Source organism: Impatiens glandulifera, unplaced genomic scaffold, assembly GCF_907164915.1.
Source record: "Impatiens glandulifera unplaced genomic scaffold, dImpGla2.1, whole genome shotgun sequence".
Lineage (NCBI taxonomy): Eukaryota > Viridiplantae > Streptophyta > Magnoliopsida > Ericales > Balsaminaceae > Impatiens > Impatiens glandulifera.
The window spans coordinates 66,069-138,157 of NW_025919451.1; the positions used below are offsets into that span (position 1 = coordinate 66,069).

Here is a 72,089-nt window from a genome sequence, read left to right on the forward strand (position 1 = left end):
TTCTCAAACGACGATGTGTCTACTCTATTCTATTTCTAGACAACGATGTTGTGGACTAATGTGACGATAATGATGTTATTACTCATTCGTCTCCTCCAAATTTAGATATTGTGTGTTTGTGTTGTGCCTCGAAATCATTTCCAAACAATAAACAATATTGATGTTGAAGGAGAGAAAAATGTCCAACAGTATATTGTTAAAATGTAAATAATATGATAGAAATTATGAAATTTAATATGATATCGTAATAAAAACATGTAATATACTTGAATTGGCTATCTATACATGTCTTACATCAAAATTGTGGTGACTCCTATATTATAATTTGATTTTAAGTCAAAATAATTAGTTTTAATCTAAATAGGAGAAACCCAACCTAGTTAGAACAAAATTGTTCATTGAAAAATTCTAACTATTTTAAAAACAAATAATGTATAATAAGCAATTTTAAATAAAAATATGTACACAAAAATATTTCAAATAAAAACATGTATAAAAAAAGTTTAAGCTTAGTTAAATATACATTAAAACATTTTACATTATATATATTACCCGTTATAAAACTTATTTAAAATGAATGTTCAAACATAATATATTATATAATATTAGGTGTGTTTATGTAGGATTTGAAATAGAGACCAATCATAAGAAAGGAGGAGCATGAATCACTATTTTTTTTTTAAAAATATTAGATATATATTTCATTTAAAATAATAAAATATTTTAAATAATCATTTTGTTTAAATTTTTATAATTTTAATTTATATATATATATATATATATATATAATTTATTTATCATGATTAAAATCAATAATAATTTAAAATTTTACAATACTTACTACAATATCACTATTTTGTCAAAGAGAGAAAGATATCATAATTTATTTCAGCGTGTCACTGGATATTGTAAAAGTTTTATTGATTCCACAATCTAGTATGAGCAAGCTAGGCAGCTTTTACAAAAAGTTTAATATACAACCTTAATAGCACCTTAATATTATTGCTAAAGTATTTAATAAATTAGATTATATTACTTTTATTAATTTAAATACAAAATTATTATATAATTCAATATAACATTCAATTTAAATAAAAACTAATATTTGTTTTCTTACTACAAACTTCTTTGGGCCTGCCCTAACATCCCCTCTCTATATATATATATATATATATATATATATATATAGGAAGAATGCCAATTTTAAATACAAAGTTGTAAGAAAGTGTCAAATTTACTCATTAAGTATTAAAATTTTATTTATATATACTAACTTTTCAAAAAGTGTCAAATTTATTTAAAATAACAAAAAAGTTAAACGGAGTTAAAAATTTTGCCACATTTAATATCCACCTATTTTTTTTTTTTTTTTTTTAATTTACATTAATTACTTTAATTTTTTTTTTCATTCAAACAAAACATCCAAATTTTTCCTTATCCATTTTTTCTCTCTCTATTCCCAACTCTTCATTTCTTTTAATTGTTCATCTTCTATCCCCACCATTAATCATATCTGATGAAGAATCGCCGAAATATTTGGAATCAACTCCGTTTGAAATCCTAGATCAGGATTTCATTTTCCTGTTTTTTCGATAGTCGCCGTCGATCGATACACTACGGAGGGCCCCACCTTTTGTCCAGTACCTTCTACATATCTTGCAGAAATACCTCGGCTACACGAGACTATAGTTGTTGTAGTAACATAATTTCGTGTTTAGAGAATTGCATCTCAAACACTTCATCGGCTGTTACGCCACCTTCACCGTTGTCACAGTTTTTTGGCCAACTGATTATTCTTCCATCACAATATTATTATTTGACGTCGACATAGCTAGTTCATTAATAGAGATTTCAGAAAAAAAATAGATTACTTATATTAGAGATGAAGAGGAATAGTGAGAAGAAAATGAAGAATTGGGTAAAGAGAGAGAAAAAAATGGATATGGAAAAATTTAAATGTTTTGTTTAAATGAAAAAAGAATTAAAGTAATGTAAATTAAAAACAAATAAAAAATAGGTGGATATTACATGTGGCAAAATTTTTAACTCCGTTAAATTTTTCTGTTAATTTAAATAAATTTGACACTTTTTGACAAGTTAGTATATATAAATAGAATTTTGATACTTAATAAGTAAATTTTACACCTTCTTACAACTTGGTAAGTAAAATTGACATTCTTCCCATATATATATATTCAAAACACATATGTTGGTTATTTATCATCATAAGATAATTTATGGTTTTCATAATTAAATGAATCTAAAGAAAAAGTGAATATTTCAAGAAAAAAACATCAAATATATTAAGGGAATGCATGCATCATCAAATCAAACATTTTTTCTTCAAACACTAGATTTTTACATAGGATAACAATCTTCCTTTCTAAATATCACACACATTATTCAAAGGAAAAGAGGTGACGGTAAAGAGAACATCTCACACATACATGGATAGGTTTGATAAATATTAATTACTAGGTCATCTATGATCATATATCCTTTATAGACTCAAAGTTCTTAACCAACCAAGTCGACTTATTCTCGTTTGATTCTTCTTTGTCACCGGGATAGGCGGTCACATCAGGACGTGGTTCAAAATCCTTAGAAAACATCTTATTCTTTTGGGCTCCATCTTTTTTGTCTTCGGGATAGGCTGACACATTTGGTCGCGGTTCAAAGCCTTCGACAAATTGTTTATTTCTTTGTGCTTCATCTTTTTTGTCACCAGGATAGGCCGATACATTGGGCCTTGGCTCAAAGTCCTCGGAGAACGATTTCTTCCCATGTGTTTCATCAACTTTGTCTTCGGGATAAGATGACACGTTAGTTCGGGGCTCAAAGTCCTTAGTAAATGACTTCTTCCCTTGTGCTTCCTCATTTTTGTCTCCAGGATAGGATGATACATTTGGTCGCGGCTCAAAGCCATCAGCAAATTGTTTCTTTCTTTGCACTTCATCCTTTTTGTCACTAGGATATGCAGATACATTGGGCCTCGGCTCAAAATCCTCATACAACGATTTATTTTCTGCTTGTACTTTATCTTTTTTGTCTCCGGGATAAGATGATACGTTTGGTCTTGGTTCGAAGTCCCCAACAAATGACTTCTTCCCTCGTGCTTCCTCTATTCTGTCTTCAGGATATGAAGAAATGTTTGGTCTTGGTTCAAAGTCCTCAGCAAATGACTTATTCCCTTGCGCTTTCGCTCTTTTGTCTCCGGGATATGAAGACACGTTTGGTCTTGGTTCAAAGTCCTCAGCAAACGACTTCTTCCCTCGCGATTCATCTTTTTTGTCTCCGGGATATGAAGACACGTTTGGTCTTGGTTCAAAGTCCTCAGCAAACGATGTCTTCCCTTGCCTTTCCTCTTCTTTGTCTCCGGGATATGAAGACACGTTTGGTCTTGGTTCAAAGTCCTCAGCAAACGACTTCTTCCCTTGCCCTTCCTCTTTTTTGTCTCCGGGATATGAAGACACATTTGGTCTTGGTTCAAAGTCCTCAACAAATGACTTCTTCCCTTGCGCTACCTCATTTTTGTCTCCAGGATATGATGACACATTTGGACGCGGATTAAAGTCGTCAACAAATTGTTTCTTTCTCTGTGTTTCATCATTTTTGTCACCAGGATACGCAGATACATTGGGCCTCGGCTCAAACTTATCCGAGATGCCATAGCTTTTTTCAGTGTGACATTCGTCGGTTCCTCTTTCCCCTTCAGGTACTAGAGGTGGAACCGACATGGTGCCACGGGGAAGAAGGCCTTCTAGGGCTTGGGGCATAGTGTTGTCTTTTACATTTCTCCAATATTGTTCTGCACCAGCCTCTCTTCTTGCTCCATTACTGCTGCTAGCAAGCTGTAGTTTAGATAATAATTAACTAAAAGAACAATATGTATAATATAAGTAGTGAATTAGGGTAAAGGAGTTGAAAACCTAACCAGAAGTAGAAGCATTGACAAGAATGTGAGTAGAAAACTGGCTGCAACTGATACCATAATTTAATTCTCAGCTTGATATTGGGGATTTGTTTTGTTTGTGTTCAACTCTTGCATGAGGTTTTCTATTTATACACATTTATTCCATTCCTCTAGTCTTTAATTGATCAAGAGTTGTAATGCTCAATGATTGAATGAATTGAATAATAATATCAGCAATTATATTATTTTTTCTAAACCAATGAGATGGAGAAGGCCATGAATTCACTCTATTTTAATATTCTTAACCCCAAAATTAGATAAAGAGGATAAACAAATGGGAAATATAAATATACTTTTGATTATGATTTCTTATCCATTAACAAGCTTATATATTTCAACAATCATATTCATTCATTTTTTTTATTTAGAACTTTCATTTCGAATAAAACCCAATTGTATAAATAATTGTTCATTTCATATAATGTAACTTAAACACTTGAACAAAGCAGGTTAGACTTCCCTTGTAGCTGAGGTGCATGATGGAAAATTAAATCAGTGATATTGCCGAGTTACGGATATTATTACATAACTTAGAACAATTTAGGCTTATGGATAATTTTCTTTCGAAAGAATAAAACAATTTTATTAATTCATATTTTTATGGAGATCACAAATCATGTCAAAAAATCAGTTCATTATATTCAAGTTACTACCCAAATGGTCATAAGTTACCATCAAAGTACCAAATAGACAAATCATCAACAACATCATGTTAATTTGATTTGCTTTAATTGTTGCTCTTAAGATATATGCACTTTTGTTTACTATCGTTTTCCTTAATCGACTCGTTTGATTAAAACAAACTTAGTTTAAAATTGTATAACAAACAAAAAAAAGAAATGAAATCGAAAGAGATGGGTAAGGGAAGCAAAGTAAAAGAAATTTCCTCACACATGTAAAAATAAACTGGCTACTATTTCTATGATATTCTTAGTGTTTTATTTTGTTGGAAAGTTGAATGATTATATAGTTTTGAAGAGTTATAGACTCATTGTCGGAGCCTTTAGACATGATGACTATATTGCATTAACAGATATTTTTGACTTTAAAATTTCCTAACACAAAAAAAAAAGATTTTCAGTTTGTGTTACTATTTCTCCTAAAATTGTCTTCAGAGCATCCCCATCGGTAGGTACAAATCTGATGTGGACAAAATTTGTACCTGGGTACACTAATGGGGAGTTGGGTACAAATTAGGAGAGAGAAAATTGAGTAGCAAAGTTTTGCTACTGGGTACAAATGAGAAAAAGTCAAAAAAAGTGGTCCCCACCCCCACTTTTTTATAAAAAAAAATAAACATTTAAAATTTTTAAAAAATAAACTGTTTTATTTAATTTTTTATTTAACAAAATATGATTTAGTAGTCTATTTTTTTCAAGTATTATTGTGATGATAATTTCCTAAATTATTTTTAAAAATTATTGATTTTTTTTAATTTTTTAATATAATTTATAAATATTAGTTTTATTAATTTAAACAAATTAATATAATAAAAAATAAAACAAGATTACTTGAATTATTGAATTAAAAAATATTGTATGAATTAGATGATGTGTATGGTGGGACCACAATTGTACTTGAGATGGTTGGGGAATAGAGGTATAAATTGAGAGGTATAATTTATTTGTGATGTGGCTGCTGATGTGGCACATATTTGTACCTATTGTCACGGGCTCAGCCTTTCCACTGACAATCCGTGCGGCACTAGTTATGATCTTTGTAAGAACGAGTAACTAGTCAGCCTTTCTCGACGCAACACTCGACGTTTAATAGAATTGACACAAGAATTCTAGAGAGAGAGTAAACTCTTACAAAGAATATTAATATTATCTCACTTGAATACTTGGTACTTTACAAAGGAATACCTCAAAAGTATTTATAGGGTTATCCCCACCTACTGCATTAATTACATAACATTCAACTACCCCATTAATTGTGTATTATCCAACTACTACATTGATGACTTACTACCCAACTACCACCTTAATAGTTTACCAACCAACCACTACATTAAATGACCCATTAATGTAGAGCATGACATTCTTTCTTACAAGGCTTCTAGAAGGTTCCTTGTGCTGGGCTTCATGAAAGATTAAGCCTCTTGGGTTAGGAAGACAAGTGGGCCGTGACATTCTCCCCCACTCATTCCGGCGACGTCCTCGTCGCATCCTCTTTGTAAGTCTAAATTATGTCTCCAAATGCGACAAAAGTTTTGAGCGATATGTTAACTTTCTAACCCGTTTCTTCTTTAAGAAAGGGCCTTCGTATCGCCTCACAGACCCCTTGTGAACTTTGAAAAATCGTCTCTCTTGATGGAGGAGAAGTTTTACTACCACTTGGTTTCCTCCGAACTCCAAGTGTCTTCTCTTCTTGTCCTCCCATTTCTTCATTCTCTTGGCGGTCTTGTCAATTTCGCACTTCCCTTTCTTGAAGAGCAACTCCTCCGGTTGTCTCTTCAATCCCTCCAATTTGGGAGATTCAATGCGATAAAGGATTGTCGTCGATAGTTTAGTACAATTGACTAACTCTTCTCTATGGTCCACCTCTCTCTCATGGTGGAGTTTCTTTGGAAATTCGGCGGGCATTACATCCTGAACTTTCTCTAGGACAGTTGTAACTTCCGGAGGTGTCTTCTCTTGGACCACAGCTTTCTCATCTTCTTTCAAAGTAACAAAAGATGATGAATAGTCCTCCTTTACACCTTTTGAGAGTTGCATGGCAGAGATGTGCCTAGTTTCTCTCTTGCCTTCTCGTGTTAAATGTATTGTGTAAGTATTGCCTTACTCTAGAATGTACATAGCATTAGCAGAAGGGACTATAAATGCATTTACCTTGTCTAAGAACTCTATTCCAAGAACCATTTTGTAGTCGTCCATGTCAATAATGGAGAAATCCAGAAGGTCAGTCCACTCCCCCAAGTTGACTTTTACATTACGAGCAACTCCATAAGTTGCACTTGGTGCCGAGTTGACTGCTTTAAGCCACCCCTTTTCTTTGGTGTACCTAATCCCTAGTCTTTCCGCCTCTTTTACCTCTAGAAAGTTGTTGTTGGCTCCCGTATCCAACAAAGCTTTAACCATATGCCTTTTTACTTTTGTTTCCACGAATAATCGTCCTTTCTTCGCGGTCTTTGGCCCTTCAAACTTTGCTTTAACAGCACTAAGGAGATTTAACGACCCCAATCGAGCTTCATCGTGAAGGCCTTCTTGCTCCTCCATTAAAGCGGATAGTTTGTTCTTCATAGGGCACTCTCTTGCTTTATGCGGCCCTTCACAAAAGAAACATTTTATCCGGGGTCTCTCTCCACGTTTCTCGTCCCGATCTCCTCTACCATTGGGCTTCGTCCTCTTAGTTGGGTCTTCATTGCTGTAAAAATGGTCTCCACCATTTTCCCCCTCGTCATTCCTCTCATAAGTCGACTTTGGTTTTTCTTGTCTTCTCATTTCGACAAGAGATTCGGCAACAGCGATCGCGATGTTTAGATCTTGGACACCACGCCGTTCCAACTCAAGCTTTGCCCACATTTGTAGACCATCTGTGAAAGCAAACAAGGCTTCGTCGTCTGAGTAGTTAGGGATCTCAAGGAGAGTAGCGATGAACTCCTTGACATACTCCTTGATACTCCCCCTTTGTGAGAGTCGCCGCAACTTGGCTCTTGCCTCTCGAATAGCATTTTCAGGATAAAACTGCTTCTTGAGTTCTTCCTTGAATTCGGTCCAAGTGTTAATAGAACACGTACCTCTTTCTATGTCGCTACTCCTTCGCCTCCACCACAACATTGCGGTGTCTTCTAAGTATGTCGTGGCAGTATCTATCTTCCTCGCCTCTTCTACCAGGCCGAGAGCTTTGAAGTACTGATCCAGACCCCATAAAAAGTTGTCAATCTCCTTCGCATTCCTCTCGCCTAAATACGCTTTAGGCCTTGGAACATCTATCCTTGTCGGATTGGGGACTCCAACAGGCGCACGTCCGCACTCTTGCGCAACCGCCTTTTTGAGTAACGCCACATCCTCTTCGGTGGCTTGTAGTTTAGATGACATTACCTCGAGTTTCTCGGTTAAGGTATTGATTTCACCAATGAGGGTTTGCTCCATGATCTGAGCCTGCTCTTGACATTTTGACAAGCCCTCGTTTAGGGCACCTTGCATTCCTTCCCGGAGCTCATCTCTCTCTTTCTAAAGCTCGGCAATGCGTTCCTCTAGGTCCCCAAAATTATCTTGTCCGTACGCCATTGTGAGTTCTACCTTCTCCAGCCTGGCGATAATGTCAACGATAGCATCCCTTGATCTCTCTCTTTCTTTGGTAGTTTTGGATCCTCCCGTTTGAACATTGCGGGAGATCCTACCATCTTCTCCGGTCCCATGGGGAAGATTCTCTACTTCATCCACGACCTTTGAACTTTCATCCGATCTCTTCGTCATCTCCGCTTTGATACCAATTGTCACGGGCTCAGCCTTTCCACTGGCAATCCGTGCGGCACTAGTTATGATCTTTGCAAGAACGAGTAACTAGTCAGCCTTTCTCGACGCAACACTCGACGTTTAATAGAATTGACACAAGAATTCTAGAGAGAGAGTAAACTCTTACAAAGAATATTAATATTATCTCACTTGAATACTTGGTACTTTACAAAGGAATACCTCAAAGGTATTTATAGGGTTATCCCCACCTACTGCATTAATTACATAACATTCAACTACCCCATTAATTGTGTATTATCCAACTACTACATTGATGACTTACTACCCAACTACCACCTTAATAGTTTACCAACCAATCACTACATTAAATGACCCATTAATGTAGAGCATGACATTCTTTCTTACAAGGCTTCTAGAAGGTTCCTTGTGCTGGGCTTCATGAAAGATTAAGCCTCTTGGGTTAGGAAGACAAGTGGGCCGTGACACTATGTATGGGTACAAGGAATACCTCAAAGGTATTTATAGGGTTATCCCCACCTACTGCATTAATTACATAACATTCAACTACCCCATTAATTGTGTATTATCCAACTACTACATTGATGACTTACTACCCAACTACCACCTTAATAGTTTACCAACCAATCACTACATTAAATGACCCATTAATGTAGAGCATGACATTCTTTCTTACAAGGCTTCTAGAAGGTTCCTTGTGCTGGGCTTCATGAAAGATTAAGCCTCTTGGGTTAGGAAGACAAGTGGGCCGTGACACTATGTATGGGTACAAGGATGGGGATGCTCTCATAGTAATAATTTAAATATGTTCAGATTCCCCACCAATCAATATATGTATACACAGTTCAGAAGTGATTCTATTGAAAAAAAAAACAAGTTAATTAGAATGTTAATAAATTGAAAATTATAATTTTTTTTTTGTATTTATAATTTTATAAATCTTAATTTTAATAATATTAATATGAAAAAAAAATAATTAAAACACTCACTAAAACTTCTGGAAAAAAATTTAAAATAGATTAGATTACTCGTGCTTAATTTATTACCGACACTAATATAAGCGACACTATTTAAGCGTCGTTAAATTTCGTCGACCCTATTTAACACTGAAAGAAACGCCGGTAAAACAAACGCGACGTTTATTTGCGCCGACAAATGTCATTTTTACGTCGACAAAGGTGTAGTTTGTTGTAGAGTTTAAGAAAGGTTTGGAAAGGTCAGACCAAAAAATGCAAGCTCCAAACTGAAAGGGAGCTTTCAAGTTTTTCTTGCTCGATGGTTAGATAAAATGGTCCTTCATCTAGAAGGGAGAAAACCATTTTACAAATCATGTACTAGTAAATGTCGCGAATTTTGTAAAAGAAAGTCGGGAGGCCAACTCCATTTAATAAAACCTTTAAACATATAAAATTATGAAAATAAACAAATCCTAAAAAAATAATGATGATATGCAAAGTACAACATTCTCGATTACTGTTTATCGCGTCATTTGTGAAACCCCAAATAATCGTTGCGTTTGTCGAACAAATTTGTTCTCTTTCATAGAACACTTAATGATTTCTTCCCTCTTTTTTCGCTTATCTTTTGCATGATTGACTGTACAAATTTTTGTGAAGGGTCGTTCTCCCTTAATGCAAATAGTATGTTTCAAAATGTGAAGTTTTTCACTTAATCATATATAATATTCTCAATATTAATACAATATATCATTAGCATTACTTCTCATTTCAATTAAATGTTTTTAGTGAAAAATGATATTGAATGTTTATTCCATTATTAACACTTTATATAAACTTCCATATCTGTTGAGATTCCTATGCTCACTTCACTATAAAGATTATTAGAGAGATCATTCTTGATGCAATTGAAAACAAAAAATCGATCGGTTCAGAAGATGAAGTTTAAGAATGTAAGTAACACATGCTCAGACAAGGGAAACTTGTGACGATGAGGAATTTAATCTCGACGAGGAGGGGAAATGCATATGCAAAATATATCGACAATCACGTAGCTATTATGAAAAAGATTTGTAAGAAGAAATTTTATAACTAGGTTGTTGAGTTCCATTCTTCTACTTTTTCACTTTTTCCTTTTCATGATTTCAGTTAAAAAAAAAGTATCTTAGTTTAGAGGGTTTGTTTTTTTCCATTTTTATATAGATATTAATTTACTTTTGTAGTGTTGTAAATATTTTAAAAAAGTATTTTGGTTAATAATTAATTAACACATGTCAGACGTCCTGATTAATTTAAATATGAGGTTAACATCAACATCCAGTAATTATTTTTATTAATGTATACAAATAAATCATTTACTTAGATATCTTAATTGAGTTAGGTAGACCAAAACCGATAATTAAACTCAAAATTTCATTTGATTATTAATTATAATATGGACAAAATAAACAAATGATATGGATCAAAGGATTATTAATGATTTTACAACCAATATATGATAACAAGGACAACTTAATTAGATATAAAATTGATGAATTATAGGATTCTTAATGTTAATTAATTTTAAGACGTCCAATTATTCAAGATGACAAGGACAGAATAAATAATTGATTAATTGAATATCATGTTCAATTATTAATTTTTTTGAAAAATGTGATATGATTTTATTTATAATCACTCTCTTGAAAAATAAAATTGTATACATGTGATCAGTTGAATTGTGGGAATGTAGTAAGTTCACAAGAGAAGATTGCGTAGTGAGAAATTAAGATTTTTTTTTTCAAAGAAATTAATTTAAGAAATTACATATGGAAAATTAATTAGTAAATAATATAAGATAACATCAAAAAATCAAAAAAATAATTGATGGTGTAGATATCAAATTTTATATAAAATTTACAAAAATAAAACACACAATATAGAAAAGATTTAACAATCATGCAATTTGTTGAATTTTAGAACAGTTCATCTGTGAATTGAATATAAGGTATTTATAATTTCATGGGGTCTCATTCAGTCCATAGTGCATTTTTATTTAATTACATCGCGACAATTTGTGTTATAATTTATCATTTATGGCTTTTATTTTTTTTCTTCTAAAGTTAGTGCAATTCTCATAAACAAATTATCTCAATCTTTTAAAAATCAACTAGTTTCCTAAAACACATGTTGATTCTAGTTAGCATGAAACACGTTTAGTCCTATCATGAATTAGAGTTATAGTGAGATTTTAAAAATTTTAAGATAGGCTTAAAAAAAATAAAAGAAAATTTGTGGATAAAACATATCGATCAGCATGTGTTTTGCCTAAAAATTAGAAAAATAAATAATGAATTAGGGAAGATATCACATTCTTAATCTAAAAGATAATAATAATAAAAAAAATAAAAAATAAAAAATGGGATGGGTATAAACCCACCTCCTCCCTAAATGTGGAGACTCTACATGATTGGCTATGTGAGTTTAAAAGAAAATAAAATCACTTTAATTTTTTATTTTTATAATTAAAAATAATGATTATGATAAAATACTTAGTTTTCAAATAAATTATTTGATTACCTCTATACAATTATTATATTAATAGATAAAAAAAAATTTAAGAAATGAGTAAAGATAAGAGGAAAAATGAAACTCTGTCCAATGAAATGATAAACAAGATGCTAAAAGAAAAAATATTGTAACAAAAGAATTAATAATTAATTATCCAACAAAATAGACTGATTATAAGCTGATGAAAATAGATTGTTTATAATTAGAATAAATTTAATTTGAATTTATTTTAGGGTAAGCAATAAGATTTGAATGTACTTTCTTCACTTTAGCCTAAACCTTAAACCCAAGTGATTATGTAACATCCACCCTCATATCCAAATATATGTGTAAATGACTTTGATATATATAGTATTGGTAATTCAATTCATAAATTTGTTGACTATACAACAAAGAGCAGAAACATTGTTGTCTTAATATTTTTTTAAATATTAATGCTTATGAATATTTATTAATTAAATTTTGAAAAATAAGTGTAGGTTATAATGATCTTAATTAGAGTATTTTTATTCCAAAGGTAGACAGATAAACCAATGTCTGTCCTTTTATTATATTTTACATACAAAGTCAGTAGCATATATATAATGTCCTCCCAAATTATTATTATTATTATTATTATTATTATTATTATTATTATTATTATTATTATTATTATTATTATTATTAAATAGCAGTTTTATAGAGATTATGTACATCGTCCCAAGAAAACAATAAATCTCTATCATCTCATAATAGAGCCAGCATGTTTGGTTAGTTTGATTTGGGTTTTCTTGGAAAGCATTTTAAGATTTTTTTTTTTTTATCAAATTTTAATTATATCAGAACAGTATATTTTAATCATCAAATAACTCATAATTCTATTAACTAAAATACTCTTATTTTATTTTTATTAATTTCAATTTTAAAAATAAAAAGATATTATAGTAATTTAATCGATTAAAACTAAATAACCTACTTTTTTTTATATCAAACTAACATTTAAAAAGAAATCAAACAAGCTCTAACAACGTGTTTGGCTGGAGTTTCTTTTATATAGATTTGTAAATTAAATTTTATAAATATTAAATCTAATTTTGTTTTGGGATAACTATGACATAAAAAAACATTGTTACATAAATAGTGATTATTTCTCCTTTTTTTTTTATTGAAGTAATATATAATATATTTGAGAAGAGGATCCAAACCAAATCAGTCTAGATCTTTAAATCAAAGATTGATTTGGTTTCATAATTAAAAGTTTTGTTTATTATGGCGAATCTAACATTCAAATCTTATACATTAAAAAAAAAAGTTAGTAAGACTTATTTAAAAGGTAATACCTAGAGAAAGTGAAGTTGACATAACTAATTAATTACACACAAAAAAATTGACACTTTTTAAGAAATATTAAAAATAATATTGATTGATATCACAATGCCAAAAAAAAGGTATTACCTAGAAAAAGACTTATATGCTTAAAAGTTTCGATCAACTTTTTATTATTACTCAATGATAGTTAAGAAAGTCATCACTAAAAATAACTGTTACCGACAGAATTAAAATCTCCGTCGGTATTGACTATTAATGTACTAAGTCCAAAAAGGTATGGATACAAAGTTTGTGCAAAAACAGAATATAGTTGCTCAATTTTAAGTTAAAAAATACCTATTTTGTTTCTAATAAAAATAAATAAAATTAAGTGATCTCCAAATAAAACTTTTAGTACTATAATTTAAATAATATTGTAGAAAATCAAATAAAGATAAAGATACACATATAAAAATATATAATTATTCACAATATATAATTATTCGCAATGCTCACGAGACTATCGATGTGAAATTTTTTTATTTATTAGTTTTATTTTCTCCTCTATAAGATTGTGTCGGAATATTTGACGAACAGATTACGCGGAGTTCTTAAGTCAGTGATCTCGACAAATCAGATGACTTTGATTAAATGTCGCCAAATTTGGTATGCTTTTCTTATTGAAAATGAATAAAATTGATTCGACAAATTTTAGGAGAGATCATAAATGTGACTTCGTGAATCTAGATATTAAAAAAGTTTATGATCATGTGAATTGAGAATTTTTATTTGATGTAATAGGTAGAATGAGTATGGTGGAGAAGTAGATTGATTGGATTAAATTATGTGTGTCGACAACCAAGTTCTTTGTAATTGTGAATGAAAGTTCTTAACATTTTTTGAAAACTCGAGGGGAATTAGGATGGGTGATCATTTGTCCCCATTCCTGATTGTCATTGTCATGTAAGTTTTTTCAAGAATGTTGGTTGTCGTCGTCGAGCATGCTAGCTTCATTAGAGGAGTGGATATGGGGTGATGAGATCTCTATTTGTCATTTGTTTTTTTTCGAACGATACCTTGTGCATTATTCAAGCCACTCACAAAAACTTCAAGCATTTATTCTCTTGTTGTTTAAAGTATGTTCTAGATTGCAGGTTAACATTGGTAAGTCTGAGATCTTTTTCTCAAATTTTGTATCAAACAGAAGGAAGATGGAACTTGCAAGCATCTTGGGTTTCAACGTGGGATAATTTCTATCAACTTATATTGGGATGCCTTTAGGTGCTAAAGCCTGTTTCAAAGCTTCTTGGGATCATCTTCAAAATGAAAAGTTACCGATCTAAAAGAGCGAGATGATTTCAAAAGGTGGACGTTTGGTTCTCATGAAAAGTTAGCATATATGTCCATTTACATGATGTGGCTGTGAAGATGGAAATAATTATTTTCAAGTCTCTTTGGGGTCCTCTAAGTTATCCTTCCGTCATTTGGTCAACTCGGATAAAGTGAAAAAGTTTAAGGACTAGGGGCTTGGATATATGAGATTTGACCTCGTTTAACAAAGCCCTTTTATTGAAATGGTGTAGCAGATATTCCATGGAGCCTACCTCTTTAGGGACTAGTATAATCAAATGTAATTATAAGCATGATTGGGTTGGTTGGTTTACCATACTTATTAACCGACTAGTGGGATGCGGTATTTGGTGTAACATCTCGATAATGTGGAAGTATTTTCGTGGACAGTGCCAATTTTTGGTTGGCGATGATTCTTTGATCAATTTTCAGGTTGATGTATCGTGTAGTGTCAGAAGTATTTCATCATCGTTTCTGGCTCTTGATTCAATCACTATTTGTAGAGATTCTACCGTCAATAACATTTTTGACGTGAGTTTAAATAGTTTTGTAATGAGAATCAAGTATAGAAGACTAAATTCTAAAGACTTAGTTTCACATGATAGAGTGTTGAACCTAGTGGGGTGCAAAAAAGTGAATCATTTTTTGTGTGATATTTTGCATTGACAAGATATTGATAATTTTAAGGTTAGTCATTGTTACTCTTTAATTGCGAAGAGTTCTCCTTACGATCTCATATTGGAGAAGTTGTGGTACTCTAAGTTTCTATCAAATATCTCGTTCTTTGGATGGAGTGTCATGCATGGTGAGATTTTTGCGGATGATAGATGAATGAAAATATGGTGTATTATGGCGAGTCATTGTATAGAATGTTTCATTAAGAAGCGAAGTCGATGCCTCACTTGCTCTTACACTATGATGGAGTGGTTGCGATTTGGAGCTTATAATGAAACATGACTAGTATTTAGTGAGTTATGTCAGAATTTATTGTTAGTTGTTGGAAAATATGGATAGAAACGGTGAACTCGGTTGGTCTGAGTCGTTATGCTCTTATCCCACTTATCTTCTAGTGGGTCATTTGGCTTGAAAGAAATCGTACTCAATGATTGTTTCGACCGATGCGTTTAATACATAATTCAATTATTATGACAATTAAGGAAGTTTCATTGGGTAAACTAGTTGATGCGGTTAGTGAACTCTTTGATCTTCTCGAGGACCTCCGTGATCGTTAAAATTTATTCATTTTGTTTATTTCTTCTTTAACCATTGGTGAACATCTTTGTCACAAAGATGCTTTTTTTCTAATAGTTTTTCTTTCCATTTTTTTGTAACGTTTTTGTCGTTGAACTTAAACAATTCTTATTTATATAATTTTGTATGAAATATTTAAAAAAAAATACTATAAATTTTAAAGATGAACTCAAATTAGAAGAGTCGTGTCAAAATAAGGGTTGTTCGGAAGTGGGTTATTTAAAAAACTAAGAGAGAAAAAATTTATAATAATAGTGATGATTTTGAAGAGGTGATGATTTTTTTTTTGATAAAATGACTTAAAGGATAAATAAAATAAAATATAATAATTTAAAATATATAATATTTTAGTATTTTTGTTAATGAATTGAGTGATGAGATTAACCAGAGTGAAGTGAAATGGTGTTTAATTTTGTTAGGATTATTTTAATTACTTGAACCGAACAAAGCTGAGTTCAATCTCAATCAAACACCTAAATTGATTGTAAGAAACAAAACTATAAAGTTTGAAATTATTAGTTGGATGATAAAGATATTATTGTATCATGTCATGATACCTAAGATAGGTGTTTTCTTCCCTCTATTTTTTGCTGCACATGGGATATTATTATTATTATTATTATTATTAATATATAAATAGTTTTGGCATTTTCTGAATTTTGTACCATATTATTTGCTTGGTTGGATTTAATTTATAAATAAATCATATAGAGGCTTAAAAAAATAAAAAATAAAAAATTCTTTCTCCTCAATTTTTTTTTTTCATTTTTACAGCGGTGATCACACTTTATTCATTTTCTTATCCTCCCCCCAATTTTTCTCCCATATCACTAATAAATATGTGTACTAATAAACATGTAGAACAAATGCTGCTATATATCGATATTAAATAATTATTTTTAAAAATAATCAAAACAAAAGATAATCAAAGTGTGGCCTTTATATGTAACTTAAAACTCATGTAACTAAAATTTGATTGGCTGCTCCAAGGAGGCCAAAAAAATCGAACATATGTAGGGATTATTGAGAAAACTAGTTAATCTTGAACCAAAATATAAAATAAACAAATAATCACAATTCAAAAATAACTCACATTCAAATAATTCAAAATGCAACAAGATTATCTGAAAACTACTTAATTATTCAAATAAGGTTACGACGCAACTATACAAATGACATAGGATAAATTACTATGAGATTGAACCGCCACAAGTAATCACGATTCGATCTTCGTGAATGGTGATGAGTATGTGGTGTAATTGTAAAATATTGGAACTACCTCTATCGCTTCTCGTTTATGTGACTGTTTAAGTTTTAGATCTAGTTGACGCCAAAGCTTCTTGTCTTCTTTGAAAGGGGGTTGACATATTTCATTGAGGTGGAAAATCTCTTTTCATACCTCTTCTTGACTGAGTTGCCACCTTCTGTCGACTCATGCTCCCCCGACTCGGAGGAATATGTATAATACTCCCTATATATTTAATTAAGTTTGAAATATCTTTATTTTCGTAATCTTGTTTTAAATTGTTCATGTTGCATTTATTTTTGTTTGAAATTGCACCTTATATATTTATTTTTGGTTGAATTTACACCCTAAGTATCTAAAACTATGCACAAATTCCTCTTTACGTGATATATCTATTTTTTCTCTAAGTCCTACTACGGGCAAAATTTTCACATTTGTCTTGAGATAACTTATTCAACTTCATTCTCGCATCTGTTTTATTCTATTTTCAGACAACAATGTTGTAGACTAAGACAATGACGATGTTGTTATTCATTCGTTTTCTCCATATTTAGATATTGTTAGTATTTTATTGTGTCCCAAAATGATCTCTAAACAATAAAAATTATTGACGTTGAAAGGGATAGAAGATGCAAGTTAAAATGTAAATAATATGATAAAGATTACGAAATTTAAAATATGATATCGTAATACAAAAATCGTAATATACTTGAATCGGCCGGCTAAATATATAAGACTTACACCAAAAATGTTAATATTCCTTTAGTGAGAATGAGAATGTTATTTTGATTTGAAGACAAAATAATATTAGTCAAAATAAGCTCTCTAATCCAAATATAAGAAACAAAACCTAGTTTGAACCATAGGCGATCGATGATTTTAAATTATTTATCAAGAGGGTTCAATTTTCGACCATAGAATAAGAATTGTTCAAACTTGAAGTTAGGTTATTCATTTTGTACGGTTTAAAAAAGCCTATATATTTCAAACAAAAATAAATGTTAAAAATTTATTTTCAAACAAAAATAAATGTAAAAAGAGTAATTTCAAACAATATAATGTATAAGGTATATTTTCACGTGGACTAATGAAAATTAGTCTGCATTAAAAAAATAATAAATTAGTTGATCTTTTCTATAAATATTTTATTATTTGTTTAAGATTGTTGTTAGATATTTGTTATAACCATCTATATATCAATTGCTATAATAGATATATTACAAATAACATGTCATTATGTTTTTTTTTTAAGAATGTCATGATTGGTTGATTACTTAATGTATTTTTATAAAAAAAATTAATAAATATGATATAAATGATAATCGTTTAACTATAATGACAAAGTAATATAAAAACACGAATGGTCACATTGTCACCAATTAACACACCCAAAACATAATGAGATTAACTATTTGAGAGTAATACAAAGTTAATTATTTTGATACGAAGAAAAGTTATGTTTAAAAATAAAGTGAATCTTACTAAAGAATTAGAACAAGAAAATATTAATGCATGATAAATATTAATTGGTTCTCCTTGTGATATTAGTGAGAGGTACACATAGGTTAATATGACTTATATTTACATATAAATGTGATTTATTATTAGTCAACTTGATTTAAGGGTAATTTAGTTGTTGTGAAACTATGTTCTCTTATATATATTGTAACCTAGACTAATTATTTGGACTATTATTTTATATAATACTTGATGAATTCTTAATATTACAGAGTTATTATTGTTTTTTGGAAAATATATATATATATATATATATATATATATATATATATATATATATATATATATATATATATATATATATATATATATATATATATATATATATATATATATATATATATATATTTTATTAGTCAACTTGATTTAAGGGTGATTTAGTTGTTGTGAAATTATGTTCTCTTGTAAATAGATATATTCTAATCTAGACTAAATATTTGGATTATTATTTTATATAATACTCGATGAATTCTTAATATTACAGAGTTATTGTTCTTTGGAATATATATAACAGCGAGGTCACTTTCGCTGTACGAGTCGCTCTCCCAAAGTCGTGCTCCCAATCATTTTTCTTATACATTATCTATATTATTTTAGATTATAATATTATACGAATTCTCAACCATATATCAAATAAAACACTTTTCCAAACACTAATTTCTTTTTATGGATCCGATGCATATTCGTTATTGAAATGTCCCACAAAATTATTGAATGGATTATGAAAGACAGTATTTATTACTGAAATATCCCACAACATTACATAACAATATTATTCAGATTAATTAGGAAACAAAGAGAAATACCGGGATAGATAATCTAGTCACACATGCAGAAATGATAAATTTACAACCAACTTATTTTTCATGATCACATGTCTTTCCTGGCTTCAAGTTCTTTACCAATCAAGTCGACATATTGCCGTCAAGTCAGGCCGCCTACTTCAATTATTTTCAATCAAAGTTCTTAGAAAGCAACTCTTTCTCGTGTGCTTCATCTTTTTTTTCACCAGGATAGGCAGATATATTGGGCCTCGGCTCAAAGCTATCAGAAAACGACTTGTTCTTTTGTGCTTCATCTTTTTTGTCACCGGGATACGCAGATATATTAGGCCTCGGTTCAAAGTTATCAGAAAATGATTTGTTCTTTTGTGTTTCATCTTTTTTGTCACCAGGATACGCAGATATATTAGGCCTAGGCTCAAAGTCCTTAGAGAACGTCTTCTTTCCTTGTGTTTCATCTTCTTTTTCACCAGGATAGGCTGATATATTGGGTCTGGGCTCAAAGTCCTCTGAAAACGACTTCTTTTCTCGTGCTTCATCTTTTTTGTCATCGGGATAGGCTGATATATTGGGTCTGGGCTCAAAGTCCTCTGAAAACGATTTCTTTTCTCGTGCTTCATCTTTTTTGTCTTCGGGATAGGCAGATATATTAGGTCTCGGTTCAAACTCATTTGAGAGGCCTGATATTTTCACCTTGTGACAATCGTCGATTACCCCTTTTCCTTCGGGGACTAGAGGTGGCACCGAAATGGTGCCCCGGGGAAGAAGGTATTCTAGGGCTTGGGGCATAGAGTTGTCTTTCACTACATTTCTCCAATATCGGTCTGCCCCAGCCTCTCTTCTTGCTCCATTACTGCTGCTAACAAGCTGGAGTTAACATGTTGAATATATAATAATTAATTAAAAAGCAGAGTAAATATAAGAGAATTAGTAAATTATATATGGTAAAGGAATTGAAGATCTAACCAGAATCAGAAGAATTGACAAGAAAGGCAGGAGGAAGCTGGCTGAAGATGAAACCATTATTTAATTCTTAACTTGATTGTGAGGGTTTTTGTTTTTGAGTAGATCACTCTTGTATGAGCTTTGCTTTGCTATTTATACACAAATATTTTACTATTCCTCCAGACCATTCATTATGTGAGGTGTAATCAACAATGCTTGCATGTGCAATTAAATAATAATAATAATAATAATAATAATAATAAATTGTAATTGTGATAACAATTGTAATTGCAGTGTGAAACTGAATTGAAAAAAAAAATTGTTAAATAAAAAAAATATTATCTCATTTTTATTATTATTTTAATATTATATTTAAAAATAGAGAAATGATAGAGAGAGAAAATTTGTGAAAGAAAATAGGAAAAGGAATTACATGTTACTACATAATATAGCTGGAAAATAATAAAAGATGAGGAGAGAGGAGAGAGAAAATTTATTAATTTTTTAACTGATCAAATTGCGTCATTCACTCACCCAATCATTTTTCTTAAAAATAAAATATAAATTCATAATTTATTTTTGTTCAAACTCAAATCTAAAGATTATAGTTGTTGGTTTTTAATTTTATGTTGTTAGATGCATGGGTTTGTTTTATTTCTTTTCCTACGCGTGGTTAAAGGGTTAATTGAAGATTTTTTGTTTTGAAAATATATTATGGTTTTCATAATATTATATCCATTAATACAGCTTTGAAAAATTATCAAGGAAGCCACAAAAGAGTTAAGCACATAATCTGCAAACACAATTAACCATTTAACCACGCGTAGAATTTGTTGTTTGACAGACTCGAACCCAAGACCTTTCAAGAAGACTGGGGATATCCATGATTAGATCAAAAGTACATGAGTATCCTGAATCCTAATTGCCTCATTTTCTTGGAAAATGAGGAGTTCATTGAACACCTCCTTGGGAACTGTCATTTTGTCTCCTTACTTTGGCACAAATTCTTCGCATCAATGGGCCTCCTCAGCTTCTCAAACGAATGGTCCGACATCAAGGACCTCGCCATCACCAAGACCAAAGGCAACGACTTCAGCTCCAATACCTTCAAGTGTTTCTTTGCCAACATTGTTTATCACATTTGAATGGAGGGGAATGCTAGAACCTTCTCAAGAGTCCGCAACAATGCGGATACCGTCTGGAACAATATCATCACCAATGACAACTCTCTCATTCGAACATGGAAGTGTATTCCCACAGGCGAGAAGAATTGATTAATCTATCAAAATTAGAACATCGTTTACGAGAAAGTCATATTCACCACTAATTTCATTGCACTTTAATTCTCAATTCTCATTTGTCATTTGTAATCTTTCATTTTTCATTGTTATCCTTCATTACTTCGATTTCCTTTGAACTCATGTAACTCCTTTACCCTTTTGTGCTTTTTTATTTAATTGACGCTACGTCGTCTTTCCAAAAAAAAATTAAAATAAAAATAAAAATTAAGCAATTAGTACTAAAATATATGAATGGTTTATTTAAATTCTAATAATACTAATCTCCTCACTTCTTTAATTTTAAAATCTCTATTTGGCTACCTGGGATATATAGGTATGCCCTAGCCTAAGGTTAGTTGGACTTACACTAAGATCGGCCATGTCTAGCCATATGCTCGTGGAGGGGGAGGTTCAAGAATGGCTTGCATAAGCTTTGAAAATACAGTTAGTTCATGAGGTGAAAAGATAATACTGAACAGGAATAAGTGGAAAATTTTGAAAATATTGAGAAAAAATTGAAAAGGCGAATAAAACATTAGCGAAAATGAAGGATTTTATACCTAGCAACATCGTTAAGGGGTAGCCCAAAATATTTTGTATGTAAATGACAATACAGTCGGGAAAATATCGTCGTTATTAATAATTTTTTCGTCGTTAAACAATAAATTTGTATATTTTGTTTGTTTGCTTGATATTATTAATATTCTAACCCAGGTAGATTTTTTAAAAAAAATTAGTCCAAGTAAATTTTAAATTTTAGCCATGATCTTGATTCACGTGTTTTTTAGGGCCTAGAAATGATTTTCTTTTTGAGTAATTTTCTCAATTCTTATTGATTTTTTTATTGTCGAGCATTATATTGTGCTCTTTTTAACTAATTTATGAGAAATAATGTCATAACTTAATTTTAAATAAGAAGCTAAATTATTTAGAGCCCAGAAAGGTTCGAGATAAAAAAAAAAAAGTTTCGAGAAGGAAAAAAAAAAAAAAAAAAACAGACAAAGACAAAGATGGTCCCATTTGCTTATTGTTATTTCTCAATTGAGGTATGATGTACTAAAAGACTATCTAGGGGTGGAATTCTAGATCAACCAGCAGGGGACATGATTGATGTTGTTTGGAATCGCTACAGTCTTATCAAGATAAGTATATCCTTTATGGGTTTAGTTTGTTGATTTAGACATTTGATTGCACAACTATTTATTGACAAATAGAAGATTGATATCAAAATCGAATAGAATACTTTTTCATTGAAGGAACGTAACGCACCCATAAATAGCGGACTAAGATGAGATGACCAATGCAAAATAAAAAATTAAAACAATTAGACTAGTTATAAACTTTTAAAAATATATTATATAATTATTTAGATGTTAATATAATAAATTGTAAACAAAAAAAATATACAATAATAACATGACAGAAAAATAGGAATAAGGATAGATGAATAAATATTATAACTTATAATATATATATAATTAATTAGATATTTAAAAAATATATATTCACAATTTGGGGCAGGTTGTACCGAGTGTGGCTAGGGTGTTTCAGTTTTTGGGTTATTCAAATTTTTCAGTTTGGTTCATACCGAGTGTGGCCTAGGGTGTTTCAGTTTTTGGGTTATTTAAAATTTTCAGTTTGGTTCTTTGTATTTTTTTTTATTTCTTAGTGAATTTGAAAATCGAACAAATTTCGAATAAATTCTAATAAAACCAAACTGAATTCGAATTAGATTTTCGGTTTGAATTTTGAATAATTCGAATTCAATTTTCTTTTTTTCTTTTCTTGTCAAATTTTGAATTTAAATTATTCTAATATTTTGAAATAAAATTTGAATTAAGATGTTGAACGATATTCAACGACGAAGATAGATCTTGAATTCAAAATAGGTGTTGAACGACGGAGATATATCAAGATTTAAAAATCTTGACAAAAAAGAAGCTCAAGAGATAACGAGATTAGATAGATTAAAGCTCAGAGATGCAGTTGTAGCCTGACGACTCTTTCATATGAGAATAGAGATGAAAGAGGGAGGTGACGAATGAAGGATTGGGTTAAGAGAATAAAGATGAGGGTGGCTAGAGAAATTATTTGATAAGGTTAGAAAATAAAAAGATATTATGTTTAATGAATATATATATATATAAGGATGACACTGAGGAATTAGGTTTAGAGAATGAAGAAAATATTATTTTATATTATATAATAATTTATAAAATATATAATAAAATAAATAATAAAAAATGAATTCGGTTTTTCTTTTGGTTTTTGATTTGAAACGTCAAATCGAAAAACGAATTTAAAAATCGTATTTGAATTCGAATTGGTTTAAATTTGATTCGAAAACCGAATAATAAATTTGAATTCAATGAATTTGAATTTGATCAAATTTTCGGTTCAGACCAAATATTGAACCCAAATAGTATTATTTGTGTTTATCTTTATTTTAAACATCATACTATAAAAAAATTATTATTAATTTTAAAAGATTTAAATACATAAATAGAGAATTATTTTTAGGCGGAAATTAAGTTTAGTACTGGGCCTAATAGAATGGATAGCTGGTATGTACGGGAAATTTGAGCAGATGACCCTACTGATAGGGTGAATTACCATTTGTGTGGGTGGATAATTTAAATAACGATGGTGATACTCTTTTTTAATAACAATTGTACTCTTGCGTAACGCAACTCCAGTTGCGTGACGCAACCGGATTTTTTTTTTTCAATTTTTTTTCGTCTCGGTTGCGTGACTCAACGGGGGTTGCCTGACGCAACTGGAGTTGCGTGACGCGATTGCGTAACGCAACTTGGAGTTGCGTGACACGATTGCGTAACGCAACTGAGGTTGCGTGACGCAACTGGGACATTTTTGTCCAAAAAATCTCATAATTAAAATTTTTTGAAAAATAAAAAAATAAAAAATGCGTCACATAACCTGAGGATGCGTGACGCAATAGGGACATTTTCGTCAGAAAAAAAGGGGGTCACCAGCGCTATTTAAATTAGTGACCCTCACTTTCCGCATTTAGGCCTCTTTTTAGGGTCATCTCCTCAAATTTCCCGTATGTACAAGTACATAATAACATAAAAAAAAAACAAACTATTTTTTAATAGACACTATGCATTATTCAATTTTTCCAACACATTTCCAATCATTCAAATGTATTGATTTAAACAAATTGATAATATATATATATATATATATATATATATATATATATATATATATATATATATATATATATATAAAAGATAATTAAAAAATAATAATAAAGGGGGAAGAAGACAAGATTATAAAGTCATATATGTCATCAATAAAGGACCCATAGCACAATGTATTAATTATTGTATGGCATTATTAAAATTTGTAATTTTTCACACTTTTTATATACACCACTTATTTGTAAGCAATAACTTTCTCAATTTCTTATTTAAACATATACTCCTTTACTTTTATTTCACATTGCTCCAAAAGCAAACCATAACATATGGGGAAATTTGAGGAAATGACCCCAAAATAAGGCCAAATAGCCGATGGTGCGGGCCCATGATTTTTATAGCGCTGGTGACCCCCAAATTTTTTAATGACCATTTTACCCATGCGTCACGCACCCTGAACCCTATAAAGACTTAATTTTTTTTTCATTTTCGTTTCAGTTTCTCTCTCATCCGTCTTCTCCGCCGTGAAACCCTAATGGTGGCGGAGAAGATTTTCTCTTCTTTTTCAGCGATGAAGAACGAATCGAAGAGGATTTCGAACATATTCAACGGCCTATAGCTTCGAAGAACATCCAATGGAGACGAGTTTGCACAGCGCTGAGGATTTCGAACAAATTGACATTTCATTCGACCATTCCACTATATTTTGTCTTTATTTCGTTATTGTTTGTTTTGATTTCCTATTCAGTTCGTGTATATTTCATTTACAGAACGTTCCTCATTGATTCGCTGATTCGTTGAATGCAGGTTGTTTGTTTGGTAGGATGCGTCACGTAGGATGCGTCACGCAGGGTGCGTCAAGATGGATGCGTCAAGAAGGATGCGTCATCTCGGATGCGTCAACTCGGATGCGTCATCTCGGATGCGTCATCTCGGATGCGTCAACTCGGATGCGTCATCTCGGATGCGTCATCTCGGATGCGTCAACTCGGATGCGTCATCTCGGATGCGTCAAGTAGGATACGATGCGTCATCTCGGATGCGTCATCTCGGATGCGTCAAGTAGGATACGATGCGTCACATTTATTTTTATTTTATATAAAAACCCAAATAAGCCTCGACCACTATTCAGGCTCTCTCTCTCTCTCGCACCCGACGACGCACCTGCCTCGACGACGCACCTGCCTCGACGTCTCTTCCTGCTCGTCTTCGTCTTCATCTTCTCGTTCATTCATTGACTTCATGAGGTTAGTTTTAGTTATGTTTGTTTATGTTCATGTTAGGTTTTAGGGTTGGTTGCTTCTTGTTTGCAAATGGTTCATTCATGGTTTATGTTAGGGTTTAGGGTTGGTTGCTTCTTGTTTGCAAATGGTTCATTCATGGTTTATGTTAGGGTTTAGGGTTGCTACATGCTTGCAAATGCTTCATGCATGTTTTATGTTATGTTTTTAGGGTCGCTTCTTGCTTTCAAATAGTTCATGCATGTTTTATGTTAGAGTTTTAGGGTATGTTGCTTCCTGCTTTCAAACGGTTCATGCATGTTTTATGTTAGGAATTAGGGTAGGATGCTTCTTGATTTCAAATGGTTCATGCACGGTTTATGGGTTGGGTTGCGTCAAGCAGCTGCGTCAAGCAGCTGCGTCAAGCAGCTGCTTGACGCATCTGACAGTTGTTTCTAGCTATTTTGACGGTTGCTTTTCTTCTCGTTTGTTTATATTTGTTGTGAAATGTTTTCACAAACATTGTTGTTTTTCTTTTCCCTTTTGTAGATGGCAGACTTCACGGTTCATGATTTTCCTGGTAGGATTTCATTGAAATCTGTCCTAGCCTTGAAAAAAGTATCTGATAGGTTTGAAGCGCTGGGTCTTATGGAGAGGGCTCTAAATTCTCAATTTCAGTATTTATTGAGAGGAGTCCCAGACTTGTTGTTCTCAGGGACCATTTTACATCAGTTGCTGGTTCGGAAGGTGAAGGCCAATTTGAATAGGATGATTTTCAACTTTAATGGGGAGGAATATACTTTTGGTCTGAAAGAGTACGCATTGATTACAGGCCTCAACTTCGACAGATTGCCTGAATACAAAGATGAATGCCGAGGTTGTCCACCCTTGCTGATAAAATATTTCAAAAGGAATACGTCAATTCGAATGATGGATTTGGAATCTATTTTCATGAAATGCACCGATAAGGAAGACGCATGGAAGATCGGGTTGATCTGCTTGATTAACCAGTACCTCTTCTCATATGACCCAAAACGGCTTTTAAATCTCAAAATCATCCATATGGTTGAAGATGTTGAAGATTTCCTCCGATTTCCATGGGGGAAGGTGTCCTTTAGATTCACCATGAGGGGTCTTGACCAGGACATGAAACACCACAGGTCCGTATATATGTCCAGGAAAGGGAGTGGAGTTACTAATTCTTTTGCTTATAACGTGTATGGGTTTGTACTAGCACTACAAGTGTGGAGCTATGAGATCATTCAAAACTTGGTCCTTAAATTCGCCACAAGGAAAGACGTTGATGGCCCTTTTCGCCCAAGGATACTGTTGTATCAATCGAAAAGGAAGAATACATTTCAGGAGATGCAATCTGCCTTTAACAGCGCTGTGTTTTCTAAGATGCAAGAGTCCTCCGAGGAGACGAGTTTGTACAGTGGGGAGGATTTTGAACACATTAACAATTCATACGATGATTTGTTTGAGGGAGTTACTGATGGGGGAAAAAAGAGAAAGGCTGATGAAGATGTTGCTGAAGATGATGATGATGAAGATGTTGATGAAGAACCTACTACTGTCCAACCTTCCAAGAGGAAGAGGAATGTTGAATATGATGATATATCCCCCCCAGCAAAGCAGCCATCAAGCGTCGTAGCCTGCGTAACATGAGTCCCCCATCCGCAACTTCAACACCTCCATCATCACCTGCACGTGAACCGGCACCAGCATCTCATGTTCAGATAAAGGATGCCGAAGTGATAAAGAAGGATGTCGAAGAGATAAAGAAAGATGTCGAAGAAATCAAGAGAGACATAAGAGACATCAAATTGAATCAACAAAACTACTTTACGAGGTTTGAAAAGATGATTCTCAGTCTAAGCAACCAGTTCGCCAGCCATGTCACCAACCAGGTAATTCTGTTAGAGCTTTCTGTTTTTTACTACTTTATGTCTTTGACGCAGCTGCTTGACGCATCCTTAATTTAAATTCTTTTCACTTTTGTAGCAGGAGCAGAAGGAGAATGACACCGGTCAGAATGACAATCGTGACAATGAAGAGGAGGAAAAGCGGAATGATATTCGTGTTGAAGAAGAGGAAGAAAAGCAGAATGACATTCGTGACGAAGAAGATGAGAATGCCATTGTTCTGAATGACATTTTCGATGAAGAAGAGGAGCAAAAGGAGAATGAGAAGGTTAATAATGTTGAATTGGAGCAAGACAATGTTGAATTGGAGCAGAAGAAGATTGAGAATGAGATTGTTGAGGATCCGCCGATAGAGAATGTTGAGGCTGTTGTCCAGAATGAGAATGTTGTCGAGAAAGAGGCCGTTGTCGAGAAAGAGGCCGTTGTTGAAGAAGGGGAGAAGAAAGAAGAAGGGGAGATTGAAGAAGAAGGGGAGAAGAAAGAAGAAGTGGAGAAGAAAGAAGAAGTGAAGAGAAAACCTATACAAAAGACTTTTCAGAAAAAGGTGGGGAAGAAGGTTGGGAAGAAGAAAGACGAAAATGACGAAGATGAACTAGAAATAGTGAATACTCCTCCTCCTCTTCCTAAGAAAGTCATATTGGTCACGAGAAGGAATAGGAGGCCGAAGAATGATCCAGATTTCACCGACCCCAATCTGAAACAGCCCAAGTTAAAAGATCCTATCACCGTCAATCCACTTCTAAAATATGACGATCAACTTCTTCATCAATTGCAAACATGGCTTAAAGATCCAAAGACTGACAACAACAGAATTGAGCTCCATACTATATTAGGTGATAAGGCATTATTTCGCCGAATGCTAAAAAGGTTCACCTGGCTGACTGATGATGTAAGTAATATTTATGTTAGAATAATTTTAGATTTGCAGATTGTATTTTAAATGTGTTTCTATTGTGTAGGAAATCGATGCAGGTTGCTTCATTCTGAGAAGAAGAGCTTGGGTATATCCAAAGACATATAAGAAGAACTTCTTTATTGGAGATTGTTGGCTCCACACCAGGTTCACTGCTGAGTACGCTGCGTTTAACAAAAGTCGTATTGAGTTTGACATTGAAAACTTTTTCGAATACTTCTTGGGCGATGAAAGCAACTTTAGGAATAGTTGGAAAGTATGCGATGATATATATATTCCTTTGAACATCAAAGACGTCCACTGGATACTTTGTGTTGTCCGTCTACAGCAATGGCGCGTAGACGTATATGACTGCGATCCTGGATGTTATGCTAATCTTGATGAGTTTGTGCTACCGATGTGCCAAATGATTCCGGTTATATTTGACAAGGCATTGCCTCTTGAAGATAAAAAAAGATTTCCTCTGCTCAACCCTGATTCCGTTTTGCCATACACAAGACGTCCAGAGTCAGAAGTTCCCAAAGCAACTAAGAGTGGAGATTGTGGTGTATTTGTACTAATGTATATTGAGTACTTGACTGCAGGTCTGAATCTAGCAGAAGTGACCTCAAATGAGATGAAAACTTGGAGAGAAAAGTGGGCAGTGAGGTTATTTCATGGACTTGTAGATCCATAGGTTATTTATGAAACTTTTGTACTGTACTGATATCAAATTTTTGTACTGTTAATCTCAAACCTTTGTAATATGGTTGATTTAATGATATCAAATGTTGTTTATGATATATATCTTATTCTAATTAATTAAATGCCTGAAGTACACAGTTATATAAACCATGTCTAATGTAATAGGTTCTGCACTAATGTAAACCATGTTTCGTCAAGCAGCTGCGTCAAGCAGCTGCGTCAAGCAGTTTCGTCAAGCAGCTGCGTCAAGCAGTTTCGTCAAGCAGCTGCGTCAAGCAGTTTCGTCAAGCAGCTGCGTCTAGAAAAACACTTGGTACAAAAACCCTGTCCCTGTATTACACACCAGAAAACTACAAAAACACTAGAAAATACCAGAAAACAACATTCAATGAATCTTTTTTACAATACAATACACTTTACTGAATCCTTGAATCCTTGAATCCTTAACACAACATTAACACCTCCACACAAGACATTTGGTAATAAGTCTACAAAAACAACATTAACACCACAACACAACACTAACAAGTTCATTCTAAGCTAATGGCTCGTAAGATTGAGATGATGGCTCGTAGAGCTGAGATGAGGGCTCGTACAGTTGAGATGATGATGGCTCATTCTGCTGAGATGATGAGGGCACATGCTGCTGAGATGATGAGGGCTCATGCTGCTGAGATGATGAGGGCTCATGCTGCTGAGATGATGCTCTTGCTCTTGCGGTAGACGGTGCAGGCATCACTGCTTTGCATGTTGCTCTATTATGTCCTAGACCTGCACATGAACTGCATCGTCTCGGGACCTTACGGACCTCACCTTGGGATGTCCTACGTTTAGTTTGTGTCCGACCTTTCTTAACCTTCACAGGTGGTTTTAGACACACGCGTTGTTTGATAATATCGGGAAGATCCCAATTCTCTTCATCACCAACCGGATAACATGTCTCCGCATATGCATTCAACCAAGATACAGTTGTATAATACCTATGAGAAGGAAAATAAAACGATTAAAAATAGGTTAAATAAATAAGTTCAAAACGATTAAATACCTTGAGCATAAGTCGTAAGGAACCACATTCCTGTGACGGGCAGCAGCCAGTGCATGTGTACAAGGAAGACCGGAGACTTCAAATACTCTACAAGTGCAGTCCTTGTCCTTCAAATTGACTTTATAATGTGCCTCATTATCATGCACATACAACTCAAATCGGTTAAGGGATGATACGGTATAGAATCTTGCTTTCTCAAAACCATCACATAATAACTTTTCATACGTTGGAGATAAAAATTCTTGGTGGTTGGACGCTTTTTCTCTTCTATCATTAAACCACCCTTGTAATGTTGTTCTTAAAGACTCAAGCATTGCTGAAATTGGATACTTTCTGGCTTCCCTGCACTGACTATTCAAACTCTCTGCATAATTGCTTGTGAGTTGATTGTATCGCTTACCGGGGAAATATGCTCTACTCCATCTTTGAAACCCAATCTCTTCCAAATAGGCAGCAATCCTATGATCTTTAACCCTGATCTTGTCAAAAAACCGATTAAATTGGGGGATAGTGTACGCACGAGAAGCCAAATCAAACTCGACATGACAATTATCAGTTTTGAATTTGGCATTAATATTCATCTTTATGTGATATGTGCACGCACCGTGGTCTGCTTCTGGAAAAACAGCACACAAGGCATTGGCTATACTTGGGTGTCTATCGGATACGAAGACGAGATCATCAACTAATCCAATTGCTTCTCTAAGTTTTTGCATGAAATAAGTCCACGAGTTATTATTCTCTGAATCAACAACACCGAATGCAACAGGATACAGTTGCTCATTGGCATCCAATGCAACAGCCACCAATAGTTGACCTCCCACCTTGTGCTTGAGAAAACTTGCATCAACACACAATACGGGACGACAGAATGCTTTGAAACCCCTAATTGAGAGGCCTAGAGACATGAACATATATTTGAAGTGCCCGTGCTCGTCTGTCTGAATATCTGTTATGGTACCCGGATTATTCTTCTCCAACATGTATAGGTATGAAGGCAATTTTCCATAGGAATCCTCTACCGTTCCTCGCACCGCCGTTAAAGCCGTTTCCCTTGCCCTCCAAGCCTTATTATAAGTCAAAAACATCCCATAATCTGACTGCATGTCTTCAATTATTTTTTTAGGCAAGTGGTTATGGTGATGGTCCATGTACTTACCCTTCATGCACTGCCCAATAACCCATGCCGGTGTTTGCATTTTTTTTTCCGGCCTCGACAAAACTGAGCATGAGTGTTGTCGATTGAATTTCCGAATCTCAAACATCTCGGAAAACTTACCTTTCACAGCACGTAAGCTCCACTTGCATGTCTCATCCATACATTTCACATACCAAAGATGTTTTCGAGACTTTTTCACTTTGAATTCAAAATGATAAGTCATCGCATATTTATATAGCGTCAGTTGAAGTTCTTTTTTAGTATCAAATAACGTACCGACTTCCAATACGGTTTCACTAGTTAACGCCAATGCAAATGAAGGGTCTGTCGGTGATACGTCTGTAGGGTCTGTCGATGGTGTACCCATTGACGCTCTTGCACTAGATGGTGTACCCATTGACGCTCTTACACTAGATGGTGTACCCATTGACGCTCTTGCACTAGATGGTGTACCCATTGCTCTTGCACTAGATGGTGTACCCATTGGTGTAGGTATTGACCGGTGCGGCGTGCGTGCAACTACTGATGCAGGACTAGTAGTAGCTTGGAAATCACTAACCCGTTCATAATTAAAGTCAATAACGCGTTCATGATTAATCAGTTCATGATGAGCTCGTTCATCTTCTTCTCCTCCTCCTTCATTATCACTTTCAAATAAAATCTGTTGAGAAACAACTCGAGAAACAACGCCGGGTATACTTTTTTGAGTAATAATTGGTAGTGTAGTATCTTGACTTGGGTACTTCTCTACTAATGAGACACAAAGTGGTGACGAAGATGACGAACTTCGACCCGATATCAACCGTGATAAATACATGCCCACATCTTTATCTCCCTCAATAACAACAGGGGGAAGTTTTGCAGAAGGATCATACATGACTTTAATCACTAAATCATATGCAGACTTTTGCACGTTAATCGTCTCATAGATTGTATCAACTAATTGAGCAAATGTAGTACATTGAGGTATATCCATGGTTTTGCATGATTGTGCAGAGAAAGACCTGGTACCATTGGCTGCAGTTTGCCACTCTCCATTGTACACAACAAATACGTCAGCAAATACTTCAGCTGCAATTGAAAAAATGATAGTATCAATCGAGAGACACCGTAACAATGAAATGCAAGTAAAGTGTATGGGGTGCGTTACGCATCTGCGTAACGCAACTACGTGACGCAACTACGTTACGCAACTACGTGACGCAACTGCGTGACACACCCAGTTTCCGCCGCGACGGTGGCATTCCACCTACTCATTCCCTAATCACTACACCCTAACAAACAATGCAATCCAAGAGATAAATGAAGAAGGAGAAGAATACCTGTAGCAGCAGAAAGAGACATTGTGAAGGAAGAGAGGATTCCGCCGTCGTCTTCGTCGGTCGGTGGTTGGGTTTTTTAGAGAGAAGGAGGAGAAGTGAAGTGAAGAAAGGGAAGAAGAAAGAAAGAATGAAAAGAACTGACATTTTTTTTATTATATAGTAAGGGCATTGTGGACTTTTCACAATGCCCTCAGGTGCGTCACGCAACGGGAGGGTGCGTGACGCAACGGGGGTATTTTCGGCAGAAAATTGTTTGGGGGTCACCAGCGCTATAAAAATCATGGGCCCGCACCATCGGCTATTTGGCCTTATTTTGGGGTCATTTCCTCAAATTTCCCTAAGATATGGCATGGGTTCAAAAATGTTGAGCAACAGTCAATTTGTTTTAATTTTTATTTATTATTTCAGTTGTAACTCTAATTTATTTAATATATTTTTATTGATGAAGTAATAAAATTACATGATTAGTGAGGAAAAGGGTGTGATAGCAATTTTTATTTTTATTTTTATTTTGAGAAACTAGCGGTTATATAAAGGTTGTCAAGTTTGAGTTCTTTAGGAATACAGAGTTAAAACTCTGACCACTTCTAAGCTTTCTAAAGACATATTTAGTATTACTTATTTAATTACAACAATAATATCATTTTGCAAGTTGTTATTACGGATAGTTCCTCCAAAACGACTAATGATGTATACAATATACTTAAATTCTAGATTATACATAGTTTTCATAATTTTTTACCAACGCTTAAAAAGAATTTTTCGGCTCTCATAATTGTTGCTAAAATGTTTACCGTCTCTATATCTAGTATCGAAAGAAGGGATTGATAAAAGATACAGCGATGCATAAAATAGCGACGAAATTAATTTAAGCGTCGGTAAACGTTGTTGTTTTATTTAGAACTTCATTTGTCAAGTGGAGCACGATCTTTTACAAAATCTTTTATACCAAGAAAAGATTTTTATATTAACATCAAATATAATTATACTCTCAATAGAAGAAAAAAATGCAAAATAATTCAGTAAACAAATGCACCATAAATACGAGAAATTGGAATTATAATAATTTCCAAAGTGAGATTTATCCAATCACAATTCATCTATAACTGAAAAAAAATGGATGGTAACGAAGTTACAATCAGAACTTCAATGATCGAACCGTGAAAAAATATATTAGAAAGTGAATAGTAAATTTAGAGAATGAAAATAACCTTGAATGAAAATTTGTCTATTGAACTTATTGAAATAAGAACATCATTACAACCTTATATAAAATAAAAACATAACTTAGACATTAACTAAGAGAAATGAAGAGTCTCATTACTAGAGATAAGACCAAGATGCTTGGACAATCCAAGAGACTCTTGAATAACAAAAAAATTCCTTAATTATTATTATTATTATTTATTTAATTTCTAACACCCTTAAAGTGATGTCCGATGAATTAGTCTTAACTTAGATCGTAGATCTTCGAAATGACCTTTAGAAAGTGCTTTTGTGAAGATATCAGCAACATTGTCTTCATTTCTTACTGCAACCATCTCAATGATTCCCTCTAGTACTTTTTCACGAATAAAGTGATGCTCCAACTCAATGTGTTTTGTCCTCGCATGAAACACTGAAACACGGGATTTGAAGTTAATTTAATAGCACTCAAATTATCTACATGGAAAAAGCGCAGAAAGTATAATGTGCTCCTCTTGTATGGTCAACGAAGATTATCCCTCGACACCAGTTCATCTTATGGCTCGCCTTCTGGGAAAGACTCAACACTCGTGATCGTATCAGCAAGTATATGAGCATCCCTGACGCGAGCTGTATTCTATGCAGAGGAAATGAAGAAACCATAGATCATCTATTCGGGAGCTTCTGTATTTCTTCGGAGCTTTAGGACAGAAATCATAAAAGCCTGGAGCTGATCAGTTTCCCGAGCGAATGGAATGAAATCAAAGAAGTGACACTACTCAAAGCCAAGGGAAATATATTTGCAACAAGCGTGTTCAAGTGCGGCTTTAGAGCAGTGGTGTATAACATTTGGCAAAATGGAATGCAAGGGTATATGTCTAAACCCGTAGGAGCATTGAAGAGTTATGGAAAAATATTGTATTGGATTGCAGCGCCCTCGCGGGAACGTGGAGAAGGATTCCAAGTACGGAGCATAACTGGAATATCTACAGAACTGTAATTTATTGTTTTTTGAACTCACTATAATTGAAAGCATTGTAATAAGATAATTCATTTACGTTTTTAGCTTTTTAGATTTTTTTTAGAATGTTACGACTTCAAAATCATTCTAGGCCTGTCTAGAATGATTTCTTAAACTCGTGGGTTTTTTTCCCGTTTTTGGGATTTTTTAATGAAATGACGCTAAGTCATTTTTCTTAAAAAAATTATCTCCATGGATAGGAACCGGCTGATCAAACTTGACATGAAAATCCTCCCAAAGTCTACAAAGCCATATGCACTCTTGTGCTGCGTGAGTTGATGCTTTGTATTCAGCTTCCATTGTAGACAAGGATACCAATCCTTGTTTCCTACTACTCCAAGATATGCTAGTGTTTCCACAAAGAAAAACAAACCCAGATGTGGACCTTCGTACGTCTCGATCTCTAGCAAAGTCTGCATCTGCATATCCTTGCAAGACAAATTTTGCATCCTTTTCGTATAATAGACCAATTTCTAGTGAGGTATTAATATACTTCAAAATTTTATTCGCTTCTTCGAGGTGTGGTTTCCTTGGCTCCTACATGTATCGACTCACCACTCCAACTGCATAAGCAATGTAAGACCTTGTTATAGTTAGATAAATCAGACTTCCCACAAGAGCACGATAAGGATGAGGATCTGGTAGACATGTTCCTTCGTCTCGACTGAGTCTAGGATTTACGTCGAGAGGAGTATAGCTCTTTTTCCATTAATCATTCCAAATTTTTCTACCAACTTCTTTGCGTAGTTGATTTGTGATACAAATAAACCTTTATCGAAACTTTCGATTTGTAAACCAAGGAAAGTTCCAAGTTCACCAAGCTTCTTCATCTCAAAGCGAAGCGATAGCTCATCTTGTAGACGAGCAACCTTATCATAGTTACTACCCGTCAAGATTATATCATCCACATAAAGATGCACCACCACCATCTATCCTTGACTCTTCTTTATAAATAAACTTGAGTCGGATTATGAAGCCTTATACCCACAAAATTGAAGATATTCTGCAATCTTTCTATACCAAGCACGCGGGGCTTGATTTAATCCATATAGTGCCTTCTTAAGTCTACAGACCAACTAAGGACCATCAGTCTTCTCGAATTCAGGTGGTTGTTCCATATATATTGTACGATCAAGTTCTTCGTAGAGAAATGTATTCTTGACATCCAATTGCCACATCTTCTATCGAGAACTTGCTGCTAAGGCCAACATAGTGCGAATTGACATCATCTTCGTAACTGGGCTGAATGTCTCCTCGTAATCTTCTCCATAATTCTGTGAGAATTCTCGAGCGACCAATCTAGTTTTTTATCGATCTATGCTTCCATTAGCCTTTTGCTTGATTCGATACACCCATTTACATGCGACTGTTTGAGTATCAGGAGACTTCGGAACGACGTCCCATGTCTCATTCTTCTTGAGAGCATGCATTTCCTCCTCCATTGCTGCCACCAATTCATTGACATTCTTTGCTTCATTATAAGAAGTGGGTTCCTCGTCATCTATTGCGTTTTCCAAGAAACAAGAGAAGGTTGTTACAAAATTATCATCCCTGAATCGACAGGGCCTTATAATGTTCCTTTTTGGTCGAGATTCCCCATTCTGTTGTTGACTTGATTCTTCCTGATGTGGACTTCCTGGTAACCTTTCACCTTTTGCTACTTCATCGACTGAAGTATCTTGAGCTAAGTCAGGGCTCCCCCTGTCACTATTATTACTACTATAGGAGCTTCCCATAGACGTGGGAATGAGAAGATTAGTCTGAACAGTTTATTCAACATCCTTCATGTAGTACGAAGAAATTTCGTCGAAAACAACATCTCTCGACACAGTGCATTTGTGGGTTGACGGATGCATACACCGACACCCTTTCCTTCTCTGCTCATAGCCGACAAACACGCATTTGAATGCCTTTGCATCCAATTGCTCATTCTCGAGTCTGGAATATGAACATAACAAGAAGAGCTTCCTCGTCGCCCATCCCGAGATAGTGTTCTTGACCTTTTCGATTAATGGACGATAATGTGTGATTTGAATTTTCTTTGCTGTCAACGGATCACAATGCCCATAATACTGTAAATCTTCGTCTTTGTCTCCTCCTTAACTTTGTCGTAGAACGCTAAACTCTTATCCTCGTTAATTTTAAGACCCGTGATATTAAAAAAGAAGGTTAGTGCATCCCTTACGGTTTTTTGGATTCAACATTCGCGCGTGCAAGAATGAACATGTCGTCGGCAAAGAAAAGATGTATAATCTCTTCCCCCTCACATAACGAATGGTACATGTATGGTCGGTTCTTTCGGAACATCGTAAAGATGTTCTCAAAGACCTCCATGATGAGGACAAAGATATACGAAGAGAGCAGGTCTCCTTGCCTAACAGTCACCCCACTTTTACCTTTGAAATAACCTCCATGGATTTAGTTAATGCTAACTGCAAAATGAGAGGTAGAAATACATTACAAAATCCAGTCAATATAAATGCATGGAAACCATAAACAACCATGAAATCTCAAATGGTCGCCCATCTAACGGAGTCAAAAGCCTTACGGATGTCTATTTTAAAAGCCACTCTAGGGATTATGTTTTTCCTCCCATAACCTTTAAGAAGGTTTTGCATGAGTAGAGTGTTGTGAGATATAGTCCTACTGGGGATAAATGCAGGATTGACCTAGGCTAACTATCTTAGAAATAACACTTTTAAACTGTTTCGAAAGAATTTTTAAAATTATTTTATAGATAATATTGCAACAGGAAATTGGCCTAAAGTTGTGTATCCTTTCAAGCACATCCCTTTAGGTATCAAATTTAGAACCGTAATGTTCCATTGCTTTAACATCTTTCTATTCCGAAAAAACTCTAAAACTCCCTCGCTGACATCGTGTCCCACAACATACCTATTCTCTTTGAAAAACTCGGCATTAAACCCATCCGGACACGGGCTCTTATTCCCATTTATGTTGAACAAAGATTCATTAACATCCTCCCTTGTAACAACCTTGATTAACTCACGACTATCCTCTATTGAAATTCTTTTGTTGATGACCTATAGAGCATATTTAGATAACTTGACCACTGTTTTTTTCCCATAAAGCGTCGATAGAACTGGACAACAAGATCATGAACCTGCTCTTGCCATTGTGCATATTACCCATCATCTTTCTTGTTTGTACATGTCGTTCCACAAGTGTCTGGCCGAGTATTTTTGAAAGAAGAAAGTTGTATTTTTTATCACAAAGTGGCAACCAATTATGTCTCGATTTCTGCTTTGCAAAACTTTTCTCTAACGAACTCAAGTATCTAAATTTGCTAAGTGCAGCCTTCTCCTCTTCATTTAGATGAACCACATCATTACCTCCTAGCAAATGACTTTGGACATCTTCCAACTCAATTCTGGAAGCTAACACCCTTTTGGATATATTGCTGAATTTTTTCTTGTCAAATCTTTGGAGTTGATTCATAAGAAGTCTTAGCTTTTCCGAAACCTGGAACATATTCGAACCATCAACATTCTTAGCCCACACATCACTCAATATATCTTTAAATCTATTACTCTCCATCCAAAAGTTGAAGAACTTGAATGTTCGCCTAAATCTCTCTTCTTTATCCCAAAAGAGTTTGATCGGACAATGATTCGAGATCCCCAAGTTCAACACATTCAAATGACTCCTTGGAAACTGGATTGCCCATTCATCGTTAATAAGCCCTCTATTAATTCTGCTCTTCTTTACTTGCATATCCCCTCTAGTCGATGACCAAGTATATAAATTTCAAGAATTCGTAGGTTCATTGCAGTCAATATCTCTTATGCAATCATTGAAGTCGATCATATCTTGTGTGATATCAGATTCTGGCCTTCGATCACTTTCAACCTTTGTGACGTTGAAGTCACCAAGGATTGCCCACAACTTACCATTGTCTACTCAATTCATTAGATACTTCCATAAAATTCTTCTTTCCGAGTTAGAGTTGATACCATAAACAATGACTAGCCTTAAGTAAGGCCGTGGTTAATAATGATACATTATTAACTATGGCTTTATCTAACGTCGTGGTTATGAGCCCTCTAAAAAATGAAACATTCACGTTATTAACCACGACGTGAGGTAAAACCATGGTTAATAAATACTCTCATTTACAACGGTTTTACCTAACACCGTGATTAATAATGTGAACATTTCATTTTCCAGAATATTCACATTATTCACCACGACCTTAGGTAAAGCTGTGGTTAATAAATACTCATATTTATCACGGTTTTACTTAACGTCGTGGTTAATGTGTTTTGGTGTCAACTTATTAACCACGACATTACCCATTGTCATGGTTAAAAATGTTTGATTAAGGAAATATTATCTTTTTAATTATGTGTTTTACAAAAAAAAAATAATCTCCAAACGTGTAACACCATATTCTCTCAAATTGTCTAACTACTTAGATGTGGTCATCAACAAACTTAAATACCCAAACTTGTTAATTGGTCAAGGAAGTTAGCATGAGCTTGGACTTAAGTTTTTTTACCTAATCTTTTACCAATCCTATAAATACCCGCCCTAAATGTGTACTAAGAAAACGTTACATTTAAAGAGACCTTGTACACTCTAAATAGTTACATCTTATGAATCAACAAAAAAATTATTGAATCATATCATATCATTTTTTTATTATCTTATTAATTATGTGTTTTAAAAAAAATAATCTCAAAATATGTAACACATGAGAGATTGATGATCATTGAGAAAATTATGTAAGGAACGTGCTATGTGACTACATGAATTGATTTCTCCTTGTGATCTTCAACCTGCAATGAGCTTCTAACCAATATTCAACCATGACCGTTCTTAGAAATCTTCAATTTCCTTTTAACATATTAATTGAAGAAAATCAATAGTTTAGAAGAAGTGGTATCATCTATATACAACAAGACTCTTCTATGAAATCTGTATATTAAATTAATCATTCTAACTAATTAAATATGATGGAAATTTTGAGGAAGAGATTGATGATCATTGAGAAAATTCTGTAAGGAACGTGTTAATAAGTGACTGTAGAAATTGATTTCTCCTTGTGATCTTTAACCAAAATTTTAATTTGAATACCGTGATTAATAAACTATTATTAATCACGGCTTTTTAATAACACTATCTTTAATAATCAATAATTCGGAATTTGTTATTGAACAATTATTAAGGACGGCGTTATCATAAAGCCGTAATTAATAATAGTTTATTAATCACGGTTTTATGATAACGCCGTCCTTAATAATTAATAATCTGGAAATTTTAGTGGACGATTATTAAGGACGGCGTTATCATAAAACCGTGGTTAATAAATAGTTTATTAATCACGGCTTTATGCTATCGCCGTGATTATTAATTTTCTCTAAAAAATGCGGGAAAAATAACTTTTAGCCACGGAGTTCATCATAAAACCGTGACTAATAATAATGACGGGAGTGTGGCGGGAAAACCAAAACATTAGTCACGGCGAATACAATGAAATCTGTGGTTAATAATACTTATTAGTGTGGGCGTTACATAACCGACACTAATAATAATTATTAACCACGGCGTATAGATCGTCGACACTAATAAAAATTATTAACCACGGCGTATGGTCGCCGTGGATAATGTTGGTCGTTAAAAATACTTTTTCTACCCTTTAACTCAAACCCCAAGTTTCCTTTTGTTTTAGAGCTTAGCCTCTAACTCACTTTTCCGGCTGACACTTTGGCTGGCATGCACTTTGGCTGACCCACTAACAGGTAGCATCTCAGTCATAGAAAGACCTATTTATTCATTCATCACCTCAATGTCAGTTCTTGACCAAATAAACCAATATAGTTTGTGTCTTAATTAGGTGGAGATGACCACTCATATTCCTTTACATTGTGAGGGAGTCGTTGGTATTTTGAGCCTTCTTTGGAGCATTACTGGTATTTATTGGGTTATGCCGAGAACCATTGGTACGTATTGGGAAACGTAAAATGAGGTGACTAGATTTGAGGGTCTAAGATAATGGGACTATATCCCTATTATTTTCTGGTGGATAAATTTACTAGAGAGAAATCGCAGAACTTTCAACAATCTCAAATGACCGTTGTGAATTCTTAACAATGCTCACATTGACATTATATGAGGTTCAATATATCGGAAATCTCTTTGCACTTTTGGAAAATTTTGCACACATTAAATGTTAATTTGTTTTGATTGATTTTCATACACAAGTCAATATGCTTAAACAACTATCCATTTCATAATATCAGTGTATTATCAGTTTTTATAAAATAAAATAAATGGAAAGAAAAATAGAACTTTAAAAGTATTTATTATTTTATATCATAATTTATTTTTCAGAGGGGCTATTATAACATTATAACATTGATTCATCATTCTCATTTTAATTAAGTTGCTATCAGTCAAAATATATATTGAGATCTCAAAATTTTACGTCAAATTCGAATTAGTTGTTTACATTTATAGGTGATTAACTAGTCATTTTTTTTATCAGAATGTTCACTTTCATATAAATCAGTTTTTCCAATTTGTATAAAACTTCCTGGCTTACTTAGAAAAAACCTCACATCATAATTTAAATGAAAAGTTAACCAACATTCAATCAAAGACTATTTATTAATATATATATATATATATATATATAATTTACTTAAATATCTTAATCAAGTTAGGTCAAACCTAGCCGATAATTAACAATTTTAATAAGGACCATGTAAGCAAATGATGAATCATAGGATTATTAATGATTTTACGTCCAATTAGTCATATATCTGATGAAAAGGACGTACAAATTAATAAAATAAATGATGAATCATAGGATTCTTAATGTTAATTTTACTTCCAATTATTGGTTATGAAATGGACAAAATAGATAATTGAGTATGTTTTTTTAATGTTAAATAATTTCAGTTGTAGTAATTGGTCCAGAAAATGTATATATGCATGTGAGCGGTTTGATTCATTCGTTTTGTATTCATATGCACAACTAGATCATTAAATTTGGTTTGAAATATTCTCAAATTTTAGTTTATTGTCGATTTGGTTTGATCGGTTAGAAGATCGATTTTATTCGTTTATAAAAAACAATTAGTAAATAATAAAATTATATCTAAAATTTATCGGAAAAAACAAATATCAACAATGCATATATTATAGATTTATAGTTGAATGATTGATAACTTAATTATTAAGAGTAATATTTAGGTACAACTATAAGTTTTGTGGGGATTCATAACTCACGAAATTTTGGTTCTTCTTTTTCATCTAAGATTTATGGTCATGAATTCGAGTCTTCATATTCAGATCACGTGAAGCTTTGTATACCATAAGTTGGGAGAAGTGTCTTTGTTCACATAATATTTCTCTAGTTTGATTTTATAATTAACATAGGGCATACAATAAGTATCTCTTGAAGCCTACCAAGACCAACCATTTATTTATGTATCTTAACAATGTTTACCTAGACCAACCATTTATTTATGTATCTTAACAATGTTTACCTCTATTTTAATAGGATGACAATGGGCAGATCGGAGTAGAAAGTACATTTACCATTCTGTCCCGTTCTATTTTAAGAATTTTTTAAATATAATTCATATCTTGTTCGGTTTCGTGGAATCCTCACGGAACACCGTTTATAATAATTTTTCTATACAATTAAAATTGTTTAGGACAATTTATATAAAATGATAGTTATATATAATATATATGGTAATATATTAAAAATACATAATAATATAAAGAAAAATCTTAAAACCGAATATATAAATATATTAGGGATATTATATATTTAATTATGTTTATTAGTGTTCAGTGACCATCGTTATGCAATTCAGATGGAAAACTGTAGAGTGAATTATAATTGTCATAGTTGACCGTTAATCCTTGCTAAGAAAATGGGCATCACCCAAGGGCAAATTTTAGTTTGATATTTTTGACAAGGGTTACATCCAGTCTCAATTATTCATTTGGCTTCGCCAAGATATATTTGTGAATTCATCATGATGTTTTTGATTATATAGGTTATTCTATTCTATATATAATTCTGCTGGCTACACAACAAAGAGCAGAAAAATTGTTCTGAATATATTTTTAAATATTAATACATGTGAATGAATATCTATTAATTCTGAAAAATAATGTCATATAATTAGTCTATTTTTATTTAATAAAGAGACAAATAAACCGTGGTCATCGACCGCAGTCCTCTTATTATATTTCACATTACAAAATTAGTAGTAGTTAGATAATGACATCCTTTAAAAAAAAAAAGATAATAATAGAAGATAATGACATCACATGTATTATTATAATTATTATTATTATTATTAAATTGCATGCAGGTTTTATCACGTGGATCTATTATAAATTATATAGATCGTCCCAAGAAAGCAATAAATCTAACGACAGCATATCTTGCATGGTGGGTCTTTTCTTTGTTTGGCTAGAGTTTTTTTTATAAAAATATTTTTATATTAAATAATATATATGAATATTAAATCTAATTTAGTTTTGGGACAACCAAGTATTATTAATATATCAATTTCATATTAGATTTTACTTTAAAATAACATTATTTTATTTTGTTGCTAATTGCTTTAATTTGTCCCTTTTGTTTCCTTTCTTTTTGTGATCGACATCATTTTTGCAATGAAATGAATTTCATTAATAAAAAAAAAATATTGTTTTATAAATATTAATTATTGCTAATAAATAATTATATTTTTGAGAAGAGGATAAAAAACAATCTAGTCTTAATCCGAGATTGATTTGGTTTCATTATTAAAAGTTTTGTTCATTAAAATATTCGGATTGATTTGGTTTCATTATTAAAAGTTTTGTTCATTAAAATATTAAAGTGATCTTTCTTCATATGTAATTTTCATATATTTAAGTGAGGTAGTTATTATAGTACAATTATTATACATATAATTTTGAGTAGTAATTTAAAGGAGGTGGGAAAGTACATAAACTATTGAACAAAAGTCTTCGTTTGAAATGAATGATAAGAACAACTAAAAAATGGATCTTGATCTAGATTTTCAGCCAAAAAAATAAGAAATAAAACGCTAAACAGCACGTAGGTGGTATAAGTTCCTATAACCGAGTTTCATTAGAAAAAATCGATTAAAAATTAATCAAACACCTTGGCGGCGCTTATAATTATATTACCGGCGTATACATAAGGGTCGCTAGACTAACTCCTAACCGAATTTCGGCGACGCATAATTAAGCGTCGGTAATATTTTGTGCGGCGCTTTTTCATCAGTAAAATACCTTTAAGCGTCGACAAAATGTATTTTTGTTGTATGAACCCAAGAACCAACTCACAAATATAACATGATGAGATCAAAATCAGTAAAAGCTTTGTGTCGCCAAAGCCGGCGACAAAGGGGGCTTCCTTCAATTTAAAATAACATAAAAAAAATCTTTTAATAACGAACATTAGGATCAACAAAAAAAGCTTAACAATTTAGTTGTCAATCTCGATACGCCAACCAGAACAACTCTAGCAGGTGCAAACCCGGGGTAATGCCCTCCTTGACATGATCTGAATAGGGGAGATATTTCCAAAAAAAGAGGAGAGGCTATTGATGTCCTCCCATCCGGCATCCCATAACATGGCTGAGCATCTAAAGTAATCATTCTTCCAACTAAAGATATACTTTTTTGCAAGTTTTCTAGTAAGATCATCTATTTTGGTATTTGAGGAAATAAATTGTCATTATATTTGATTACATCCAGTTGTTATACCATCTATGTCACTATTATTGTAAATTCAAGATCAGCTAATTACAAAAAAATAATTATCTCAAAAAATTATATATATATATATATACACACAATTTTTTCTATATATACATATTAATTTCACTTGAGATATCGTTAATGAAAACTAAAAAATGTGAAGATATAATTGTTATTCACCTATATCTATAATGGCTAGATATCGATATTATTGTCAAAATATTAAATAATTTTAGATTATTTGAAAACTAATCTTTTGTCAGAATCACAATCATTTTTAAAATATCAAAGTAAAAAACATATCCAAGTGATTTTGTTTATATTTATTTGATACCAAAAGTGTGATTGAATTAAATAAATAAAAATAATAATATTTTATAAACTTTTAGATCAAGTTAACAAAACAAAATATTGATCAATTTTGTTGACACGTTATTTTCTCTGACTAATTAAACATTTTTAAGTTTTCATTTAAACTTTTATGTTAATTCCTTTTCATCTTAATTAACATGAAGCCAGCTCAACAATGAGTGGATTCGATGGTATGTATGGGGCATAACAAAATAAAGAAATGGACAAAAATAGTAGGGTCACCTTAATTATTAACAACAATATTATCAATATCATCATAATCATTCAATTAAATTATTGGCTATTTTTTGAAGATACATCACCCATTAGCCTTATTCTCAGAAGATGATCAATAATTTTCATTCTTCTTTTGCCATATCTTGAAAAAGAAAAGATATATGGGTTGTAGACATGGTTCTAGGAATGTTTTCCTCAATCTTCTTCTTTTCATGGTAAATACTAGTTTTACTCAACAATATAACTCTTTTAATATACCATATTCATGTACAACTAAGTAATTTTTTTATTCATCTATGTAGTTTCTTCATGGAAGTTGTCAAATGGATGATCATAATAATCAAATGGTTTCGGACGCTCATATTGAAATGGTAGTTCATCAAGATCACCACCATCATCAAGGCCATCACATGATGATGGATGATCCATCGGTGATTGTGTTTTTCACTTTTGATGATCTTAAGGTTGGGAACACAATTCCAATCCACTTTCCTAAAAGGGACCCTTCTTCCTCTCCTCATTTCTTACCAAGAAAGGAGGCTGAATCTCTCCCTTTCTCATCTCAAGAGCTTCCTTCCCTTCTTAGATTCTTCTCTTTCTCTCCACAATCCCCACAAGCCATAGCCATGGAAGAAACCCTTAAAGATTGTGAGAGAAATCCAGCCATAGGCGAGACCAAGTTATGTGCTACTTCTTTAGAATCCATGCTCGACTTTGCACGTGGCGTCCTTGGATTCAATCATGTCTCGAACATCCAATCCGTATCCACCATTCATCTGACGAAATCAGACATTCATTTCCAAAACTTCACGATCTTGGATTTCTCTGAATACAACGCAGCTTCAAAAATCGTGCCTTGTCATTCCATGCCTTATCCTTTTGCGGTGTTCTATTGCCATTATCAAGAGAACGAAAACAAAGTGTTTAAGGTATTTTTAAAGGGTGAGAATGGAGATAGAGTGGAAGCTGTTGCGGTTTGCCACTTGGATACTTCCAATTGGAGCCAAACCCATGTGGCATTTCAGGTGTTAGGAACGAAGCCTGGTTCTTCATCGGTGTGTCATTTCTTCCCTGCTGATCATCTTGTTTGGATTCCATCTACACCAGCTTTGAATTGATTAATGTGATATTGAGTCCTCCAACCATGTATTATCACCACCATAATAATAATGTAATTAATTAATGATGCTTTTATATTGGTAATGTGTCATAGTAATAATGTAACATGGTTGTTTAATAATATATAGTGGTATGTAATAAGAAAACAATGTTGTTTTAATTAATGTTATTTGCCTATCTCGTATTTAATTCCAACTTTCTAAAAAATTGTGAAGACTTTTAATCCAATTTTACCTAATATTGGTGACAAGTTCAACAAAATAAAACTAACAGAAACTGAATACAAGATAGGTTTACCTAAACGAATCAAAATATGTCGTAACAACTGAAATTGATACTAATCTTAGTACTTCAGGGGTAAGATCTGTTTTTTTCTTTCTTAAGAGCTTTATAGTTTACATCACATTGAAATTTTTGTGTTTCTTTTTCTTTCATCCTCTTGCTGTTTCTCTAAGATTTTTTAATAGATTTATCAATTGTTCGCATCAAATTTCTTGAGTTGATCCTTCTTTAAATTATCTAATCTTCTCTAATCATGCAATCAATCCATTCATTTTCCATGCTCTAAGAAACGCATAGAGAGGTGTTGTACATCTCATCAATCTCGTCCTCACTCACTTATGTACAGAAGGTTCCGAAGACGGGCCTCCTTAGCCTCAACCCGACTCAATGAATGAATTATGTCCGCTTCTCTAAGAGCCTCCATCTTGGGATAACCTTTGGGTATGATCTCTATTTTTTTGTTTCTAAATCAAAATCCACGACTAACAGAATATCATCCCCAAAATGTGTCTCCTTAACCACCTCCCTCGAGGTAATATTTGGATCACCTCAATCATCTACACAATAGGGAATTCCCTAAACTCCTTGGAGTTGTGAGATGATTATGAAATTTTTGTTTTTCATTTATAATGCATCTATTGGATAATTTGGTTGGAGAAAAACATAAAATTTTCAATAATCTCAATTCCCCTTGTAAGGGATCATATTAGAGTATAATATAATATATTTGTAAGATATTATCACAATATTATAAATTGTGATAATATTAATATTATATTATTTTGTTTCCTTATATATCAATTATAATATCTATATAATAGACATAATCTATGTAATAAGAATAACAATTCAATATAATATTTCTCTTTTTTGTTTAACCCATCATACTCATTAATTGTAAATATTTTTATTTGATTGCAATGTTATATTTTTGTTGTAAGTATACTTACATGACTATTCAATTTATAATATCATTAAACAAACTAGTATGAAACCCTACGTTGTAGGGGAAAAATATAAACGAAATTTTTATAAAATATTTAATTTAATAAAAGAGAATATATTTATATGAAGAGAAAATATAATATATATATATATATATATATATATATATAATATGAAGAGAAAAAATAGAAAAAATAATTATTATTAATTATTTCATAATATAAGTAAATTGTATAAAAATAAATAATAAACAAATAATATATAAATAATTGTGGAAAAATTATGTAAGGAAAAATATATTTATATAAAATTAATTATGAAATATATACATGATGTGAGAAAAAAGAATGATTGATTAAAACTGAAAATAATAACAATACAATACAAACCAAAATGCTTGATTTAATTTAAACTATTGAAAGCAAAATAAAAATTTAAGTTAACACAATATTAAACAAACATTCATAAAAATAAATAAATGTATAACTCTAGTATAATTTAAGATATCCTATATTATAATAATAGTTAATAATGTATACTAATAAAAAAAACAACTTCCATAAAATGAAATTAAAAAATTGTAAAATAAAAAATAAAAATTAAATTTTTTGTCTTTTTTGTCCTATCTCTTCAACAACTTTGTCTGTTGCTCCTCCCTAATAAAATTTAATTAACATATAAAATACATTTCAAAAACTTAAATAAGACATTAAAATAGATAATAAAAAAAACAATTTATTTGATCACGAAAAATTGAAAAAGTACCTCTTTAACAGCTTTGTTTGAAATTGATGATCCTCCCTAATAAAATTTAATCAAATATATATAAACTTTTCAAATATCTAAATAAGACATTAAAATAGATTAAAAAACAATTTATTTAATAAAAAAATTGAAAAAGTACCTCTTTAACAATTTTGTCTGAAATTGATGCTCCTCCCTTAACAAAATTTAATTTAATATATAAAACACGTTTCAAAGTTGAGCATAAAGATATCCAAAATATGTTTACCTGTTGAGTAATGAGTGATTGACTTGGATCAAACACTTTTATAATTGTAAAATTGTGTAATTTTTTCTTGAGGTTGTAATCAGTAATTTTAACTTGGAACACAAGTTTTCGCGATGACATTGATGATAACGGCAATGGTAAATCTTTGTCACAACTCGGATGTAATTGTAACAAATCTGAAACAGTTAGATTAACTAACTTATTTACAACTCTATCAAAAAGCACAAATAGTGCAGCTCCTGACTCGTCACCAACCTCAATCTCTAATTTATATCTAAAATAGATACAAAATAATTAATGAAAAAACAAAATAGTTATAATTAAATATATGAATATAGTTTGTTAATGATCAAAGAGACAAAAATAAACACCTTCGAGTAGGATTTTTTGTAACTTTAACACATGAGTTGCAAAAAAAAAAACATCGCCCACGAGCGTTACTTTTCTACGACAATCATCACAAGAGTTGTAAAACCAACCATTGTAGTTGCATACATTATTGATTGTCGCTTCAACGGTACGTATACATTCCTGTTAACCAATAAACCAGTAAGATAACTATAAAAATATTGAAATACCAATTTTACCAACCTTGCTTTCCTCATTTGACAATAGGTTGTATAATTCCTCAATTGTGTGTCGATCTTTCATCATCTCATCTTGTAAAGACATCGAACTTTCAACAGTATCATCCAACAAACATACTTGAGATGAATGGACAACAAATCTACAATTAGTTGAGTAAAGGTGGCACAAAAATAATAGTCATTAAAACAACAAATATTTAAACAAAGAGTATTGTTTAAAGAAAGACAATATCAACCTTTCTCGCATAGTCACCACTTCTGGAATCATTAGATTTTGAAAAACTTGTGTGGTCGTTGTTGAAGAAAGGACATGATGACCTATTGAAAGCACATAAAAATGGTTAACACAAACATATTAAGACATAAACATATTTTTTTTACAATTCATACCTTGGTATAACTTGACAAGAAAGTCGGTCACAACTATTACGATAGGATCTTGGTTGTTAGATCCTTCAACAAATTCAAATTTTTCGGCTATGTTTCCCAATAAAGTTATATTAATATCTTCTCCACTATAAAATAACACATAGAAAAGGTAAAAATTAAAATATTTAATAGAGTAAAAAACCAAAAGAACTCATTTAACTTATAGATTTATAAATGACCAACCTATCAAATTGAAGGTTTAAACCACGTTTTGCAACTGTGTTATATCCAGTTTTGCTAAAAGTCTTAGAGCCCAAACTGATAAGACGAGCTATAATAACTATAACATAAAAAAGGAAAATGTAAGTTAAAAATTAAATGAAAGACAATAGTTAATCAAAACACTACCTGTTAGTTGTGAGCAATTGTCACTTCTAGAAATAACCTCCTTGTAATCAGAAAAATTAAATTTATATCTTGGAATATTTAGAATCTCAGAAAGTAGCTAAACAAAATTTTCAAAGAGTTTGGAACTGGTTTGTACTGAGCGTTTGAGTTGACAACTCGAAAATTTTGAAATATGTACATGTTACCCTCCTTTAATAAGTTTCGATGTCTTGGAACAAATTGACGATCGATGCTGACGTGAATAACCGCACCCTATAAATTACATGTTAGTTTGCACTAACATACATTAATATATAACAAAATATTAAACACACTTACCTCATTGTCTATTAATAAGAAATCAACACTTAGCAATTCATTATTTTTTTTTAGTATTTATTGCATCCCACATGTACATAACTCTTGCAACTAAATGTTTGTAGTTACCATCCGTAGTCAAATCTAGAATTCCAATCCAATGGAGGCTTGTGTGTCCATTTTCTGATATTTTGATATGAATTGACATTATAATAGTTAGTATAAAATATAAAAATAAAAATAAAATTTAAAATAAAAAAAGTAAAAATAAAAAAACTTTAAAAATATTTATATGTAAATATATATTGAATAATAATAAAAAAAATAAATAATATAATATATTAAATATGAGAATAAAGACAAATATTATAAAATAATGAGAAATAATAAATATAATATATTTAAAAAAATTCTTTTATGATTAAAAATAAATATCGTGTATTAGCTTTTAATAGATTCACCATCTATAAAAATAGTTATTTATTTTTATGAAAATTTAATATATTATGCAAAACATTTTTTATATAAAAACATTAAGAATATTTAAGTGAATAATTAGATTGTTATAATTAACTAAAATATATGTGAAAAAATGACCAAATATTTAAAAATTAGATGTTATGGACATAACAAACACATTTATTATAAAAAAAAGTATTTATATATCATATGTTAATAATAATAAATTATTAATATAATATGAATATATTAAAAATGAGAATAAAGATAAATATTGAAAAATAATGGAAAATAATAAATAATTAATTGAATGTTATAATAATATTTCAAAAAAAATTATTTATTTCTTTTGTGATTAAAAATAAATATTATTAAATACATTAAACTTTATCACGTGAAATTGTTTGGAATAGAAAAAAAATCATATACTCAAAAGATAAAACTAATAAAACTATATGTATTTAAATAAATTAAATATATTTAACCTAAAAAATTATTTTTATTTTATTAAATCATAAAATATAGTCATTACTCATACTTTGACTCAAAAGAAGGATGAATATTATATTGGATAACTTCAACTAAAGTAATTTTAAAAATATTTAGATTGAATAATAATAAAAAAAATTATTAATATAATATAAATATATTAAATATGACAAATATTATAAAATAATATGAATAATAAATTAATTAATTAAACGTTATAATAAGTAATAATAATATTTAAAAAAAATTGGAGAATAGAAAAAAAAATATTATGCTAAGAATAAAGAGATTATATGTATTTAAATTTTTTATTTTATTAATTAGTCATAAAATTTAATCAAAAGATAGGAAGTTGCAGCAGCTTGAAATGATCAAATTCCTGAAAAAAAAACAATGAACAATAGATTGGTGAAACATAACATATTACCAATTTAATTATTGAATGAAATAATGATGTTGATAGAGAAATTGATGTTAATATAATTTAATTATTACTCACTTTCACCAAGATGGAATTCAAAAGATAGGACGTTGTTGCAGCGGCCTGAAATGATTAAATTTCTGGAAAAAAACAATGAACAATAGATTGGTTAAACATAACATATTACCAATTTAATTATTGAATGAAATAATGATGTTGATAGAGAAATTGATGTTAATATAATTTAATTATTACTCACTTTAACCAAGATGGAATTCAAAAGATAGAATGTTGTTGTAGTTGCCTAAAATGATAAAATTTGTGAAAAAATGACCAAATATTTAAAAATTAGATGTTATGGACATAACAAACACATTTATTATAAAAAAAGTATTTATATATCGTATGTTAATAATAATAATAAATTATTAATATAATATGAATATATTAAAAATGAGAACAAAGATAAATATTTAAAAATAATGGAAAATAATAAATAATTAATTGAATGTTATAATAATATTTCAAAAAAAATTATTTATTTCTTTTGTGATTAAAAATAAATATTATTAAATACATTAAACTTTATCATGTGAAATTGTTTGGAATAGAAAAAAAATCATATACTCAAAAGATAAAGATCATCTTTTTTCAACTAATAAAACTATATATATTTAAAAAAATTAAATATATTTAACCAAAAAAATTATTTTTATTTTATTAAATCATAAAATATAGTCATTACTCCTACTTTGACTCAAAAGAGAGTCAAAGAAGGATGAATATTATATTGGATAACTTCAACTAAAGTAATTTTAAAAATATTTAGATTGATTAATAATAAAAAGATTATTAATATAATATAAATATATTAAATATGACAAATATTATAAAATAATATGAATAATAAATTAATTAATTAAACGTTATAATAAGTAATAATAATATTTAAAAAAAAAATGGAGAATAGAAAAAAAAATATTATGCTAAGAATAAAGAGATTATATGTATTTAAATTTTTTATTTTATTAATTAGTCATAAAATTTAATCAAAAGATAAGACGTTGTTGCAGCGGCCTGAAATGATCAAATTCTGAAAAAAAAATAATGAACAATAGATTGGTGAAACATAACATATTACCAATTTAATTATTGAATGAAAAAATGATGTTGATAGAGAAATTGATGTTAATATAATTTAATTATTACTCACTTTAACCAAGATGGAATTCAAAAGATAGGACGTTGTTGCAGCGGCCTGAAATGATCAAAATCCTGGAAAAAAAACAATGAACAATAGATTGATGAAACATAACATATTACCAATTTAATTATTGAATGAAATAATGATGTTGATAGAGAAATTGATGTTAATATAATTTAATTATTACTCACTTTAACCAAGATGGAGTTCAAAAGATAGAATGTTGTTGTAGTTGCCTAAAATGATAAAATCCTGAGAAAAAAAAAAGCAAAACAGTGAAAGCCGCAAAAGGAGACCGAATAGGCAGAATATCACTCTTTTCTCTTAAATTGAACCTTGTTGATGTAAAATTATTTATAGGAAAACAAATATTTAGATGGAAAAGAAGATGAAAAGTTGGGTTGATTTATTATATTGATTTAATTGCAGTTACACTGTTTATGTTTTTCATAATTATTGTTTTTGTGTTAAATTTTATAATTATTATAATATGATAACTGAAAGTTAAATTTTATATTATAATTAATATAATATAATAGCTGAAAGTTAAATTTTATAATTAATATAATATATAATTGAAATTCATAATTTTATTGTAGGTTTTAATGTTTTATAATTAGTATTTAATGCTAAACATGATAATTACAATTTTTTTTTATAATTAATATAATGGGATAACGGAAAGTTAAGTTTTATAATTAATATAATATATATTTGAAAAAGTTATATTATAATTAATATAATATGATAACTGAAAGTTAAATTTTATAATTAATATAATATATAATTGAAATTATTAATTTTATTGTAGATTTTAATATTTTGTAGTTAGTATTTAATGTTAAACATGATAACTTTTTTTTTTCTATTTTATAATTAATATAATGGAATAACTGAAAGTTACATTTTATAATTAATATAATATATATTTGAAATTCTTGATATTAGTGCAGGTTTTAATGTTTTATAATTAATATTTAATGTTAAATTCAATTAATATAGATAAATATTTAGTTTAATGTGTATATATAAAATATTAAATTTTAATATATTTTAATAATAATTATAACATTAATATATATATACAAATTAAAATTAATTAATATATTTACAGTGAGGAAAGAAAAACAATTCATAAATGAAGAGAGAGAAATATGAAAAAATACCTTGTGATATGAGAATTATTTTGGAGAGAGCGTGAAGTACACCCTCAACATTTCAAATTAAGCGTTATTAGATATATATAGATTATTTAAAAAAAAAACATTAACTTATTTAAATAGAAAAAGTACTATTGAATCCAAGCAATAACAGAAATTATATATTGAAATAGTATTTTTAAAAGGTAACACTACTGAAATAGTTCTGAAAAATATATGTTTCATTACTTTTTTTTATTTGAACACATGAACATGAACATGATCAATACTACAACATTTATTCATTTGGGACTAATCACACACACAAACTCGATGAAGACAAAGACAATGATAGAGGTAGGTTTGTATTATCTTCTTACACCTCCCTATGCAGAGGGATAAGCGGTCACATCCGGCCTCGGATCAAAGTCATTTAGAAAGACCCGGCCACTCTTATCAACAGCCGGATAAGAGGTCACGTCCGGCCTTGGCTCAAAGTTCTTTACAAAGAGCCGGTGACTCTTATCAGCAGCTGAATAAGAGGTCACGTCCGGCCTCGGCTCAAAGTCCTTTAGAAAGAGTCGGTCACTCTTATCAGCAGCCGGATAAGAAGTGACTGATCTCGGCTCAAAGTCCTTTAGAAAGAGTCGGTCACTTTTATCAACAGACGGATAAGAGGTGACGTCCGGTCTTGGCTCAAAATCCTTTAGAAAGAGCCTTCCACTCTTATCAGCAGCCGGGTAAGAGGTGACGTCTGGCCTCGGCTCAAAGTCCTTTACAAAGAGTCGACCACTCTCATCAGCAGCCGGGTAAGAGGTAACGTCTGGCCTTGGCTCAAAGTCCTTTACAAAGAGTCGACCACTCTTATCAGCAGCCGGATAAGAGGTCACGTCCGGCCTCGGCTCAAAGTCCTTTAGAAAGAGCCGTTGGTCATTCTTATCTGCAGCCGGATAAGAGGTCACGTCCGGCCTCGGCTCAAAGTCCTTTAGAAAGAGCCGCTGGTCATTCTTATCAGCAGCCGGATAAGAGGTGACGTCTGGCCTCGGCTCAAACACATTAGTGAACTTGGTTAGTCTTTCCCTCCTGTATTCTTCTCCTCCAGCCTTCATCCTTGCTCCATTACTCCTGCTTGAAAGCTATATATTTTTGCGCCTTATTAATTAGTAGTTAATCAATCAAATTATAATAATAAACACATAAATGAAATATTAATACTAACCAGAAGAAGAAGAAGAAGCATAAATGATGATAAACAAACTAGGAAATTAGCAGAAGATGCCATATGTGTATCTTGAACAAAACTGATGATTCAAATTATAATCCTCTCCATTATTTATACTCATCAGATCAATATAGTACCTCTCTTGAGATTAAGGTCATGTTTGGTATTAACTAGTTCACTTATTATTAATCTACATACTACTTAGAAAAATAGTAAATTGATGGTAAAGATTTCGAACCAAGCAAAGTCAATTAAGAGCACTTACATTGAAATAAATAAATAAGATTTTATTTGTTTGATTTTTTACACCGTTTTAATGATTTTGTTCGTTGTTGTGTGTACTTAAATAATTATTAATTTCATAATATTATTGTATGTACTGTTTAAAATAATAAAAAAAATAAGATTGAAAAACCTAATTAGCCGAAATAAGATTAATTAATATGTTTCATTCTTTAATCTTATAATTTTCCATGATTTATCTCTTCTATCATAAATATAGAAATAGTTGGTGGCATGCTCCCTAGTACAAACAAACTATATAGCCAAAAAAATTATTTCCACAAACATGAAAAGACAAAGGAGAAAAACGGATAAATAATTAAAAGAAAAAAAATAATTTGAAAAATTTTTTAATGATAAGAAAATAAATTGAGCTTATAAAAAATCTCTAATTTAGGAGAAAAATGACTTTTTTTTTGTATTGTTGTTTATCATAATGAAAAAAAAAATTACAATGATTGAGTATCTAAAATATTTAATTATGCAAAAAATCATTTCTAGACATAAATAATGATTTAATTATATTTTGAAAGTATAAATAAATTAAGATTGTTGTACAGTGGTTGGCTAATCAATTAAAAAAGCTATATCCTATCTAACTAACATATATAGAGTTCCTTTTTTTTTTTTTCCAAATCATAAATATTGAATTAATTATTGAACTCACAGAAAATAACTTTTTCTTTAGTAAATGTTATTTATTTTTCTTTTAAAGTAGAAAATCAAAGGTCCATAACTCAATCCATCGCTATAAAAAAACAAATATCAATTATGAATATTATAGTTAAATTGTTGAAAACTTAATTATTAAGAGTAATAATTAGTTATAACTATAAGTTTTGTGGGGATTCATAGCTTTATGAGTTGAGTCTTCACACTTTTGCTCACATAATATTTCTCTAGTTTGTTTTTAAATTAACAAAGGGCATATAATAAGTATATCTGGAAGCCTACCAAGACCAACCACTTATTTTTCTTCTTCACAATGTTTTACCTTTATTTTAGAGGGATGATACAAGAATCGACCATGTTGAACGAAATGGGGAGCGAAGCCACCTGGAATGCCAGGTAGGATAATACCACTCAATTCAAACTCCTCTCATTTCTCTCAACCATTCTCTTTCTTTAATCTGGAAACGCTCAAAATTCTCTAAACAACCCTCTCTTCAAAAACTCATTCCGATTTCTGATCAACAACCATCTCTTCAATCTTCAATCTATTTCCGCTAAAAATCACTCTCATTTCTGATTAACAACCTTCTCTTCAATCTTCATTCTATCTCCGCTAAAACTCACTACCATTTCCGCTCAAACCCACTCTTAAATCCGTTTAAACCCTAGCCTAAGTATCCGCTCAAACTCTAACCCTAAATATCCGCTCAAACAATGACAGAGAAAAACAAAAACACTTTAGGTAAAAGGAAAAAGCCAGATAGAGATGCAATGTTAATTTAAGATAGAGATAAAAGGTAAGTTATCATTGTTGCACTATTTTCATTTACTGTGTCCCTGTTCATTGTGGATCTATTGCAGCGTTAACTGTCTCCTCTTGTTTAATCTTCATTGAATCAGTTTTTTATTTTCTGGTATATGATTAACTCTTTGTTTATGAAGCAGAGGTATTAGGGAAATGATTAACTCTTTGTTTATGAAGCAGAGGTATTAGGAAATGATTAACTCTTTGTTTATGAAGCAGAGGTATATGATTAAATCTTTGAAATTTAGGTGAGTGGTATTAGGAAATGGAGAAGATAATAGAGTTATGATTAAAGCAGCTGTTATGAAATAAGACAGGAAGAAAGACAGTTGATAAATTAAGCTTAAATTGTTAATATTGTGTTGTCTTGTGTGTTAGACTATGTTGTCATGTGTTTTTAGTTATGTTGTCATGTGTTTTTAGTTATGTTGTCCTAGGTTGATTACAGTACTAATGTCTTCTTTATTATTTTGCAGAAGATTTAGTGGGGTGGTATATAACAGGAATAACAGGAAAGTTACTTTTTGAATAGTATTGTTAGCTGATCACCATCTTTCTCTTCAATTCAATGTAATGGTTTATATTTATAATTGAATAGTATTGTTAGCTGATCTCTTAATAATGGTTTGTCAAAGTTGATGATCCTAGTTGTCGTTATTGTGCTCTTGAGCCAGGCACTGACAGAGGCAGCAAGAGTCCTACCGGAGTTCAGTTTTATTATTATTATGATTAAAAGTAGTAGTTAAATGGTGAATGAATACATACATGATGATTCTGGACATATTTTGTTAAAAGAAGCAAAAAATAAAGTAAGAAAGAAAGAAAGAATGAATACAGTCTTTGCATCATCATGTTTCATTCAATTCCATCAATTCCTGCATAAAAAGAGTTCCATTTTGTATCCCACAGCATCTATACAATATACATAGCCTTATTATGGGCAGTATATCATTTCATTTCAAAATAAGAAACATAGACATCCACTATCATTTCATTTCTCGAAGGTCATTTTCAGAAACAAATGACATCCCAAACTTAGGAATTTTGTCTTCGGTACATTGAGATGATGGTTCATCCATAGGGCTACATAAGAATACAAAAAACCGAAATCAACACATGAACAATCACAAAACAACAGAAAAACGTGAATCTCTTGAAACAAACAAAAGAACAATAAAACGCATTAAAATATAGTTTAAAACACGTAACAACATATTACAATAATACAAATGACAATAGAATATTAACATTTCGAGTAACTTAAATATTTACAACACATGACAACAACGTATAAAAATACAGGACATCATAGTTTAGGACACGAGACATCATAGTATAAGACACGGGACAACATAAAACAAAACAGAGGACAACACAAGCCAACAAAAATATTAACAGTTTTACACATGTTTTTAAAAACAACAGAATATTAACAGTCTAACTACATAAACAATAAAAAGATATACATATTTATGTCCCTAATTGTTGATAGGTTATTTTCAGAAATGAACGACATCCAACATTGGGAATTTTGTCTTCGGTACATGGTGATGATGATTCATCCATAGGGCTACATAAGACAAAAAAGAGAAATCAGCACAAAGAATACATGACAACACATGAACAACATATTACAGTAATACATGACAACATATTTAATAAAATGCAGGAAGACATATTGGATAAAACGCATTAAAACGAAAAAAATATAGTTTAAAACACAGAACAACATATTACAATAACACAAATGACATCAGGATATTAACATTTAGAGCAACTTCAATATTTACACGGGACAACATAGTTTAAGACACGGGACATCATAGTTTAAGACACGGGACAACATAGAACAAAACAGAGGACAACACAAGTCAACAAAAATATTAACAGTTTTATATAGGTTCTTGAAAATAACAAAAATATTAACAATTTTGTACAGGTTCTAGCTACATATTGGTTCCTACACATAACAATCACATAACAACAGAAAAACGTGAATCCAAGAAACAAATAGAAGAACAATAAAACGAAGAAAAAAGTAAGCTATGATGGCAGAGAAGATATACCATTAGAAAAAGAAGCTAATCAGACAGTCGGACAGTGACGAAGACGAATCTAAACAAAACGCAAGGAGAAGACGACGAGGATGAAGACAAAACTAAAAAACGGAAGGACGACGAGGATGAAGACGCAAGAACAGTAAGAAGTTAAATGACGAGGATGAAGACGAATCTAAAGAATGTAAGGAGAAGAAGCTAGACGGCGCGGATGAAGACGAATCTAAAGAATGGAAGGAGAAGATGATAAGCAGCGTGCCGAGGGTGAAGAAAATGGAAGAAGAAGAATAAGGAAGGTTTTGTTTGATGAGCGGGAAATGATCTGAGGGTTTGCTAGAGAGGAGATGTAATTTTTTTTCTCTTTCCTCCGTGGCATGCCAGGTGGCTTCGCTCCCCATTTCGCTCCCCCAATTCGTTCCCTATATCATTTCCCTTTATTTTAATAGGAATAACAATGGAGCGTATCCGGATAGGGAAGGCATTTAATATCCATGTCCCGTTCTATTTCGAGAATGTTTTTAATATCATCTCCGGTTCTGTACGATTTCAAAAAATCTTTATGGTTAAGTTATACCAATTTTTTTCTAAAATAAAAATTGTCTATGATAAAACTATATAAAATGTTAATTTTATATAATATATATGATAGTATATTGAAAATTCATATTAATATAAATAAATAAACTTAAAACTGAATACATGAATCTATCACTAATATTATATATTTAATTATGTTATTAGTGTTCAGAACGAAATCGGGACAAGTACATGTACATCAATACAGTCAAACTAATAAAAAAAAACCATTGACATACTTGATTCTTAACCGTTAATCCTTGCTAAGAAAATGGGGGCATCACCAAAGAGCAAATTTTAATTTGATATTTTATACAAGGGTTACACCCAATCTCAATTATTGATCATATGGCTTTGCCAAGATATATCTGTGCATTGATCATGATGTCTTTGATATTATAGGTTATTCTATTCCATATATAATTCAGTCGGCTACACTACACAGCAAAGAGCAGAAATATTGTTGTCTGAATATATTCTTAAATATTAATTAATGTCTGTGAATATCTATTAATTCTGAAAAATAATGTCATATAATTAGACAATTTTTATGTTTAAAAGATATACAAATAAACCGAGGTCGACATCAACCCCAGTCCTCTTATTATATTTGACTAAAACAAATAGTAGTTAGATAATGACAACCTTCTAGCAAAAAGAAAATATAATGACATCCCATGTATTATTATTATTATTATTATTATTATTATTATTATTATTATTATTATTATTAAATTGCTGCAGTTTTTTTTCACGTGGATGTATTATAGAGATTATGTACATCGTACCAAGAAAGCAATAAATCGACAACAATGATATTATGGTCACAACATGCATGGGTCTAACTAGAGGTGGCATAATTTGGGTTTATCCAAACCCAACTCTAACTCAAACCCAAAATATTAATTTTGGTTGGTTAATATGGGTTGGGTTGAGTCAGGGTCGGCCCTGAAAATTTGAGACCTTATTCAAATTTAAATTTTGAAGTAAAAAATTTAACTGAGATATAAATTGTTAATATATTATAATAAGAAAATAAGGGATAAAAAAATATATATTTATATTGTATAATATATATTTAATATTAAAAGAAAAAAAAGAAAAAAAATAAGATTAATAATATAATACTATTAAATATTTAAAAAAGGGCCCTATAAAGGTGGGGGCCTATGCAACCGCATAGGTTGCCATATCCCAGGGTCGGCCCTATGTTGAGTATGGGTTGAGTATGAGTTGAGTTTAATTTGTGTTGGGTTAGGGTTACCCATATTACCCAAATTATATAAATTTAATTTAATTTTCTATTACTAATCCAATATAAACTAATCATCTTAAACTTTAAATTGAACACGTTTTTGACATGTTTAACACGTTTTTCACACGTTTAACATGTTTTCACACTTATAACACGTTTTTCACACGTTTAACACGTTTTTAATATTTTTAACACATTTTCACACTTCTACCACGTTTAACACGTTTTCACGTTTTTTGCACGTTTAACACGTTTTTGACATGTTTAACATGTTTTCACACTAATAACATGTTTTTCACGTTTTTATCACGTTTAACACGTTTTGACATGTTTAATATGTTTAACGTGTTTTTGACAAGTTTAACACGTTTTTTATGTTTTTGGCACGTTTAACACGTTTTTAACATATTTAATACGTTAACACGTTTTTGATAAATTTAACGTGGTTTTCACGTTTTTGGCACGTTTAACACGATTTTGACATTTCAATACATTTTTGATATGTTTAACACGTTTTTCACTCGTTTAACACGTTTTCACACGTTTCACAAGTTTTTCACATTTTTTTGCACGTTTAACACGTTTTTAATATTACTAACACATTTTCACACTTATAACACGTTTAACACGTTTTCACGTTATTGGCACGTTTAACACGTTTTTGACATATTTAACACGTTTTCACACTAATAACACGTTTTTCATGTTTTTGTCACGTTTAACACGCTTTTGACATGTTTAATACGTTTAACGTGTTTTTAACAAGTTTAACACGTTTTTGGCACGTTTAATACGTTTTAAACATATTTAATACGTTAACACATTTTTGATAAGTTTAACACGATTTTCATGTTTTTGGCACGTTTAACACGATTTTGACATTTTAATACATTTTTTATATGTTTAACACGTTTTCACTCGTTTAACATGTTTTTAACACATTAAACATGTTTTCACTCGTTTAACATGTTTTTCACGTTATTGGCACGTTTAACACGTTTTTAATATCTAACATATTTTCACACTTATAGCACGTTTAACATGTTTTCACGTTTTTAGCACGTTTAACACGTTTTTGACATGTTTAACACGTTTTCACACTAACAACACGTTTTTTACGTTTTTGGCATGTTTACACGTTTTGATCATATGTAATACGTTTAACACGTTTTTAATATCTAACACATTTTCACACTTATAACACGTTTTCACGTTTTTGGCACATTTAACACGTTTTCACACTAATAACACGTTTTTCACGTTTTTGTCACGTTTAACACGTTTTTGACATGTTTAATACGTTTAACGTGTTTTTGACAAGTTTAACACGTTTTTTACGTTTTTGGCACGTTTAACACGTTTTAAACATATCTAATACGTTTAACACGTTTTTGACATGTTTAATACGTTTAACGTGTTTTTGACAAATTTAACACGTTTTTCATGTTTTGGCACGTTTAACACGTTTTTCACGTTTTGGCATGTCAAATGTGTGAAAAACGTATTTAACTTGTCAGTAATATGAGAAACATGTTAAACGTGTCAAAACGTGTTAAAAGTGTCAAAATGTGCCAAAACGTGGTAAACATGGAAAACGTGTCAAAACGTGCCAAAAATGTGAAAACATGTGAAAAATGTGTTAAACGTGTTAAAAATGTGACAAACATGTTAAACGTGTTAAAAACGTTTAAACGTGTCAAATTGTGCCAAAACGTGGTAAACATGGAAAACGTGTCAAAATGTGCCAAAAACGTGAAAACATGTGAAAAATGTCTTAAACGTGTTAAAAATGTGAAAAAAATGTTAAACGTGTCAAAACGTGTTAAACGTGCCAAAAACGTGAAAAATATGTCAAAATGTGTTAAATGTGTCACGATCATGAAAAACGTGTCAAACGTGCCAAAAACATGTTAAATGTGTAAAAAATGTGAAAAACTTGTTAAACGTGCCAAAAATGTGAAAAACATGTCAAAATATGTTAAATGTGTCATAATCGTGAAAAACATGTCAAACATTTTTAAAATGTGTTAAACGTGTTAAACATGTCAAAACATGAAAATAGTGTCCATCATGTCAAAATGTGTTAAACGTGCCAAAAACATGGAAAATGTGTCAAAACGTGTTAAACGTGCCAAAATGTGAAAAACGTGTTAAACGTGTTAAAAATGTGAAAAACATGTTAAACGTGTCAAAATTTGTTAAACGTGCCAAAAACGTGGAAAACGTGTCAAAATGTGTTAAATGTGTCATAATCGTGAAAAATGTGTCAAATGTGTCAAAAATGTGTTAAACGTGTTAAACAAGTCAAAACACATGAAAAACGTGTTCAACTTATCAAAATGCGTTAAACGTGCAAAAAACGTGTCAAAACGTGTGAAAAACGTATTAAACATGTCAAAAACGTGTTAAACATGTCAAAAACATGTTAAATGAGTCAAATACATGTTAAATGAAAAAATAAAAATAAAATAATTTTGGTTACCCAACCCATACTCAACCCAACTCATACCCAACTCATATTAATAAATAATATGGGTTGAATTATGGGTTGGATAAATTTAATTTGGGTTGAATATGGGTTGGGTAATACGGGTTGGGTTTACCCGTTTGCTCACCCCTAGTCTAACATCTTATTTAGCTAGAGTTATTTTTTATAAAATATTTTTATATTAAATAATATTTATAAATATTAAATCTAATTTAGTATAGGGAATATTAAGTACTGTTAATCTATCAATTTCATATTAGATTTACTTTAAAATAACATTATTTTAATGTTTTGCTAGTTGCTTTGCTCCTTTAATTTGTCTTTTTTTGTTTTCTTTTTGTGATGGACATTTTTGCAATGAGATGAACTTTATTGAAAAAATAACACTGTTATATAAATTGTGTTCGATTATTCTTAATTAGTGATTATATTAATGAGAAGAGGATACAAAACAAAGTAGTCATAATCTGAGATTGATTTGGTTAGTATTGTTTATTATGGTGAATCTAGCATCTAAATCTTATAAGTTAGAATATTAAGGTGATTTATCTTCATTATGTAATTTTCATATATATAATTTGAGGTAGTTATTATAATACAATAATGATACACGTAATTTAGAGGAGGTGGGAAACTGCATAAATATTGAAACAAATGAAATGAATGAAATATTGTCTTCGTTTGAAATGAATGAAATATTGTCAAGAAAACTAGTAAAATGAATATGATCTAGCTTTTCCTTCAAAAATATTAAAAAATAGGAAGGCCAAAAATGCTAAAAATTTACTAAAAAGAATCGATAAAAAAAAAACATTGGCGGCGTACAATAATATTATCGGCGTATGAATAAGCGTCACCAAGACTTACGATCAACCTGAAACCGGCGACGCATAATTAAGCGTCAGAAATATTTTTTGCGACGCTTTTAAGCATCGATGAAAGCCATTTTAAGTGTCGCCAAATGTATTTTTTTGTTGTAGTGATCCCAAGCAACCAACTCACAAATATAACATCCTGAGATCAAAATCAGTAAGCTTTGTCACGTACAAACCTGGTTGCCAAAGCCGGCGACAAGGGGCTTCCTCCTATTTAAAGCAACATAAAAAACACTAAAAACATCCCCCTCTTCTAGCCTAGCGGCAACAAGAGGTGGATATCCCCCAGGCCACTATGAGGTCCTGGGTTCGAAGCCTGTCAGGCGGCAAGTTCTGCGCCTGGTTAAATGGATAAGTATGTTTGCGGGCTATGTACTTATCCTGCAGGGATTAGTCGCACTTCGTAGGAGCAGCGGAACCCAGCGTTCTAAAAAAAAATAGAAAAACACTAAAAACAAAAATTGGTATCAACAAAAAGCTTCCTAATCCCAAAACGCCTACCAGAACAACTCTAGCAGGTGCAAACCCCGGGTAGTCCGGAGAAGGTTTCCTAAAAAGAGGAACGGCATATTGATGTCCTCCGATCCGGCATGCCATAAATTGGCTGAAAAGCTACAATAATCATTATTCTTCCAACTGAAAATACTTTTTTTGCAAGTTTTCTAGTAAGATAATCTATTTTGGTATTTGAAGAAATAAATTGTCATTATATTTGGTCACAGCCAGTTGTTATACCATCTATGTCATGTACAGTTTGCTTAATGAGATTTTTGTGCTATGTCAAAAAGCTTACCAATTTGTTTGATTGTAGAGAGGTATTTATTTCATGTAACATATCATTGTTATTTCGTTATCTATTATGATATTTATACAGATTTAATTGCCCTCAAAACTTTATTATTAAAGATAAGCTTACTAACAATATTTTCCCTCAAAAATATATATCAATATTTTTCAATATATATATATATATATATATATATATATATATATATATATATATATATATTAATATCATTTGAGGCATTAATGAAAACTAAAAAAATGTTGAGATATAATTGTTATTCATCGATATGTATAACGGCTATATATCAGTATTATTGTATTTGAAAAATTAAGATTATTTGAAAATTAGTATTTTATCACAATCACAATATATTTTAATTTATCAAAGTATAAAACATGACTTTATTTATATATATTTAATACAAAAAGTGTGATTGAAATAAATAAATAAAAATTTATTTAAAATGTCTAAGTAAAAATCATGATTTTGTTTATATATATTTGATACGAAAAGTGTGAATGAATTAAAATAAGTAAAAATTTAGGTGAAGGGTGAATAAAAATAATACCAATTCGATAAACTTTTAGATCGAGTTAACAAAACAAAATTTTGATAAATTTGGTTGACAAACATTTTTTTTATTGACTAAATAAACATTTTTAAGTTTTCATATAACTCTTATATATGTTAATTCCTTTTCATCTTAATTAACATAAAGCCAGCTCAACATTGAGTGAGATTCATATTATATGATATAGTATGGGGCAAAACAAAATAAAGAAATGGACAAAACTAGTAGGGTCTCCTTAATTATTAACAAAAATATCAATATCAATATCAATATCATAATAATCATTCAATTAAATTATTGGCTATCTTTTGAAGCTACATCACCCATTAGCCTTATGGTCAGAAGATGATCAATAATTTTCATTCTTCTAGCCATATCATGAAAAAGAAAAGAAATATGGGTTGTAGACATGGTTCTTGGAATGTTTTCCTCAATCTTATTATTTTCATGGTAAATACTTTTATTCAATAATCTATCTTTTTTAATATACCATATTCCTGTACAACTAAGTAATTTTTTTATTCATCTATGTAGTTTCTTCATGGAAGTTGTCAATCCATCAAATTATCTGCCGGGGGAGAGGATGATCATAATAATCAAATGGTTTCAGACGCTCATATTGAAATGGTAGTTCATCACGATCACCACCATCATCAAGGCCATCACATGATGATGGATGATCCATCGGTGATTGTGTTTTTCACTTTTGATGATCTTAAGGTTGGGAACACAATTCCAATCCACTTTCCTAAAAGGGACCCTTCTTCCTCTCCTCATTTCTTACCAAGAAAGGAGGCTGAATCTCTCCCTTTCTCATCTCAAGAGCTTCCTTCCCTTCTTAGATTCTTCTCTTTCTCTCCACAATCCCCACAAGCCATAGCCATGGAAGAAACCCTTAAAGATTGTGAGAGAAATCCAGCCATAGGCGAGACCAAGTTATGTGCTACTTCTTTAGAATCCATGCTCGACTTTGCACGTGGCGTCCTTGGATTCAATCATGTCTCGAACATCCAATCCGTATCCACCATTCATCTGACGAAATCAGACATTCTTTTCCAAAACTTCACGATCATGGATTTCTCTGAATACAACGCGGCTTCAAAAATCGTGCCTTGTCATTCCATGCCATACCCTTTTGCGGTGTTCTATTGCCATTATCAAGTGGGAGAAAACAGAGTGTTTAAGGTATTTTTAAAGGGTGAGAATGGAGATAGTGTGGAGGCTGTTGCGGTTTGCCACTTGGATACTTCCAATTGGAGCCAAACCCAAGTGGCATTTCAGGTGTTAGGAACGGAGCCTGGTTCTTCATCGGTGTGTCATTTCTTCCCTGCTGATCATCTTGTTTGGATTCCATCTACACCAGCTTTGAATTGATTAATGTGATATTGAGTCCTCCAACCATGTATTATCACCACCATAATAATAATGTAATTAATTAATGATGCTTTTATATTGGTAATGTGTCATATATAGTAATAATGTAACATGGTTGTTTACTAATATAAAGTGGTATGTAATAAGAAAACAATGTTGTTTTAATTAATGATATTTGCCTATCTCCAATTTAATTCCATCTTTCTAAAAAATTGTGAAGACTTTTATTTCAATTTTACCTAATATTGATGACAAATTTAACAAAATAAAACTAACAGAAAATGAATACAAGATAGGTTTACCTAAATGAATCAAAATATGTCGTAAGAACTGAAATTGATACTAATCTAATTAGTACTTTCGTGGTAAGATCTGTTTTTTCTTTCTTAAGAGCTTTATAGTTTACATCACATTGAAATTTTTGTGTTTCTTTTCGTTCATCCTCTTTCTGTTTCTCTAAGAATTTATAATAGATTTATCAATTGTTCATATCAAATTTCTTGAGTTGATCCTTCTTTAAATTATATAATCTTCTCTAATCATGCAATCAATCCATTCATTTTCCATGCTCTAAGAAACACATAGAGAGCTGTTGTACATCTCATCAATCTCGTCCTCACTCACTTATGTACAGAAGGTTCCGAAGACGGGCCTCCTTAGCTCAATGAATGAATTATGTCCGCTTCTCTAAGAGCCTCCATCTTGAGATAACCTTTGGGTATGATCTCTATTTTTTCGTTTCTAAATCAAAATCCACAACTAACAGAATATCATCCCAAAATGTGTCTCCTTAACCACCTCCCTCGAGGTAATATTTGGATCACCTCAATCGTCTACACAATAGGGCATTCCCTAAACTCCTTAGAGTTGTGAGATGATTATGAATTTTTTGTTTTTCATTTATAATGCATCTATGAATAAATTTGTTGGAGAAAAAACGTAAAATTTTCAATAATCTCAATTTCCCCTTTTAAATCTATACAATGTTATTATTATCTTAACATTATAAGAGATTCGATCTCAAAAACCGATAGAGTTGGTCGAGAATCAGATTACCCTTGTAAATGATCATCATACTCATTAATTGTAAATATTTTTATTTGCTTGCACTGTTATGTTTTTGTCGTTAAACTTATACGACTATTCAATTTATAATATTTAAATAGATTATTTAAGAAAAAAAACAGTAACTTATTTAAATAGAAAATTACTATTGAATCCAAGCAATAAAAGAAATTATATACTGAAATAGTTTTTTCAAAAGATAACACTACTGAAATAGTTCTGAAAATATATATGTTAATGTTCGCGCACTCACGCAAAACATTGTTTTGCGTAATTGAAATCGACATTCTCGATTCAACTTCATCTATCAATGTTCGCGTACTCACATATAATAATTAATTTTAGAGGGATTCGAACACTTTAACTATTAGACCACTTATAATTGTTGAAATAATTTTATAATTTTATATATATATATATATATATATATATATATATATATATATATATTTTGTAAGTTACATTTTGAATAACTATAATTTTTTTGTACTCATACAAAACAAAATATAATAAAAATAATTATATCTCTTATTATAATATTAAATAAAAATATTTCCATAATAATGATATATATAACATTATATATAATAAAAATAATTAAATTTCTTATCTTAATTTTCTCAATATATAATATAAATTTATTAATAAAAATAAATTTTATTTTTTTTCTCTTTTATATATATATATATATATATATTATTTTAATTAAAAATTATTTGTTATTTATTAAGTATAAGACATATTGAATACATATTTTAAAATTATTGTAAATTTTTTAAACTTATTTTGTTTTTATCTTTTCTGTGTGTATTGCACTTGAATTTACTTAGTATTTATTAAAAATGCTTAGGGTATACTTGTTTGAGGGTTTTTGTATTAGGTAATGAAAAATGAATAATAGGTGATATTTGGTAATAGTTTATAATTAATTACTGGTAAAATGAATAATAGGTTGTTGTATTTATTATACTAAGGATTCGTTCAATCCTCTTTATTTTGAGGTTATAATATTTTCTTTCTTTCATTCTCTTCCACTTCTTCAAACTCTATATCCTAGCCTTCGATCTCATAGAACATTGCTACTGTGAAATCTCATTACCCTGCCTCTTCTTCGTCAAATGGATGTGATTCGAATATCCCACCACGTGTATCCATTTAACACGAATCTTATATACGACAATCAAAATATTAATCTAAAAACAGCTATGAAGATATGAAACTCTAGAAAATAGGTATTTGCTAAAGAGGAAAAAAGTCTTGAGAATCTTAAGTGTTATGTATTTAACATTTACAAACAACCCTTATATATGAATAATTAGTCTAGAAACCCTAAATTATTTATACATAAAGGTCCAAACTCATTAATAATTAAATAAACCTTAATGGTATAAAAGACAATAAAGGCCTATAACTTTTAATTTTCTGACCATCCATGCTTAAACTCACAATAATTACCTTATACTAAGGATTTGTTAAATACTCTTTATTTATTAGAACATTGCTACTGTGAAATCTCATTACCCTGCCTTTCTTCATCTTCTTGGTCAGATGACTGAGATTCGAATACCCCACCATGTGCATCCATTTAACACGAATCTTACATACGACAATCAAAATATTTACTACGATGGTTGCAAAAAATGCACCGTGGACGGTGAGCACTGCTCCTTCAAACTCCACAAATTATGTGCTTCATTGCCCCCAACAGATATCTCACTCCTTCCACCCACATCATACACTCTCTCTGCTTTATCCTCCGCCCTCCGACCCCGACTCCTATCAATGCGACGCTTGCTTGAAGAACGTGGGATTTACTTTTCATTGCGCAGACTGCAATTATAACTTGTATGTGTGTTGCTCTCAATTGATCCCTAAGGAAATCTTCAGCGAAGATGATGGGTTTGATGGGAAATCACATTCTTGGATCATTTGTGACAGTGGCAGCGACAAATTCAAGGTATTATGCTCTGCCTGAAAGCTACCAGTTGAAAACTCTATTCATATTTGTTTAGAATGAAAATTGTTCGATGCATAAATCTTGCACTTAGTTACCTAAAACCGCTCGACACCCTTTTCATGAACCCCATACTTTGGCGCTCACAAGATGGGTAGAGAACAACGTTTGCCATGGGTTATGTAAATTCTGTTCAGGCGATTTAGTTGACTCATTTAGCTATTCCTGTGAGGAATGCAATTTCAAGTTGGACTATAAATTAATGCGCCTCACTGATGGTCGCAAAAATCTATGAATTTCATGACCATCCTCTTGTTCTTGTACCCACACATTGTCACTTAACTTGCTATATGTGTTTGTGTAAGGATTGTGCTCCCATATTGCATTGTATTGATAAGAATTGTGAGTTCGATCTCCACCTTCATTGTGTTCCTTCACTGCCTCGTGCTGTCGAATATCATAACCACATTCATCCCCTCACTCTAACGAATACCCAAATCAAAGACCACAATGACGAGACCGGTTATGAGGATGTCTTTTGTAATGCTTGTGAGGAATTTAGGTTACTGCCTGATCCTACTTATTATTGCCAAGAATGTCACTATGTTGCTCATGTGAGATGATTAATATATGATGAAGAACTGCTCGCACATGGAAAAGAATTCGTTCTATCTTTAGTTGTGGATCATTCTAGTTGCTCCGCATCCCCAAAGTTTGACAAAGAGACAAAAATTAGTTATATGGATGATTGAGACCAATTCTAATTTTAATCAAGTTTCTATTTAAGTTTTTTCTTTTTCTTTTGTGTCTCATCTTGTCTAGAATTTATTTATCCTTTCCTTTAAGAGAGTCGAATTGATCCTTTTGATTTCATGCATTCAATTTTCCAGCATCACCAAATTCATGGTGTCTTGTATAGACCCCAACTTTGAGAACATAAACTTATTTTTGGGGGAAAACGACATAACGTCATTTCATTAAAAATTCTCAAAAAAGGAAAAAAAAAACGAGTTTTACGGGATCATTCTAGACAGGCCTAGAACGATTTTGATTTCGTAACAATTTTTGAATAAACTCTAAAAAGCTAAAAATGTAAATATATTATCTCATTACAATGCATTCAATTCTAGTGATTTCTATAAAAGATATTCTAATTTATGCATATATTACAATTCTACTTTGTGCTTGGAATTCTCCTTCATGTTCCCGTGAGGGCGCCACAATCTGAGACGATTTCATGCCATAGCTCTGTTACATAGTAGACAGTTCACGTCCGGGATGCTCATATACTTATTGATGTGGTCTCGAATTCTGAGTCTTTCCTAGAAGGCGAGCCATAGGATAAATTGGTGTCGTAGAATTATCTTGGTTGACAATAAAAGCGGTGCCCAATCTACTTTCTTTGCTTTTTCCCGGGTTACCTCCCATATTCTTTTTGAAACCATCTTCCCATTGTCTTTGACTTTCCATTCATGAATGTCGGGTCTTCAAGTTGTATGCTACTTATGTGATCTAGTATCCTCTTCCCTTCTGGAACTCTTCTCAAGAGCGAGTCACAATTCTCATCTTTAATATCTCTGATTTTCGCCACTGCACAGTCTTTTCTGATACGGGTATTCTTGAACTCCTCCTTGTGAATAAAAAATATATGTTTCTTCAACTACATTCTCTTCACTTCTTATATACCTATATTTAGGTATTTCTACAATTGGTGAAAATACATTTTATATATATATATATATATATATATATATATATATATATATATATATATATAAAAGCTATCTTTCATGATGATGTTGTTCTTGAGGAT

At 31.4% G+C, this 72,089-nt stretch overlaps 5 protein-coding genes across 5 annotated transcripts; 3 read left to right on the plus strand and 2 right to left on the minus strand.

Annotated features, from left to right (window-relative positions):
* Positions 1-19,319: 19,319 nt before the first annotated feature.
* On the minus strand, positions 19,320-20,410 carry LOC124917927 (organ-specific protein S2-like). Its single transcript, XM_047458192.1, has 2 exons — positions 20,319-20,410; positions 19,320-20,219 (listed from the first exon to the last, which is right to left on the minus strand). The coding sequence occupies exons 1-2, from the start codon at positions 20,373-20,375 to the stop codon at positions 19,524-19,526; spliced, it is 753 nt and encodes a 250-aa protein (XP_047314148.1). The 5' UTR covers positions 20,376-20,410; the 3' UTR covers positions 19,320-19,523.
* A 6,673-nt stretch (positions 20,411-27,083) lies between these two features.
* Positions 27,084-29,472, plus strand: LOC124917918. The gene is made up of 6 exons (XM_047458183.1): positions 27,084-27,436; positions 27,589-27,712; positions 27,963-28,038; positions 28,126-28,304; positions 28,422-28,772; positions 28,843-29,472. Exons 1-6 carry the CDS (start codon positions 27,084-27,086, stop codon positions 29,470-29,472), a joined length of 1,713 nt encoding a protein of 570 aa, XP_047314139.1.
* Positions 29,473-45,920: 16,448 nt separating this feature from the next.
* On the plus strand, positions 45,921-46,862 carry LOC124917928 (BURP domain-containing protein BNM2A-like). Its single transcript, XM_047458193.1, has one exon. It carries the CDS (start codon positions 45,931-45,933, stop codon positions 46,678-46,680), a length of 750 nt encoding a protein of 249 aa, XP_047314149.1. The 5' UTR covers positions 45,921-45,930; the 3' UTR covers positions 46,681-46,862.
* A 7,817-nt stretch (positions 46,863-54,679) lies between these two features.
* On the minus strand, positions 54,680-55,402 carry LOC124917919 (organ-specific protein S2-like). Its single transcript, XM_047458184.1, has one exon. The coding sequence runs from the start codon at positions 55,400-55,402 to the stop codon at positions 54,680-54,682; it is 723 nt and encodes a 240-aa protein (XP_047314140.1).
* A 10,826-nt stretch (positions 55,403-66,228) lies between these two features.
* On the plus strand, positions 66,229-67,436 carry LOC124917926 (BURP domain protein USPL1-like). Its single transcript, XM_047458191.1, has 2 exons — positions 66,229-66,333; positions 66,418-67,436. Exons 1-2 carry the CDS (start codon positions 66,229-66,231, stop codon positions 67,255-67,257), a joined length of 945 nt encoding a protein of 314 aa, XP_047314147.1. The 3' UTR covers positions 67,258-67,436.
* Positions 67,437-72,089: the final 4,653 nt, after the last annotated feature.

What these genes read in the sequence shown, in the direction of transcription:
- LOC124917927 (XM_047458192.1), bottom strand. Translation starts at nt 20,375, where the DNA reads ATGGTTTCATCTTCAGCCAGCTTCCTCCTGCCTTTCTTGTCAATTCTT. An exon ending in TGTCAATTCTTCTGATTCTG is followed by an intron (nt 20,220 to 20,318) that starts GTTAGATCTTCA and finishes TGTTAACTCCAG; the next exon opens with CTTGTTAGCAGCAGTAATGG.
- LOC124917918 (XM_047458183.1), top strand. Translation starts at nt 27,084, where the DNA reads ATGAGGGGTCTTGACCAGGACATGAAACACCACAGGTCCGTATATATG. An exon ending in AACAATTCATACGATGATTT is followed by an intron (nt 27,437 to 27,588) that starts GTTTGAGGGAGT and finishes TATCCCCCCCAG; the next exon opens with CAAAGCAGCCATCAAGCGTC. An exon ending in TTCAGATAAAGGATGCCGAA is followed by an intron (nt 27,713 to 27,962) that starts GTGATAAAGAAG and finishes TCACTTTTGTAG; the next exon opens with CAGGAGCAGAAGGAGAATGA.
- LOC124917928 (XM_047458193.1), top strand. Translation starts at nt 45,931, where the DNA reads ATGGTAGTTCATCAAGATCACCACCATCATCAAGGCCATCACATGATG.
- LOC124917919 (XM_047458184.1), bottom strand. Translation starts at nt 55,402, where the DNA reads ATGAAGGCTGGAGGAGAAGAATACAGGAGGGAAAGACTAACCAAGTTC.
- LOC124917926 (XM_047458191.1), top strand. Translation starts at nt 66,229, where the DNA reads ATGATCAATAATTTTCATTCTTCTAGCCATATCATGAAAAAGAAAAGA. An exon ending in TCAATCTTATTATTTTCATG is followed by an intron (nt 66,334 to 66,417) that starts GTAAATACTTTT and finishes TCATCTATGTAG; the next exon opens with TTTCTTCATGGAAGTTGTCA.